We start from the raw sequence: 72089 nt of genomic DNA, 5'->3' as shown, positions 1-72089 counted from the left end.
GCTTTAGCCCATTTCAAGCGCCTGCCACAGTTGGAGGGAACAACTTCGTGGGATGTTTTCCACCGCTGGGCAGACTTAGCTGGTTTCCTGACATGCCAAGGCGGAATGATGGTTAGGGATAGGGGGTTGTGATCACTATCACAGGATGCTATGACTTCCATGTCTTGCAGGAATGGCCACAGGTTGTAGTTCAACATGGTGTAGTCTATTCTGGAGGTGTATCCCATTCTATTATAAGTGTGGACACCCATAGGATCGGATTTAGATCGACCGTTGGTTGGTCTCAGGTCGTATTCCATGCAGAGTGCGTTGATGTCTATCGCACTCTGGGTCCATTTACGAATTGGATCAAGGGTCGGAATAGGGATGCCTCTCCTTATATCCTCATCCCATGAGTCGAGAATGTCCTCCCTCGCCAGTGGCTCAAAACAACAATTAAAATCACCTGCAAGGAGCACATAGGAGTCGGAGCTACAGGCACTTAATTCACCATTTAATCCTGTGGCAGGTAGCGATGGTGCCCCACCTCTAGCCCCCCTTAGATAGAGATTAAAAACCTCTAGCTTCCTTCCCCCTTGGCAGCGTATAGATATCCTCTGGAGGTCTGGGGAATGAGTGAACTTTTGGCTTACGCTTAGACCAAGTGCGATGCTAACCCATATTAAAAGGCCGCCAGACGGGCGACCTTTGCAACCCAAAGGCTGGGAAGCTGGAACAAAGTAGGTTGTAAATCCCACTCTGTGCCTGGGTTCAAGGCACCAGGTTTCTTGCAAAAGGCAGATGTTATAGGAGTCCAAAAAAGCATTCCACTCAGGGATGTCGAAGTTGCGGGCAAGTCCTGCCACATTCCAACTTAGAATTTTTATCAGAGGATCGCCTAGGGTACACAGCCTTGTCGAATTAACAGCACCAGCCGGGATGCATGCAAGGGTAACCGGTTCTACAACCGCTATGTTTAGCCTTTGCGGAGGCTTGGTCTGCTGTTGGTTGGGAGCCCCTATAACACCAGTTGAGTTCTCATCTGGGAAAGGATTCTGAATAGGTAACAAAGGAGTCATAGGGGGTGAGACCAACGAGTACACTGCAACACAAGATTCTGGGGAGGTTAAAATGGGCAACCCCTCCTCTATAGATGGAGCGTGTAGAATTCCCTCCAGAACTGGATAGGTGGTAAGGCTAGGATCAGTCAATAAAGGCAGACTATCAATGGACCCAAGGGCCTGGGATAAAGAGGCCTTTGCCACTACATCAATGGTAGGTTGCCTTGCGAGTCAGTCTACCTCCTCAAGGCCACCAAACCTATTCGAGGTAGAAAGGCCATTCCAGCACGCAAAAGGATCTTGATAGATAGTAGGGTGGCTCCTCCATGCGTGACGCTGTACCAGGGACCAATCGTCTTCCCGTGTGACTTTGGGAGGTGGTGGATAGAAGAAAGACAATAGCCTGGGTATAACACGAGAACCTTCGCCAGTGGGGCAAGAGCAAATGTGGTGTGCTGTATGTGGGTCCTCGAAGGTCACCACTATGCAGTCCCCATCCGCGGTTTTCTTTGTGGGGCCCACCCAGGGGACACGACGCACCATCAAGACTCTGCTCTTCCGACCATTGGGAATTGGGCGGTTCGCATTGAGCCAGTGCATTGTCTTGTTCTTCAGGGACCAATGGTTCTCGTGGTGACCGTTTTCGATCTGGGAGACGCCCGTCAGAACAACCACATAATCGTTATGCAGCATAATTTCCTTGTTGCAACAACATAAAATGTCGCATGCATAAACACTTAGATGGTCCCAAAAGCGAGCCCTATTGGCTATTTGCAATGCAATAAGTCTTGCATTTAGGCAACTTTAAGCTGTTGGCATAGTAATTGACAATGCCTTTTCAATTTATTGTAAAAGTAAAATTTTTGGAAAGTTATTGTCATTTACAATGCCATTATGTTCAATTTAAGTAAATGGGAGACCTATAGCATTGCAAATGATTGTTATTTATGATGTGTAGCCTGGCGTTGCGTGTGTGAGTGGCGTTGCGTGTGTGAGTGGCGTTGCGTGTGTGAGTGGCGTTGCGTGTGTGAGTGGCGTTGCGTGTGTGTGTGGCATTGCGTGTGTGAGTGGCGTTGCGTGTGTGAGTGGCGTTGCGTGTGTGAGTGGCGTTGCGTGTGTGAGTGGCGTTGCGTGTGTGAGTGGCGTTGCGTGTGTGAGTGGCGTTGCGTGTGTGAGTGGCGTTGCGTGTGTGAGTGGCGTTGCGTGTGTGAGTGGCGTTGCGTGTGTGAGTGGCGTTGCGTGTGTGAGTCCCTCTAGGAGGGTGGAATGCTACCCCCGTCGCCTGAACTGGCGAGGGGGTAGTATTCCAATTCGTATGACACCTTACTCGACATGTTTTGATAAAGCCAAACCCAAGATAGCATTTAACCGCGAGGTTCATAATGCACTTAAGAGTATATGGTATGGCAATATCATGAAACAGCTAAAGGACATGGTTCCGAAAGCTGCAGACAAGCTCAGCTCATGCCAGAGCACCATCTCACATATTTCCAAGCACTCTGCCTCCAGGATTGATGAGGCCTTCCATAGGAGTGGCTGACAGGAACATATGTGTCCATTTTAGGTTAGGTATAGGCATACTACACCTAAGTAAGGGGTGGTTACACCGACTTACCCCAGCTGAGTGATCAGCCAGTTGTGTCAAATATGGAGGCCAGGCCAGGGGTGGCACAATACATGCTGCAGCCCCTGGTATGCCTTGGAAGCACCTATGCCCTGGGTACCTGGGTACACTGTTACAGGGGCCAATAAGGTGAACCAGTTCCAATTTCGTTATGCACCTAAAGTACATGGGTTACAATTTAGAGAGAGAACAGCAGGCTGTGGGTCTGATTGGCCACCGTTAAGTCATAAACCAGTGAAGCAAAAAGCAAAAATTTGGGGTGACCATAGGATAGCAGACCCTACTCTCCTACACAACCCCCCCCCCCCCAACGCAGGGACATTAGACTAACCTTGACCAGTTGTGTCTTCATGTTCCAAGTGGAAGTACCTGGAGAGACCATCTGCATTACCATGGTCAGTCCCTGGGCGGTGCTCCACTGTAAAGTCCATCCCCTGTAGGGAAATGGACCACCTGAGTAGTTTGGGGTTTTCACCCTTCATCTGATTAAGCCATAAGAGGGGCTTATGGTCGGCCTGAATCTTGAAGTGAGTGCCAAACAAGTATGGTCTCAACTTCTTCAGGGCCCACACCACAGCAAAGGCCTCCCTCTCAATGGCTGAACAACTTTTCTCTCTGGGGGTCAGCATTCTGCTAATGAAAGCAATGGGCTGGTCTTGACCATCTACATTAAGTTGTGAAAGCACAGCTCCCTCTCCCAACTCAGAAGCATCTGTTTGGACAATAAACGCTCTTGAGTAGTAAGGACTCTTCAGGATAGGTGCAGAGCACATGGCCTTCTTCAGGTCATCAAATGCCTTTTGACAGTATTCTGTCCACTGAACCTTTTTGGGCATCTTCTTGGATGTCAGATCATTAAGAGGAGTCACAATGGACCCATAGTTCTTAACAAACTTCCTGTAGTACCCAGTCAGGCCCAAGAAAGCTCTGACCTTAGTCTGGGTAGTTGGAGGAGTCCAGTCCTTTATGGTCTGAATCTTACTCTCCAGTGGTTGAACTTGGCCTCCACCCACAAGGTGGCCCAAGTACACAACCTTACTCTGCCCTATCTGGCACTTGGTTGCCTTGATAGTGAGGCCTGCCTTTTGCAGAGCCTCTAGCACTTCCTTCAGGTGGACCAGGTGATCCTCCCAGGTGGAGCTAAAGACAGCAATATCATCCAGATATGCTGCTCAAAAGTCATCCAACCCAGTAAGGACTTGATTCACCAACCTTTGGAAGGTGGCAGGTGCATTTTTCAAACCAAAGGGCATCACCACAAACTGGTAATGCCCACTGGGGGTAGAAAATGCTGTCTTGGCCTTAGACTCCTCAGCTAACCTGATTTGCCAGTAGCCAGATGTCAAGTCAAATGTGCTCAAAAACTTGGCAGAAGCCAATTTGTCTATGAGCTCATCTTCCCTTGGAATCGGGGGTGCATCTGTCCTGGTGACAGCATTGAGTCCTCTGTAGTCCACACAGAACCTCATCTCTCTCTTTCCATCTTTGGTGTGAGGTTTGGGGACCAGAACCACTGGGCTAGCCCAGGGGCTCTCTGAAGGCTCAATGACACCTAACTCCAGCATCTTTTGCACCTCAGCCTTGATACAGTCTCTGACATGGTCAGGCTGCCTGTAAATTTTGTTCTTTACAGGAAGACTATCACCAGTGTCCACCACATGGGTACACCAGTTAGTCTGACTGGGTGTCAGGGAGAACATATGTCGATATGACTGCAAAACCTGTCTACTGTCATGTTGCTGATGTTCAGTGAGGCTGCCATCTAAGGCCACACCATCAACTGAGCCATCCTCAGGGTTCTGAGTCAGCAGGTCTGGGAGAGGGTCACTCTCTTCCTCCTGCCCCTCATCTGTAGCCATGAGCAAGCCCATGTCAACATATGCTTTCAGCCTGTTAACATGGAGCACCCTGTGGGGGCTCCTGGGAGTTCCTAGGTCCACCAACTAGGTAACCTCTCCCTTTTTCTCCATGATTGTATGGGGTCCAGACCATCTGTCTTGGAGTGCTGCTGGGCCCACTGGCTCCAACACCCATACCTTCTGTCCAGGCTGGTACTCAGTCAGGACAGCCTTTTGGTCATGCCAGGCTTTCTGTAAGGCCTGGCTAGCCTCAAGGTTTTTGGAGGCCTTCTCCATATACTCAGCCATCCTGGAGCGGAGACCAAGTACATAGTCCACTATGTCTTGCTTGGGCTTTTTGAGAGGTAACTCCCATCCTTCCCTTACCAGACATAGGGGTCCTCTTACAGGATGTCCAAACAACAATTCAAAGGGGCTGAAGCCAACTCCTTTTTGTGGGACCTCTCTGTAAGCAAACAGAAGGCAGGGCAGAAGGATATCCCATCTTCGCCTGAGCTTCTCAGGTAATCCTTTGATCATGCCCTTTAGGGTCTTGTTGAATCTCTCAACAAGCCCATTGCATTGTGGATGATAGGGAGTGGTGAACTTATAGTTAACACCACATTCCTTCCACATAGCTGTCAAGTAACCTGACATGGAGTTTGCACCTCTATCAGATACTACCTCCTTAGGAAACCCCACTCTGGAGAAAACTCCAAGTAAGGCCCTGGCCACAACAGGAGCTGTTGTGGTCCTAAGTGGAATTGCCTCTGGGTACCTGGTGGCATGGTCCACCACCACCAGTATGAATCTGTGCCCAGGTGCTGTAGGAGGATCCATTGGTCCAACAATGTCAATCCCCACTCTTTCAAAGGGCACCCCCACCACAGGTAATGGTATTAGGGGGGCCTTTGTGGTACCACCTGCTTTGCCACTTGCATGGCAGGTTACACAGGAGCGACAAAACTCCTTTGTATCTTCTGACATGTGAGGCCAGTGAAAGTGACAGACAAGTCTGTCCCATGTTTTGTTCTGGCCTAGGTGTCCTGCTAAGGGAATATCGTGTGCCAAGGTAAGAAGGAAGCCCCTAAATTGCAGAGGTATGACCAACCTCCTGGTTGTACCAGGCTTGGGGTCTCTACCCTCTGAATAAAGGAGCCCATCATCCCAATAAACCTTATGGGTACCTTGAGCATTCCCAGCAACCTCAGCAGCAGCCTGCTGTCTGAGGGGTTCAAGAGAAGGACAGGATAACTGAGCCTGCCCCAAGTCTGCCCTAGAAGGTCCCCCTGTCCCCAGAAACTCAACCTGATCAGGTTCAAGCTCTATAGGGACAGTTCCTTCAGGGGTCTCAGAATCATCTTCCTGTGAAGGCTGATCCTCACTTGTAGGCATTTGGGAAGGCACAGCCTTTGCCCTCCTGTTCCTTGTCTTGGGAGGTACTTGGTCCATTGTTCCAGGATCCAAGACCTGAGGTTCAGAGAGGCACTTTTTGGCCTGTGACCTGGTCACAGCAAGGACATGTGATGATATCCCTAACATCTCTGCATGAGTCCTGTACTCAACTTCTGACCATAGAGAGCTCTCCAGGTCATTGCCCAACAAACATTCTACTGGGAGATCAGCACTAACCACAACTCTTTTTAGGCCAGTTACCCCTCCCCAGGAAAAGTTAACAATTGCCACACTATGTGTAGTAGTGACATTGCTGGCATTGGTCACCAGGTAATTATCACCTGGTATGTACTGTCCAGGGTCCACAAAGCTAGGCGTCACCATAGTGACACTGGCACATGTGTCCCTGTATGCTTGAGCCACTTTTTCATTAATTAAAGGTGTCTGTCTGTACTTGCCCAAATTATTGGGACTGACAGTAGGGGAAAAATCAATCTCCCCATCACAAATCAGAACAGCCTGTGTGGGGATTCTGACTAGGTCAGAATCTCCATCAGTTCCCAAGGTGATACCCACTACCCCCTTAGTCTGTGGTCCAACACTGCCAACTGTACTAGTGGGTGCAGGTGCCTTAGGGGCTGCAGTGTTGGTGGCTCCACCCTTTTTACAATCACTTGTCCAGTGAGTTGTGTTTTTGCAAAAGCTACACCAGGGTTTTCTTTGACCTTCTTTCTTCTTCTTCTTGGAAGTTTGGGACCCACCCTCAGTATTAGTTTGGGGCCCTGTTGAAGACTTCTGGTCTTTAGCTTTCTGCTCCCCACCCTTCTGGTCTGTTTTCTTTTGGTCACCACCCTGGTTCTGGTTCTTTTGCTTAACTCTGGTTCTAACCCATTTGTCTGCCCTCTTTCCCAATTCTTGGGGAGAGGTTAGATCTGAGTCAACCAAATGTTGATGCATTTGACAGATGCTGGTTCTGACAGTTATTTAAAATATGTTCTCTCATAAGCAAATTGTACAATCCTTCATAGTCTGTAACCTTACTTCCCAGCAACCAGCCCTCCAGAGCCTTACTGGCACATTCAACAAATTCAGACCAGTCCTGAGTCTGTGTCTTCTGGGTGTCTCTGAACATTAACCTGTACTGTTCAGTGGTTAAGCCTAACCCATCAATCAGAGCACTCTTCAGGACCAGGTAGTTTCTAGAATCCCCATCACTAACTGTGAGGAGTCTGTCTCGGCCTCTACCTTCAAAGGAGAGCCACAAGATTGCTGCCCACTGCTCCTGAGGGACCTGCTGTACTTTGCAAGCTCTCTCAAGTGCAGTCATCCACTTGTGGATATCATCCCCAACTTTGTAGGGGGGCACAATCTTACTCAGGTTTCTATTGTCATAGGACCTGTCTTAATCCTTAGGGATAGTGCTGCCACCAGTGGAATCTAATCCACACTCTCTAGGCTGCCTTGCTCTAGCAAGTTTCTCTTTGGCCAGGGCAACTTCTAATTCTTGTCTCTGGATCCTAAGTTCAGCCTCTCTCATTTTGGCCTCATGTTCCCTTCTCTGAGGGCTAGTGAACTCCCTTCTGGAGTTACCATGAGAACCTCTAGAAACATGGGAAGTATTGGATTCACCTGAGTGATTCCTTCTCCTCCTATGCTCCTGGTTAAGTCCATTTGGGGGTCTGAATGGGTTGGACCCACCTTCAGTCCCAAATAAGCTTAGGTTAGCCTGGTTAAGCCTGCTGACTAACACCTGGCTATCTCTATCATCATCAGACTCACTTTCTTCAGCCTCCTCCTCCTCGTCTTCTTCCTCAGGCTGAGTATTCCCAGTGGTCTGGTCTTCCTCATCTATCTGGATGACAGGGGCAGGGGCATCAGGGTTATCATCTTCAGTGGGAGAGCCTCCATCTCCAGTCCCTGAGGTGCCTGGTTTGGAGTTCTTTAGAGCTTCAGACTGGTCTAACAGCTCTCTGAGGTGTCCTGCTGTAGGAGTAGGACCTGTTTTGATTCCTCTCATGGAACACAGTTGCCTCAGTTCCTTAAATGGAAAGATAGCAAATTTGGATGGTGCCCTTGGAGGGTCACTCTCAACAGAGGTGGTTCCAGTGGATTCCTCTGCTCCAGACATTGCTCTAGTGTGGTGGATGTGTTGCAATCTACCTACACTTGTGTTTTCCTACAAAACCTATCTAGTAGTTGTAGTCAGGGTGTGCTACTCCCTATCCTCTACAACAACTAAGTTCAGTAGAACTTAAGTATATCTAGTCTTGTTTTAGTGTACCTATCAGGTACCTGTATGATCTTTCAAATGATATTTTCAAAGATTGTAATGGTAAAACAACAGCAAGCTCAAATCCCAATCCGCTGCTCACCAATGTGAGAAGTTAGCCTGGTATATGATGCTCACTAGTTCTAGTGATCACCTTGTACCATGCCAAGCAACCCTTATGGTGCAGGTTGTAAAGTCAACCTTATAGACAAGCTATCCTAGGGGTAGCATGGACTAAGCAGTCTTAGGCTAAACTCTGTAAAGGCATGTGAAGCAAGCTGTTTTACCATACACAATCCCTTGAATACCAAATGAAAGGACACCACACAGATATATATTGAAAATATATATAGATTTATTTCTACAAATAACCCTGATACTCTTTATGAGCACAGAAGCAAATGCGTTAAAACAAAACACAGTTTAAATACACAAAAGTTGCACAATTTGGATGAGCCCTAGGGGCCACCTAAACCATATAATAAAATAGTGGTATAAGAACCACTAAGGGGAAAGTGAAGAGGCCTAGGGCCTGGGGAATCGCTGGAGCTGTTCGGGACTAGCAGTGAAGAAGTCGGGAAAGGCCCGCGGGACTCGGGTGCAGTGCGGAAAGTGCACGCTTTACCAATGCAATGTCAATGGTGCGTAAAAGTTACAAAGTTAGTTAAAAAGGAACCTTCCGAGTGACCTAGAAGGATGAAACTTTAGACACAGACACTAGAGGTGTGTACCAGTGTGGGAACACCGGCGGAGCTGAGTTACCTCACCCACAGGAAGCGGGTGCATAGGGTCGAAGTAGTGTCGGGTTTCGTCACGCAGGTCGATGGTGCTTGGAGCTGAAGATGCTGCAGGCGACTCGATGTGAAGAGTTCCGGTGGCTCCAAGGGTGGATCTGAAGAGGTGAAGACCTGAAAGCAGAGGGGACAATGTTCAAAGTCACTAGCCAGTGACTACCGTGGAACCAGAGTGGAACCAGGCGATGTCGGGTGCAAACAGGCGTCGAGGTGTAGCTTCTCTCTGCAGCCACGTGGACATGAGGGGTCGAAGACGTCCAGGAGTCGGTCACGAGCTGTCCCACGCAGGCTTCTCGCTGTTGGCGGTGTCGGCAACTTGATTGGAGCAAACAGGCCTTGGCTAATGCAAGCCACGCAGGAATCGAAAAAGGCTTGTTACTCGGACCAGCAAGGTCAGAGCAGGTGCTCCTTTTTACAGGAGCGAGGGCAAGTCTGGAGCAACCAGACCCGCAGTGTAAATTGAAGGTTTCGTCGCCAAGATGGCCGCTAGCCACGTGGCAAGTGGCCGGGATGGCGCGTCGAGTGGCACAGTGCAAAAGGGCCCCACGCAGATCGTGGAGATGCTGGGGGGCTGATCTTCGGTGCAAGGGCTGCTCGAGGTTGGGGCTTCTCAAACCCCAAAGCACAGCATCGAGGGTGCCTCTGATGCTGCGCAGTCAGCTTCTCGGGGGTCTTTCAAGAGGTCCGGTCCCACGTCTCTCGGTGCCTCCACGGGTCCCTTCTTTGCAGGGACTGTGGATCGGGCAGTGAGAAGTCTGGGAGTCTGGGTCTTGTCAGGCTCTGGGCTCCGGCGGGAGGCGGGAGGCGGCGGCAAAGCAGACGTCGAGTTGCTGGTTGGTGCCTGTGTTCACAGGGTGGTCACTCCTTGGCCACAAGGGAGATTCTCTTCCGTCTTCTGTGCAGCAGAATGTCGAAGTCCAGTCTTCTTCTGTATTTCAAGTTGATTCAGGATGATCTGAAGTCTCAGGACACAGCTCCCACTCTTATTCGAATCTGGGGGGCCGGATCACCTACTAGGTCCCTCCTCTGGGTGGAACCAGGAAGGGGGGTGGTTACACCCCCTTTCCTTGGTCCAGTTTCACGCCAGGACTGGGGCTGGGAAGCCCCAGCACCGGTTTGAACTGGCCTATGCACAGGGACACCTTGTGTGCCCCAGGCATGTCTGATTCTATTCAGCCCTGTCCTACCCAATACACAAAATCCTGTCTGGAGTGGTGCTAGCACCTCCCCAGGCAGGAAACCCTTTGTCCAAGCTGCCCTCGCTGGAAGGACTCCCAGCAGCAGGAGGTCAGATTTGTGTCTGTGGTGGCAGCATCCATTTTGGGATGCTAAGGCTCTGTTTAACTTTAACCGGGGTTCAGGCTAGGTACATGTCGTGTCCCTCTAGAAGGGTGGAATGCTACCTCCGTCGCCAGAACTGGCGAGGGGGTAGTATTCCAATTCGTATGACACCTTACTCGACATGTTTTGATAAAGCCAAACCCAAGATAGCATTTAACCGCGAGGTTCATAATGCACTTAAGAGTATATGGTATGGCAATATCATGAAACAGCTAAAGTACATGGTTCCGAAAGCTGCAGACAGGCTCAGCTCATGCCAGAGCACCATCTCACATATTTCCAAGCACTCTGCCTCCAGGATTGATGAGGCCTTCCATAGGAGTGGCTGACAGGAACATATGTGTCCATTTTAGGTTAGGTATAGGCATACTACACCTAAGTAAGGGGTGGTTACACCCACTTACCCCAGCTGAGTGATCAGCCAGTTGTGTCAAATATGGAGGCCAGGCCAGGGGTGGCACAATACATGCTGCAGCCCCTGGTATGCCTTGGAAGCACCTATGCCCTGGGTACCTGGGTACACTGTTACAGGGGCCAATAAGGTGAACCAGTTCCAATTTCGTTATGCACCTAAAGTACATGGGTTACAATTTAGAGAGAAAACAGCAGGCTGTGGGTCTGATTGGCAGGCCCACAGCCACATTAAGTCATAAACCAGTGAAGCAAAAAGCAAAAATTTGGGGTGACCATAGGATAGCAGACCCTACTCTCCTACAAAGTGGACTCCCAAGAAGTAGCAGAACACCAAAGTTTGCTACATCCACAGAGGTTCAAACTGAAAGACTGATCACATTTGGAAAATCTACAGTGAAACAACAAGGACTATGCAACAAAGCAATGGAACTTGAACCTCTTAAAACCCAAATAAAAACTTTTCATCAAGGAACAACAACCTACGATGATGTAACTACAGACTTTGCTAATGAAATAAAGCAAAATCCAAAAACAAAAAGTAATCCAGAAGCAATTGGAACAATTGACAGAACGGCATCCGGCTACTTCATCAACTTCGATGATGTTTCAGGAGATCCAAGTGAACCAGAAGTACAGCCATCAACAAAAACTTTTAAAGACAAAGCAAAGGAACTTTTTCATCAACTAAAGGGAACCTATCTGACTTCTCCATGGATTGAAATTTGGGTGACATTAGGTGCATTTATCCTCATACTTTGGCTCATCATGGTACTATGCTTGGGACATTTCATTGAGGGAAAATATGCTAAAATGGACACGGCAAGCCAGAAAATCAACTTGGTCCTTAAACCACACACATCTTCACACGTCAAGAAAAGAGAACTTTCTTCAGTGAACTTCACAGCCAATCCTATACCAGGCGGTGTAGCATGGGACAATACTGATAATGAAATCTATGGCCCGGTTGAAATCCTGAAGTTTCCACATCAATTTAAGATCTCGTTAAGTGACTTTGTAAAACCAAGCACATTTGCTGATGATTGGGACTTTGAAAGTATTAATGATATGATGTCTGACCTAGTAATGTCTGCTAAATTTACAGAACATGATTATTTGCAGGGTTCGTCTAATTATGATCAAATGTTCTGCTACAACCACTATGGTAACCATTATCTCCATAAATCTGCACAACCTAGAAATGCTTTAAATTATAACCAATGGAAACATTGTGCTACTCCACCAAAGGGTAGTTCTAAAACATTTTATGATAAATATTCATATTTTACAGGGTTTAACACAAGTAATGCAGAAACATTTTATTTCAAATTGTCGAATAAGACAGGTATGAAGACCATGCTTACAAACACGAAATTGATATATTCAGATTCATTTTTTGAGCAAATGAATACATTTGGTTTTGATTTCTGGAACAATAACATTGAAACAAAAACTGTTTGGGGTACAAAAGATTGGCAAGTACAAGGTATAGAATCATTGTTCAGAGCCTGTATGATCCCAGAACAAATTATATTTTTGAATGACACTATTCAACAAACTACCTGTCTTGGCTTAGCCAAAATCAAAGACTTAAACAAACCGTCTATTCCAAAGCCAACACCTGACAGTAATAGCACTACAGATATTGAGATAGACGTATCCCATATTTTAAACCAAAACAGAACACATCCTGATTGGAAACAATGGTTGATCTGGCCCACAGAACTGTGACGGCTAGAGGCTATGAGCGCACTGCTATTTTTGTAAATAAAGCTCAATTCTCTGTTCAATAGCGCCTCTTGTTGGCTGAGCGTGCAATCAAAGCGGCACCTCTAGCCGTCACAGTTCTGTATCATTTTCCTTGCCACAGAGGCGAGCTGCACGCAAACCCAACAGAAGTTCGAGTCACCACAACCATTCAAAAATGCAATATGAAGAGATCTCAAAGAGTACTGAAGCCAGGGCAAACACGTTCGCTTTTCAGGAGGGAGAAGCCTCCAGAATTTATTCTTTAATCCAGGAAGAGATGACTCAGACGTCCTCAAGTAGGACCAAGGCACAAAATTTGAAGCAATTGATTTACATCTCTAAACGTCACGTGAATCAAAAACTTCACGCGAGCACATTGATCCGCTACCATAAAGCACAAAGGATACCAAGGGGACTACGAATTGCCCTCAAACCCTCTCTTTGTAAGAATTCAAAAGCTTTCCAGGACAAGTGGTACGCCATTTTGAACCGATGTTCGTTGGATTTGATTTTATTGATCATCGAAGAGCTCTCACTCATCCTGATAGAACTTACGAAGGAAATGGATGAACTCACAGAGGAGCTTTCCAAAATGATGACAGCAGATGAATTAGACGCAGTCCTAAAGGACGCAAAAGAACAAATAGATCGTCACATCCAAGAAGTGAATAAACGGAAAATCAGAAAATTTAAACGAGACACACTCGATTATAAATTAGGGGAAGTGTACACCCAGAGAAGGAGAAATCGCCCCTACACTCCATTCACCGATACCTCGTCATCGGGAAGCGATGCCACAAATCGACCACCACCCAACAGAAACTATCCACCGAGGAAGGCACCACAGTTCGAACAAACGGGAACATCAACAGCGACAAAAGAGGGAGCAACAGCGACTGAAAAACCGACTACTTCAGCAGTGATTAACATCACAGACGAGCATTTTTTAGAAGTAGGCCCAGACCTACAAGAAGATCCAGGTGGAGAAAAGGAAGCTCCAAACACAAGAAGTGTCACAAAAATAAAGGAGAAAGAGAAAAAGAAGACCACACCCAAGAGCACCTAGTGATCAATATTTCCAAGTACAAGTTGACCACACAAGAATTAGCAGTTTTGGAAAAAGGTACTTCTTTTGTCCCGACAACCCCCACCAATTCACTCGAACTTGACATCAGTTTTTTCAAACTTATGCGCAAATTAAGGTTGCGTTATTTCTTTGATCATATAGTCGATAAACCTATCACAACCGAACAAGATCAACTCAAAGGGTTACGAGCAAGAAGCACTTATATGGCTCCCACAAGCCACAAGACCTTAGACCTTTTTGAAACTCTGGTCAGGCAAGATCTGAGTAGGCTAAGATTCGATAAAAAGCCCAGGAGAAACCTCACGAACAAGGATTTGGACATTCTAAAAAAACTGGCGCACAACAAGGATATCGTTTGCACTAAAGCAGATAAAGGCGGAGGCCTAGTTATAATGGATGCCAACATGTATCAACAGAAACTAGAAGAACATTTAGCTGACTCTAATACCTATGCAGAACTAAACCTGAATCCTACTCATGAATATGCCAAACAATTGACAGAACTGGTTGTCCGGGCAAGGGAGAATGGTACCATCAATGATAAAACAAAAAAATTTTTGCTCAAGGAGAATCCCAGTAGCCCGATTTTTTTATATGATACCGAAGGTACACAAGAACTTATGGGACCCTCCACTGCGTCCCATCGTATCAACGAGGAATAGCATTCATGAAACCACCGGTGAATTTATTGACAAATATATGCAACCTACAGTACAAAACATGGTCACATATATCAAAGATTCCACAGATTTTCTAACGAGATTAAGCCTCTTGGAAATAGGTGTGAATGAGGAATTACTACTATGCACAGCAGACGTCAAGTCTTTGTACACCTCAATACCTCACGGAGCTGGAATAGAAGCGATGGAGCAAGCAATCTTAACCACTGATTACAACGAACAAATGCAAGTCTTTTTGATGGAGTTGATAATTTTTACGCTTTATCACAGCTATTTCAAGGTTAACAATAAGTGGTACCAACAACTGGTTGGAACCTCAATGGGCAATTGCGCTGCCCCGGTATATGCTAACCTATACATGAAGGCATATGAGGAACATTTCATCCTGAATAACCCCACTTGGACTAGCGACCTGAAAATGCTAGTCCGTTATATTGATGATGTCTTCATCATTTGGAAGAACACTGAAGAATCACTCCAACGGGCACTAACTGAAATGAACTCGAAAAATGAGAGAGTAGAACTTACCTGGGAAATGTCTAAATCCTCCATTACTTTCTTGGATGTTCGAGTGAAGTTGCACCAAGGCAAGATAGAAACGGAGATGTACAGGAAACCTACTGACAGAAACAACACTGTTCACTTTCAAAGTTTTCACCAGGATTCGTTGAAAACTCACTTACCGACATCTCAGATGATGAGAGCAAAAAGAATTACCTCTGAAACCGACAAAGTGAAAAGCATACTAGAAACTATGGGCGAAAGATTTCGTAAGAGAGGATACCCAGCGACCCTGATTAACAAATCCATTGACAAGGTTCAAAGTATCCCTAGAGCAGAACTTTTGAAGACTCGCGTCAAAGCAAAGCAAGAAAGGATGACCATAGTGTCTAAATACTCAACAATGAGCCACAAATACAAGAGCATCATACGTACTCATTGGAATACCCTAGGAGCCGAAAGTGACTTTGACAAAAGTTTCGAACAGCAGCCCATTTTTGCCTTCACCAGGGGAAAAAATCTTGGAGAATTGCTAAAACAAAAAAAAACGAAAGTAGAAACATACCGAGGCACTAGACCTTGCCTACAATGTGGACACTGCAACAACATCATTAGAGGCAGCGCAATAACACATCCAATGAAAGGACACAACATCAAGCTCCGTGTGAATGCGACCTGTGACACGGCGAATGCCATCTACATGCTGAAATGTCCTTGCGGGAAGGTTTACGTAGGAAAAACCACCCGCAAGATAAAAACAAGACTAAATGAACACAAGTCGAACATCAGGACAGGTAACATCAAGTCAGCAGTAGCAGCCCATTTCAAGGAAGAGAAACACAACGTGTCTCAACTACAGTTCACAGTTTTGGAAGTGATTGGGAAAATAGAAGGACGGGACAATAACAGATTCCTTCTCCAACGAGAAAATAGTTGGATGTATATGTTGAACTCACATAAGCCTTTTGGGCTCAATGACCGCGTTGAATTTACATGTTACCTCTAAACATTCCTAACAATTGTATATATGTGCGTTTTGCCTTTCCTACAGGGTTGGGTGGACGAGTCATCGGCTATAACAACACACAGTAGGGTCTGTGTAATCACAAAGTCTCACATTGCATTTTCACATTTTTTATTTTTTTATTTTTAAGAAGCACTTCTTTTAGATACGACAGAGTTTATTTTGTTCCCATGAGAGGTCTTTTTTGCACACAGTAGTCAACATGACACTTTATTGACAACATTTCGTTACACATACTTTCCTCGCGCATGTTCGAAGACTATTAGAGAGGACTACGTCGCTCCCATTGGCTGCGGTCCCGATCATGTGATCGGGGGCGCGACCAATGAGAGCGAGGCACACTGAAGGTTTGTGCAAGGAGTTTGTTAAAGGTCAGGAAAGAGGACCGGCATCGCGCTAATGCCGGCACCTTTATTGCGGAAGAGAGAACAGCACAGATAAGACGTGTTTTTTCACGTGTACAAAGTGAGTAACTCATACATATGAACGGGTTGATTTAGTAGCAGGTGTGAAACCTCCAGTTTAAGCGGTTTCCTATAATGATTTCGTTCTTGTTTTCTTTAGATAGCGTTCTGATTTTATAACGAGTAGTACAAAGAGAAGAATAAGTGAGTGCCTTATTGGCGTTTTCCTTGGTACTATTTAGCACACAGCATGTTTACACTTGGGTGTTATCACAGTTGATCACAACGTTTGCATTTTGTTTGATTTGTATTATGAACATGCATGAATGTTTTTGTGTTGTTATGTTATGAATTTATTACTGATACACAGTACTGTTATGCCTTGTTTTCAGCTCATATGGTCCCAGATGAAGGTCATAGCGACCGAAATGCATTGGACTGACCTAATGAATAGAAATGTACATGCAGGATGTTTAAACAAAGAGTAAAAGAAAGAACCATAAGAAGAAAAATAAAGAATATGAACAGTTAAGCTTTTGTGTGTAACTTTTGAGGAACGCTGGGCAGCCCCCAGTAGGATCGTATAGCAGTGCATCAAGGGATGATCTGGCCCACAGACACAAATAACTGTCAAGACAGATTCCTGAACAAAATACAGGGGTTCAAATTGACCAGGCCAGACCCTAGATATTCCCAAAGACAACATCCAGGGATAGTAACTACTTACAGTGTGGGCAAGCTCTGCCTTCAATGGCTACAAACATCCACACTGGCAGAAATTAAGCAACACCTAACTTTACTTCAAGAGGGTGCTGACTTGCGTGATTTCATTATGGGACCACGCAAACAGCGTCAAAAACGTTTCATAGCGGCCTCTATCTATGCAGCTTACAATGAAGCTTGGAAAGTAACTCAAATTGAGACAGCAGAAAAAATACGGGAAATTGACCGTATTAATTTGGAAAAATCACTTTCTGTTGTGGACAATGGGTTAATGACTCTGTCCTCCAGAATATATTCACTGGACAGTATTGTGTCTTCAGCAATCGATATAATATCGCAAGACTTACTGATGTTACAACACGGTCAGTCCCAATTGCGTTCTATTGTACAACTTGGCTGGACGTTACAAAATCTGCTTTCAGGCTATGTGCCTTGGCGTTTAATCAACACAACGTCACTATTTAATATCTTTAACCTTACTGATAAACAAATCAGTTTGACACAGAAGGGTGCTGACTATACAATTCTGAGCATTGAAAAACTTGAGAGATTACCATTGACAATGTCAGAACGACCTGTCATTGAATGGACAATACATGGGATTATAAATATTCCGATAACAACTTTCCAGTTTCAATACTGCCAAAAATATATACAGGCAGGCCAGTATGAAAGGTTGGGTAAAGGATACATTAAGTCAACATGGAACTTGCCCTATACACACGCATGTGTTAGTAATAAAGGACAAAGTGTGTTCCTTAGTGGCAATAATTGTGAAAGGTCACTAGGCGGTACACTTCTGTGTCAGGGTATTAGTTTGCATGGAGCATGTGAAGGGACTTCAAATAACCTTTCATGTCACCAGCTAGGCACACCTGCAACACAAATAGAACCATTCTTTAGGAGACTCTCGAACGGGAGTTACATTCTAATTGTAGATCGCAGATGTTGCAGTCTGCTGCCCGGAAAACCTTATCTCATAACCGTGACTACGAAGGTCATGTGCTGTGAACGAGTATTGTTCCCAAACGATGCCCGAGACAGGGAGGCAAGGTTATGGCCCAGTTTGAAAATTTCTTCTATTCGAATTGATACTTTAAGCAGAATGAAGACAGTGCTCCTACAGACGCCAACCATGTTAACGTCATCAAAAGAAACATATGATCTCCAAGTTGCAAGGACAACTCTGAGATTCATTCACTGTTATCAACCAATTCCCCCATACATTTCGCAGAAATACTGAGCGAAATCTTAAATATTTCTGATACAAGTGGAATCGCGAGTGTATTTAAGACAGTGTTTTCGGGAGCTTTAACCCCATTCAAAGCCATCCTAGGTATTTTTCCTGATTTTGTCCATTCCATCTTTGGCGGACTTCCTCTCCTTTTGGGAATAGTGGCAGGCATCCTATTTTTGATCCTGTTACTTCGCTATGGCAAACCACGTCACAGACAAGACACCAGCGATAATGGAAGAAACAATCCGAGCTATTGGCTACCGGGACCGCATAACTAAAGTCCTTGGACTAGCACGGCTACGGGATTTAAACATGACTTGGTTTCTTTCATTTAGAACGATGTGGCAAAGTTGTGTTATGCCTGTATTAAGGTGCTTGCTATGCGGCGAAGAATGCGTGTTGGACACCTGTCTGACACTACAATCGGATGTGCCAATGGACGCAGAGACTTTGTTGGGTCCGGTAATGGCTCATGCATTGTGCTGTCCCCAGCGGCTACCAATCCTGATGATGGCATTCGTGGAGACTTCACCACTACGATTGAAGAGTTGTGAAGTACAAGATGAAAGCAGCATCGATCAGGTACGACCTTCTGTCAGCTATGCTTATCGAAACATCAATGAAGGTAATCATGCTCATGAATGCATGTTACAAAATTTTTCCGAGTTAGTGGAACTCTCGCAAGAAGCAGTATGATGTTTTCACCAGAGCAGAAAGAATGACTTTGAACAAACTAGCACACGGCGTTCCATACACCCTGAATTTGGCCTTCAACTTTGAAAATAAAGCATTAAGAAATTTTCTCACCAGTTTTTACGGAGAGCGAGACATTTTTTTCCCTTTCCATTTCCAAAAATATTTACGATTTTTTGGGACACTTACCTTCTGCTTAAAGTAAAACTATTCCTAGAGAACAAAATTTCTATTTTTAGCTACTCTAGAGACATTAGCTACCCTCTAGCATGTTCGCAAGTATTATGATTTTGTGATGAGATGGTCTCGACCTTTTCTTCTGTATTAAGAGCTATTTCATGTGTAATTTCCGCATTTCGTTCATACTGATTTCAAAATATGCGTATTAGATTTAGCATTATTATACTTCTTGAAGTGCATATAGTAACTATACTCATCTTTTCGTGTATTTCGCATTTCCAATTTTCAGAATGCATTTAATTGTATTTTGGGGTGGTTCGGTATACACATGCACTACTAGTTTTGTTTACTATGCCTAGATTTGTAAATATGGACATAGATTACGCGGAGTGGGTGTGATGTATTTACTATGGGTACTGTATCGATCCCCCTATTTCTGACCCTTGTCTGGTTAATAATTAACTAGCAGCCAGTCAACTGCACAGAAACCCGTTATCTGATTAGCCATACAACGGCACAGAAGACGGTTATCTGATTAGGTCATAGCGCATGCCATCTCATTAGGCAAGCACTATTTCTCCAGCCCCCTAATAGGCATACGGTGTTCTCAAAACAAATCAAACCTACCACGACCTGGGAAATCCCCACAGCCATTGTTTTGATTTAGCCGAGAACTTCAGTAAAGAATGTGAGAACGATCAGTTCGTATGACATCCTTATTGACGTATTTATGTCCATCCTTACGTCAATCTCGACACCTTTCAGGTATAAATAATACCGACATTGCCTTAAGCAAACACACGAGGTGGTGACAAGATTGGAGCAGCGAGACTTGCCGAGGAGCCCAGCTGACAGCGAAGCCCACAGACGCTGCCCCTCCTTTCTGACGCGCTGAGAGAGAGACGCTGCCTTTTCTCCTGCCGAGAAATCCAGCTCCGGCGCTTCCGAACCGCCCTCGCAGGCAGCTGGAATATCAAGACCTGAGATAGAGATACCAACCCTCCAGCCTTCTAAATCCCAGGTACTGAACTGAATAACCCTTTGTAGAGAATTCTTGAAGCAGACTCTTGGCAAAACAAACTTAACTTAAACTGCTACTTATCTACTCCCGCCCACGTATTAGGCTTAGGTCAGGTACATTGGGGTAGGCGTAGTTAGAAGCACCAGTTGAGTACGATTAGTCAATGTATATATGTATGTATCTATTTTATCCATTTTAAGTATCATATGGCTAAGAAACCATATCAATGCTTTTACAGTATTATTTTATAATTCTGTTATTACTGTATGCACTTTACTTAACTATAAGTATTGCAATAATAGCGATTCATTTCTCTTGTATGAGAAAAGAGACTGATCAATAAATAATATCTTTTTATTGTACACGCCCGTCTCTTCCTTTTCTCTACAATCTGGTGAAACTAAGAATGCACTGAACTGACTGAGTAAAATAAGTTGTCTTTTGTTTTCACACGACTCTAGAGATACACTCTTGATTAGGGGAGAGCAAAGTTGTCATGTTCTATGGTTGTCAGAAACTAAATCCCTTCTTGTCTATCCAGTGAGGTTAAACTCCTCCTTGTCTATTCGAGAAAGTTTCTAGTGAACTCTGAGCTAGCTGGCAAACATTAAACTTTAAGTCTAATATCGACAGTAGAAGACCTAGTTAACCTCTGTCCTACGTCTATACTATTGAAGATATTATTCCAATGCGCAGAGCCTATTGGGATAATAGGAACTACACTACAGGACTGCTTTAAAAGCATCCCAGTTGATTTGGGGTGAAGTCTCCCTTGGGCCATTTATCGAAAAATATTCCTTGATTGTCACCCTCTGCTCGTCCCTGAGCACTCCATCCTGTGTCAATGAAACTGGAAAGTACCATCTCGAAGGGCCCTGTTCCCCCCTCCCAGTGTAGGCACACCATGACAGGCTGTGGTCTGACAAAGAAATGGGAAGAATCTTGGCTCCCTGGAGGGCACCCCGTAACCCCTGGGACAGGAAAATATAGTCCAACCGGGAATAGGTCTGATGGACTTGTGAGAAATATGTATAGTCTTTTGTGGTCGGGTGGAGAGCTCTCCATGTGTCCTCGAGTCCCAGGTAATGAAATGTGTGTTTCAAAGTCTAGGGAAACTGCCGCCTGACTCTCTATGGGGGTGGGTGCTGTCATCTGTTGGGTGCCAGGTCAGGTTGAAGTCCCCATAAAAATTATCTGGCCCTCTGCGAAGGTCCTCATCATATCTAGTAGTGTACGAACAAATGCTGCTTGGCCAGTGTTTGGGAAATAGGCCGAGATAAAGGTGGCCTTCCTCCCTCTGAGTTTCCCTTTTACCATGACCACTCGTCCCTCCCTGTCCGTCTTTATCCCCTCTGGTTGGAACTTGGTGCTATTATGGAACATTAATGCCACCCCATTATGTTTTGTTGTGGCAGATGAGCGATATATCAGCGAGTAACTTTTGTGCCTGTTTCTCATTACTTCCATCCTTTTAATATGTGTCTCTTGAAGAGCCACCATCTCAAATTAGTCGTTTGGACAGAAAGTTCAGCTGTTTTACGTTACATGAGGCAATAGTAATCATAGCTCCGTGTAACCCCTCGCACCTGCCCTTTGTGTCCCCCGTCGCGTCTCCGTCTCACGTACTCCCTACGTGTGCTGACTGTGATGCTTCCCCTGTCTCTTCCCACTCCTTACGCTGCAGCAAGGGATACTTCCCTGTAGTTTCCCCACCACTTCCCCATAAAAAAACACCCAAATTTGCACAGTTAACCAACAATTTAGAAATTATTAAACCTGGAACGTGAGATCCCCTGGCACCCAGCTGTGACATCGTTCCAGGCTGTGAGAGGTCTGTTGTGGCCTCGGCCTTAGCTCCTCGCCCGCTGACATTATAAAGCGTACAACGTTGCCGTTCTTGTATATAGTTCAGTGATAACTCAGCTCATGCTGCGTGTCCGTGTCGAAGTGGATAGCCATCGAGCCTCCAACTCAGGTGGCCCTCAGTTCTCACCAGCCGCTGGATGTCTCACACGTCAGAGCCCCCTTCAACTCAGGACCATGACTTAGAGACCAACCTGTGGTTGAAGCGTCTCACCTCTCGCTCATGGGTCATATCTTGGTTTGGCGGCCTCTGGAGACCTCCCTCCATGATGACGTTTTCTGTCGTGTCTTACCACCTGATCTCACCGCCGCGCTTGATGCGTCCTTCTCCAGCATTGGTAGGCCCAGTATCTCTAGCCCTTCCCTGAGCTCAGTGACGTGAAGTGTTTTTTTCTTGTATTTGAAGGCCAGCCCAAATGGATAAGTCCATTGGTATGTAACCTTTTGCCTCATAGCTTTTCTGTGAGTGTCCTGAAGGTTTGCCGTTGTTGTGTGGTCGCCTGTGCTAGATCTTGGAAGAGTGTACAGCGAAAACCCTGGAAGGAGATTGCATCTTTTTTTTTTGCCTCCTTTAGTATGGTTTCCTTTACTTTAAACAAGTGGAGCTTCACTAATATATCCCTGGTGCGCTTTCTCTCCCCAGGGGTTGCTGGCCCAACCCCATGCTCTTGTTCTAATTTGACATTCATTTGCTTGGGACCAAAGATCCCTTTGAAGAGCCCCTCTACGAAAGCCTCCAGATCGGGCCCCTCCTCCAGGTCCCTGATGCGAATATTGTCTCTCCTTGACCTGTTTCTCAGGTCCTAGTTCTTCAGTAAGGCCAATTATAGCAGGGTGTCCATAAGCTTTACCTTATCATGGGTGTCCGTCACCCTTTTATCCTATTCTTGTGTGTGAGCCTCTGTCTCCCACAGCCGCTGCCCTATAGAATCCACATCTTGCTGATGGGAGTTCATCTTTTCTGCTAGGTCCGATTTCAGTTGGTCCATGGAGGCCTGAAGGTCACGCTTTAGCTTGTTGCACAGTTCCATCTTGAAGGTCTTCAGGGACGCTAACAGGTCTTCCTTGGTCAGCGCTATTCCGGATTCAACACTCTCCTGGTCACCAGCCTGTTTTTTCTCCGCTGAGGTTAAGTAGTTTGACACCTTGGTTACAGCGCTTTTAGGTGGCATAGATGCGAACACTGCCCACCGCCAGGGAGTCTCCAGAGGACCAATGTTCCCTCTATTTTTTTTCCTTTGTGTGCACCAGTGTAAGGTCTCTGTGTGCTGCAACCAAGACTATGTGCGCCAGGAACCAGACCGTGCGTGGGGGTGCAGTGCCAAATATCACTCCAAACTTTTGCTTAAAAAAGTGAAAAGATGGTGCATTTCCACACATGCAGTGCCTCGTGAATGGTCTCAAAGCAGGTTTTCAATTTAGATACACATGCCATGACATGAATTGGTTGCAAAGGCAAGTACACTTCGGGTTCAGAAAAGTACTGGACTCAAATGGTGGTACCGTAATACGATTTTACTAAAGGTCCAACTCGAGCACTGTTCATAGGGTGGGGAAATGTTAGGAGCCTATACAAGATCACATGTATGCACAATTACATAACATATTTACAATTTGATGTGCAAGCTACGGAGTAATGTCTGGATAGCCCATCAGAGATAGTTTGTGAAATGTGCTGACTATGTGGGTACAAACAGGAATCAGTATTCCACATTAAGTGCATGCTCAACACTCTTAGAAAGGAGAAGGAAGCTTCTTAAATCAGCCTTCTTACAACAGCAAGTTTGCACTTATAGGCCAGCCATAATTTGTTGGCTCAGTGGAGAACCCATCGCCCTAGCACACCAGGGAACAAAATATCTGTGCCTGGTACAAACATTAGTCAGCAGTCAGGGCCACAAGAAAACATCTCTTTATACACCAAACACCCAAGATTGTCCAAGAGTCAGAACCTAGTAGCTGTGGCAACCAAGATAGGAGCCAAATTAATCATGCTTTTAAAGGCAAGGCACCAGATCATGCTGAATCACTGGAAGCCAGTGCAATTTTTGTAATAATACAGTGGCATATGCTTCTTGGGAGTTAAAAAAACAGTCTTGCTGCATCATTCAGTATGGTCTGGAGCATTCAAACCTCATTCTTAGATAGCTCTTGGTCCAGTGTGCTAGCATAATCTAATCTTAAAATGATTACTGCCATTATAATCGGTTTACATGCTTCAAATCAGAGAATTGGTCGAATTTGTCGCAGCTGACTTTTGAGGAATACACATTTGGATGCTACCATGCCTATCTGTGGTTTTAGTTTGGAGTTCACCATGACTCCTGAGCATTTTACCAATGCTTTTAGTAAGGTAGCCAGTCCCTTTTCTGAGGGGCAATACGATTGGGTGCATAAGGAGATGTGTTGTTGAGGAGGACAATTTGGTTCTTGTCCATATTCAGTCTTGACTGCTTACCATTGATCCAAGTGACTATGAAGCACATTGTCTTGAAATTCTAGTTGAGATGTAAATGTTCTCTCTAAATGTAGTAGGAGCAGATAATCATTAATGTAGTTGCAGATCCTACAACTTCTGTGTTAAGGTTTTGACATATATGTTGAACAGGAGGGGCGATAGGCAAGATTTCTGGGTGAAACCAAATTCTAGTCTAACAGGTCTTGCTTGAAGTTGGCTAACTGGATTGCTGGACAACATCCAAATAGGAAGAATTTTAGCCAGTTTAGTTTAGCCCCTGGAATCCTGTCTTTTCCACATCGATTTACCATGATCTAATGGTGTACAGTATCGAAGGCGGAAGACAGATTCAGCAGAGAGCCTAGGCAGAAGTTAGTCATCCCATATTTAGTCATTGACTACTGATAGGATAACTGCCTCTTCACTGTGCAAAGGGTGGAAGCCTGCATGTTCAGGCATTCAACAGAACTTCTTTTGTACCAAGCAACGGAGACACTCATCTGTGAGCAGAAACCATTCCTTGCATATACAAATAATCTAATTTATAGCAGTGTCCATCACAGTTGCATGGAGCAACAGAATCCTTGGGGTCAGAGTCTGCAATGAGGTCTGGCCCTGAGGTTCTTTTTCCATGTTCTATCTAGGCTATTGATGCACTGGCACAGACAGCAAAGCACACTCACAGGTGGGATGAGCATACAACATGTGCAACATCTCGAATGCATGAACTTAACTTAATCTGTCCGTAACCCCTGAAGAACCTCAATTATTGCAATTGGGAAAGTATCCCTCGCACAATTAAAACAATGTTTTATTAGGTGCTCTTTAGTCATTCAAAATAGTTTATTTTGTTGAATACACTAAAACCCAGCTGATAAATATCATACATTAATTATTTCAAAAATAGTAATAAAGGCTAACAGAATGACTATATCAGTCCAGTTCATTACTTTCAATAAAATGTGGTCTAATCTTAAGTGCCCTGTTATAAATGTAGATACTACAAAAGGATCAACGGAGAATTCATCAGTTACAAAATTGAAAAGCTGGTCTCCAGCAATGATATCCCATAAGCAATAGTACTTAATTAAAACTGTTCTCATAGAGAATTAAAAACAACTTACAAGAATAATAGAAAGTGCTTAAAAGTTCATCATTGTTAGAACTGGGGGTCTCTAGTTGGCAATGGTATACACCTTTGACTAAATAGGGACCCTTGCTTCTAAGTCAGGGAAAGGGGATTACACTACTGGATAACCCCTGCTCACCCCCTTGGTAGCTTGGCACAAGCAGACAGGCTTATCTCAGAGGCATTTGTGAACACACATAGTGATACAGTGAAAACACTACAGATGAACACAACACAGGTTTTATAAAAATAAGTATTATGTATATAGACTTTACACAAGACCACAAATGACAAAAATCCACAATACTGTACTTAAAATAGACTTAAAGATGGTAGAAGTCCCTTAGTTCAAGTTGATGATAAATGCGACACAGTTCTCACAAAAGTACTTGGATGAGTAACGCAAAACAAACAAAAGGCTCGCAGAGTTGGAGATGCGTCGGTTCCTTGCTTCAGGGGAGATGATGCGTCGCGCCTCAATGCTTGCGCAGAGAAGGGGATGCGTCTTGGGCCTTACTGTAGAGGAGGTGATGTGTAGATTCTCGCACTGCAGCCCGGTTACGATGCCGCAAGATGGCGCTGCAATGCGACAATCCGATGCGATAAGATGGCGCTCTTGATGTGACGACATGAAGATGATGCTTGCACGCCTGGCTGCCGTGCGGCGACATCTGTAAATTTGGAGCCGCGACAGGCCCTGCGACACGCTTCTCCGGTGATGTGACGGCAACCTCTGCGGCTGCAGCACGCTTCTCCATTGGTACGTCGGGTAACAGCTTTGACGAAGGCACGCTTCTCTGGTGATGCGGCGGTGACCTCTGCAGCGGCGACAAGCTTCTCCGGCAATGTGACGGCAACAGCTGCGACTGCGACATGCTTCTTCTTGTTGAGTCGTGCTTCCAGCTCCCAGCGACACGTAGGCTTCTGCAGACAGACAGAATTCCCAGCAAGGAAATTCAGAGGGGAGATGGTGGTGAAGTCTTTTGTCCCTGAGACTTCAGCAGGAGGCAAGCACAAGTTCATGCCCTTGGAGTAATATTCTGCAAGATAATGAGTCCTTTGATGTTCCTTCTCCTCTCCTTGGCACTGAAGACACCACTGTAGGCCAACACAGCACACTGGCAGAGGGGTTAGTCCAACTCCTACAGCTTCCTTTGTTCTTCTCCTTGGCAGAGGTTTGTCTTGTTGTTCCAGAAGTGATCTAAAGTCCTGGGGTCTGGGTCCCAATATTTATACTGCAAAATCCTTTGTCCTCTGATGGCAGAGGGGCCTGTATCTAGTCCAAACCAGTTCTGTGCAGCCCTGGAGCACTTTGTTTACCTGACTCCTTTCCTTTGACAGGGTGGGCCAGGGCCATCGGACACACCACAGGAGGCGAAGCCAGCATTGTGGAAGGCAAGCACATCAATATTTAGACCCGGTGGTACTCCTCCCACCCATCTACATGCAGATAGGTCTATTCAGCCCTGTGCTGATTCACCCTGTCTCCTGGAGCCACCCCAGCCCCTGTCACTCACAAACCAGACACACAATACACAAGCTAGCAAAGGCAGACTGGATGGTTAGGCAAGAAAATACCTACTTTCTAAAAGTGGTATTTTCAAACACAGAATGTTAAAACCAACTTTACTAAAAGATGTATTTTATCATTCTGAGTTCAGGCATACTAAATTCGAATTCAACCATGTTCCCTGGGTCAGTTAGGATTATAAGATGTTATAATCAAACTGCCCATCCTGGCCTATGGGGACAGGTAGTCTTGCAATAGGGAAAAATGAAAGCGGCTTTAATTCCCTTTTAGGACATGCCACACACATCAGGTCATGTTCTACCTTTTACACACAATGCACCCTGGGGGCCTACCTTAGGGGTGTCTGATATGTAGAAAAGTGAAGGTTTAGGGACTGGTAAGTGGGAGTACTTGCCAAGTCAATATGGCAGTACTAGACTGCACGCAGGCACACACGGTGCACTGTACTAGGGTCTTACGAGTACATCAAATGAACCAATCATGGGGTCTCTAATCCAATGCATCAATTTACAATAGAGAGCATATGCACTTTAGCACTGATCCGCAGTGGTAAAGTGCCCAGAGTCATAAAACAGCCAACAATAGGTCAGGAAAAATGCAGAAGGAAGGCAAAAAGTTCAGGGATGACCCTGCAAAAAGGGCCAATTCCAACAATCGTAGAGAAAAAGTGTGCATATTTCTCTACATCTTTTTTTTTGGATGACTGCATTTCTACAGAAGACTACATTAAAAAGAAGCTAACAGATTTATTTGTAATGGATTAATAGGGGTCCCAGAAATTTGTGTCATTTGCTTCCACATAATTACACAATATTTTTGCGAAATTACGCGTAAGTATGGAAATGCAATACCATGATTTCACACTGTATTTTAATTCTAAATGTTTCCTAGCGTTACTTTTTTGTTTGAGGATACATTCAAAGTAAACACTGTGGACAACGGCCTTGTACTTGTGGTAAATTTGTACCACATAAACGGTGTGTTTGTGGTAAATATTTACTGTGAAAGGTGAGTAATTACATCTAGTGGCGTAATGCCATAATTTAAGGAATTTTGTATAAAACTGTAATGCAAATTCCCAAAATAAAGCAAATTATGCCTGAGTAATTAAAATTTCAATCAGGCCTAATTAATAACCCATTCAAAATGCTGCTCCATTCCAGGTCAAGATCGTAGCACTCCCAGATGGTTTATATTGCTTATCCATCTCTCATTTTTGCTAAAGAACCGTGTGATACAATGTAGCTATGGAAAGGCACGATCTTAAGAGAATGCCCAAATTTGTCTCTAAATCTTTTTATTTCATGTCATCTTCAAGATGCCATCCAGTCCAGAGAATCCGAAAAATTGTTCTCTTTGCCCAGTCTTGCATCTTCAACAATCACCAACAACAAAAATTCTAGAATGTCAGATGAAGTTTTCAGATTGATTGTGACATCAATTGATGGCCCCTTTAATATAATTCCCAGAAAAGATTAACAGTAAATGTATCCATAGCAAGTATGTCATACACAATTGATCTTGTTGGTTGGCAAATTGATTAGATCACAGTGAAAGTCAAAGTAATAGAAGGACACATTTTGACTTATCCTTCAAGTGCTTGAGCTGCTGTCTTTGGAACCTGAAAACCCAGGTTTGAATCTTAGTGCTAGACTCAACTTTGTGTGATTCTGGGCAAATTACTTAATATGTGTAAAATATATTTAAAATGTATTTATGTAATCCCCACTTGATGTGTAAAATACAGCACTCCGTTACCGCACAAATAGGTTTGCGCTGTATAAATACAGTCCGTACATACGTACCTATTTGTTGCAGAGATGTTGTTTGGCTCAGTAAAAATTTTTTATAAATCACATGGTTGGGTGAGTTCAATATCAAAAGTGTGTCTAAAACCGAGGTACATGTAGATTTTTTGCACCCAGACTTAAATGAATTAAATAGCATACCTATTTTCAAGCAAATCATGTTTACCAAATAACAATAAACATTCAAGGCCACTTATCCAAATAATGTTATCACTGTATGAAGGTCAAGTGCTTTATCTTCAATCAAAAAATCGGAAACTTTTCCATAAACTGGGCCATAGAGTTCTTAGAGGCAAATACTTTTTGAGTCCATGCTAGTGATCCAGCACCCCTATAGAAAATATGTCATAGCAACGCTACCCAACTCCACAAAACTCACCATTAACTATAAACACTCACAAGGCCCATAAACTAACAGGACATATTTTTGAGCAACTGAATCATGTGACTTAATTAATAAAACCTATTCACAATTTATATACACATTTATATACAATTGTGGCATAATGACTTTACCATGGTTTTTGTAAAATACTGCATTTAATTAAGCCACTTAGGCAAATGGATCTGCTGATGGTAACTAAAACTCATGAAATAACAAGGCCAGCTTGTATTTTCAAAAATCTTATTTATTAACTATTTATTTAAAGAAAAGTGCATTTAATTAGAATCTTTTTATTCAAGCAGCATTGTTTGAAGATTTGCAAATTAGTCAGATAGTTTCAAGCAGAATCCAATAACATGTTTAAAGGAGAATAAACTGTTTTTCCATCACCTAAACCCTATTTCCCTGTCGAAAACTCACTTTGCCTAAAGGAAATAAAGAATAAAAGTCATTTAGCCCTATTGATCCTTACGTGCTCCAAAGAGTCTGTCAGCACGTCACACCCATCTGGTTTCGAAAAGCGAGAAGAAGCGTCCTCCCTCCAAAGGGGTCAGTTTTCATACCTTTTTCCCTAACTAATCTAACTATAATGAATACTTTTCCCTGCCATCCAAAATTCTGATTGGCTGACAAACGTCAGAACACATAATGTCATCGCATATTTGAAGCCCAGTTCCGACTCTCTCTTAGAGTCTATTGTCCCTTATTCTCAAGTCACGCAGCTTCCTCCAATTTGAAACATTTGTAATAGACAGTCCGTGACTTCCTTAGTTTGACAATCTCTCTGCCGGTTTCCGACCTTGGCTAGTCCGACCAAGAGCACGAATAGTTAATTGTTCAATTAAATTTGCATTCTTTTTTATACGTGTCAAAAACTTTCCACACTGGGCTCTTGCTTTTCTGAGCAGGACTTCGCCAACTCCATATTAAAGACGTGCTAGGCCTCAAGCCTTTTTCTCAGTAACTAATATTCAAACAAACACAAAAGAATGATTAATGCAAGAATTAGAAATCATTCTGTTACCCACCCACCTTTGCTAATTATTAACCCATTAATAAATGTTACCTAGCAGAAGCAAATAAAGCAACAAACAGAATTGTGCAACATTTAAAATGATAAGACAAAACATGAGCACACAGAAATAAGCACATGCCATTAATAAAACAGCCGCATTTAATTCTAACAAAACAATAGACGAGATTAGTTTATTATTTTTAAACAAACATGCATTTGCACATAAAGCACATATAGGAGCACACATATTAGTTTCCCGCGTGTAATGATCTGCAATTTTAATCTAAGTTGGTTAATAATTCTCACTTCACACATGTTAATATTATTATTTATTATGGAAGTTTAACTTTGCGAGTTGAAATAAATTTATTTCTAAATCTCGCTCCATCAACTCTCTCATCTGGTGATTTTAAAATCACCAAACCACACCCAAAAATTTAGCAGAATTTTATCCCATAGATGAACATGTTTTAATCTGCACTGTGTTAGTATTTCTAAAGACTCGTCTCATCAGTTTTTTTGCAATTCTCATATTGAGTTCTACGAAACTCCTCCAGTTCTATCTCTCTCTCTTGTTCCTTTCTGATCTTGTATATTCCCTTCTTTTCCCTCATGTATTTCTTTCTCTTGTGTAACATGCAACTGATCTTCAACAACAGTATCACAAAAACTATAACTAATAAAGGTGTTAGTATTTTGCCAAGAACTGAACCACCAATCTCTTGAAACCAGGTTTTGATTGCTTGAAATCTCTTGGATAAACGTTCTGAAAAATCATCCTCTTCTAAGGAAACAATTTCTGATTGCAACTCAGTGATATTTTTGATATACATCTCAATACCCTGACTCTTATCTGGGCTATAGGTACAGCAATTTTGGACATGCAAAATGCCACAGACTCTTCCCTCTTTTGCTAGCAGAATGTCCAAAGCAAGACGATTCTGCATTACCATGGACCAAATAGCAATAAGCTCAGTATCCACTACCGTATTTTCCAGCGTATAAGACGACTTTTTAACCCCTTAAAATGTTCTGGAAAGTCGGGGGTCGTCTTATACGCCGGGTACAAAATTTAAAGGTATGTTTTCAGGCGTTTTTTTACATAGCGCGGACTTTACCCGAAGGTGTCAGAGCGCTTTACAGTAGGAACAGTATTGATCCAAGAGGAACAATTACAAATGAACAAATTACAAAAGCAAACGTTAAGTTACATGGATCAAAAGTGACAATAGTGAGCAACCAAAAAACATGAGGTAGCAATCAGTACATTCCTGGAGAAAAAAGTGATAAGTGTGCAGGTTACAAAAGCGTACAAAGTACGATCCAACTATGCAGGACTGCGTTGGACTGCGCTGGAAGTGGGGGTAGTCTTATACGGCGAGTATAGCACGAAACCTACATTTTATCAAGCAAAGTAGGGGGTCGTCTTATACGCCGGAAAATACGGTAATTGGAAACCACTAGCTGTGTCAGTTGACAATCTGTCAACAATTGTAGACAATTTTCTGATTCTACCTGCATTCAGGGTTATACCCACTAAAGGTATCACTGCTTCAAAGATGTCTCCCAAAATTTCTGAGAAACTTTCTCTTTTATATCTGTTCAAATGTTTGCTGATTTCAAATGAACCTTCTGCATTTCTGTCAACATGAAATATTTTTGGGAAAACCAATCCTACAAAACACGTCCCATACCAGTGATCAGGGAGGTTGTAATAAGCTTTATCTCCACAAACAAAATAAATCCCAGGAAAAATTGGATCCTTGCCACCTTTGAATCCCCAACCCCCCATGATTTGATAAGTGTCCTCACAATGACTTGCACCCACAAAATAGTTGTCAAATAAAGTATTGTCTCTCCTAATGCAAAATTTACCACTAATTGGTTTATCTATGTGTATAGCAGCATTCTCAAAAGATTTTTCGTTAAGTTTTTCGTCCTCTTTCTGCCAGAACTTTGATTTGGTCTGTTTTAACATCTCGTTCCTATTATAAATTGCTCTTCTCTCCTCAACTAAATTCAGGAAAGACTTTTCCTCAGATCTCAATTTACATGTCAGATTATTTCTAAAAGCATACTCATAGGTGAGTTCATTTGTCACAATAAAGAATTCCCTCATCTGTTTAGCTTGCTTGTGTTTATTCAGACTTTACTCAATTTTCAGGTTTGCAAAAATCTCATCATAATTAGAATAGTAATACTCTAAACGACCAGTTTGATAAAATAAACTAGCTATCACACTGCAGGTTATGCCATAAGTAAGAGGAAGCATATTATAGGTAACTCCCTCCGAAAAAGAAGCAGGCAATTTCACACAAATATAACAATCATTGACTTCCATGACCTTCACATATTCAGCCAGGAGTCTTGAAAAAGTATTGCTAGAAAAATCACCAACAGATCTATCTTGATGAATCTCAGGATTATGATTGGTTCGGTTTTACAATTCTTTTTGCCCTTCTATTAATGACTTCTATTTTCTTTCCTGCCTCACTTTTCTTTTCAGGATCTTTTTGACTTGATATCTCATTAATTTGTTCTTTTGATCTGTGTACCAATTTAAATTTCAGGCTTTTGTTTTCTTTTGGCCAGTTATCACCTTTCCTTGGTAATTTCTTCTTTGGCTCGGTCACATTACACTCTGTTCTCCAAGCTCTTTTTCTGAAATTTCTTATTTGAGAATCTTCATCACTCTCATCAGTTTCACTGTCAGAAATTTGAATTCTGGACTCAGGTACTTCTTTACTCGGCAGCTTCACTCCATTAGGAACATCATCCTTATAGCTGGTACTTGGTAATTCGTCTTCTTCTTCAATTACCTTCAACTTCCCAGTTTCAGAATTCCTGTTCCTGATCAGACTCTTCTTCTGCTTCATTATCTAGCAGATCTTCATCATTTTCTGAGTCTTGTATCACAATTTCCAAATCTTTTTCATTCAGCGCTTGATTTCCATTCAATCTTTCCAGATGTTGACTTTCTTGTCGATCTTCAGGATCTGGATTTCTTTCAGGTTCTTCTTCAGAGTCTGAATCAGCAGTGGTATCACTCTCTTCATCAGAATTTTCAGGTGTAGGTACACGAATGGTGTGAGTTGCGTGAATCCACCTCTTTAAACCCTTGCACTTCACTGCATTTGTTGTGACAAGAATAACCTGTCTTGGTTTCTGCCACCTGGGTACTAGACAGTTTCTTCTTCGATGAACTTTTGTCCTCACCCAGTCACCTGGTAACAGATCATGTGCTTGCTCTTTTTCTCTCGTCTGCACTTCAGTTCCCACCTGATTGGACACAGAAGTCACGACGTCAGACAAGTTCCTGCAGTACTCCAAAATGACGCTATCATTAATAGTCATCAACTTTCCTACAGGAATAAATGCCTGTCTCATAACCCTGCCCATGAGAATATCATGTGGACTTAAACCTGTCTTTTTATCAGGTGTACTTCTCAGAGACATCAAAACAAGTGGAAGTGCATCTGTCCACTTCATACCTGTAGCTAGACACATTTTTCCAATCCTGTTCTTAATAGTTCCATTCACTTGCTCCACAACACCTGATGCTTCTGGTCTGTATGCACAATGAAGTTTCTGTTCTATGTTTAAAGCTTCACAAACCAATTGTAACAATCTGTTTTCAAAATCTCTTCCTCGATCACTTTCCACAGTCACCGGAAAACCGTACCTCGGTATAATCTCCCTTAGAAGCAATTTTGCAACAGTAATTGGATCATTGTGACGGGTGGGAAATGCTTCAACCCATCTCGAAAACAGACAGATTATTATGAGGACATAACGCAATTTGTTGTGTGGTGGCATGTCAATGAAATCCATTTGCAACCTAGTGAAAGGACCACCCTCCCGTCCTATGGTTCCCATACTCACAACTGTTTTTCTGTTGGGGTTCATTTGTTGGCAAACTAAGCACCTCTGGCAAAAAGACTCTGCAATAATTCTGACCTTTGGATTGAACCAAGTCTGTCTGAATAGCCTGATCATGGAATCTCTTCCAACATGTCCCTGACCATGATACATCCTAGCCATGTCAGCAATCATGCTATTTGGTAAAACTGGTCTGCCATCTTTGTAAGTCCAAATTCCATCTTCATCTCGCTGTCTACATTCAGCTTTCAACCATGTGTTTTTCTCCTCATCACTTGCTTCGTCTTGTAAATCTTTAACTCCCTGCCCTGTTTCAACTACTGATGTTAGCATAAGTGAGCTCAAGACATGTTCATCATTCTTTCCCGATTAATTGAAAAATTGTTTTTCGCGCAGTACCTTGCTATCTCGTCTGCATAGGCATTTCCTTTGGTAATAAAATCCTCACCCTTTTTGTGAGCTGAACATTTCACGACAGCAATCTTTTCTGGTAACTGAATGCCATCGATCAATCTTTTAATCAGTTTTGCATTTCTGATGGGAGTACCTGCAGATGTTAAGTAACCTCTTTGGGAGCAAAGCTGTCCATAGTCACGCACAACTCCGTATCCATATTGGCCGTCAGTTACTATGGTGATTTTCAAATTAATTGCTCTTTCACAAACACGAATCAAAGCAATCAATTCTGCTACTTGAGCTGAACGAATTCCTTCGAGACATGATGCTTCAATCACAGTAGCAACTGTGCAGACAGAATATGCTGCTCTTAGAAAACCCTCATCTGTTCTTAGACAAGAGCCATCAACAAAGTAAACAAAATCTGATTCAGGCAAAGGAACATCTTTAATGTCCTGCCTTGGCTTGGTGCAATATTCCAACACATCCAAGCACTCATGGTCGATATCATTCTCATTTCTGATTTCTGTTACAGTACCATCAGGCAATAATGTGGAAGGATTTAAATTCACACACCTTGCTATTGAGACATTATCTGATCCCAGAATAATTTTCTCGTATTTGGTAAGTCTGTTACTTGTTAAGTGCTGCGTTTTACTTCTGGTAAGAAGAATTTCAACTGAATGAGGTACATAGACTTTTACAGGAAATCCCAGGATGATTCCCTCACTTTGCTCAAGACTCACACTAGTTGCAGATACTGCTTTTAAGCAGCCTGGTATGCTTTTGCAACAGGATCAAGCACTGCTGAGAAGTATGCAATTGGCTTGCTCAGTTTTCCATGTCTCTGAATTAGCACAGGCAATGCACATCCTTCTCTTTCACTACAATACAGCTCAAAATCCTTTTCATAGTCTGGCAGGCCTAAGGCTGGAGCTTCACACAAACTTCTTTTTAATTTTTCAAAGGCTTCCATTTCAATTTCTGTGAGAACAATTGGATCTTTTATATCTGATTTTGTTAATCTCTGCAGTGGTTTTGCAATTACTGAAAATCCACTAATCTATTGACGACAATAGCCTACCATTCCTGGAAACATTCTGACCTGTCTCTGTGTTTTTGGAGGTTGCATTCCTTGAATCATTTTAATTCTCTCAATTGTCACTTGTCTGATTCCTTTTGCAATTCTGTGACCAAGGTATTTTACTTCTTGTTTGCAAAACTGTAATTTTGCAGGTGACACTTTATGTCCCTCTTCTGCCAAGCGATTCAAAAGAGTAATTGTATTTGTGACACAGTTATCTCGCGTTTTTGGTGCTACAAGTAAGTCATCAATGTATTGGACCAATGTCGATTTTCCTGGCAAGTCTAAATTCTCCAAAGATTTCTTTAGCAACTGATTAAAGATAGATGGACTCTCTGTATACCCTTGAGGAATGCGACACCATGCTAAAATGCGACCTTGGAACCTGTACGCAAAGATTTGCTGGCTGTCTGGATGCAATGGAACAGTAAAGAAGGCATTGCAAAGGTCAATCACTGTATACCATTCTGCATCATGCGGAATTTGATAAAGAATCACTGCTGGATTTGGAACAACTGGGCAACATGGAACAACTATTTGGTTGACCCTTCTCAGGTCTTGAACTATACTGTACGTTCCATTTGGCTTTTTGATCCCCATGATCGGTGAATTACAAGGACTGCTTTCAATTTCTTTTAGAACACCTTGCTTTATGAATTTGTCAATTACAGGAATGACACCTTCAATTGTTTCTGCTTTCATTTTGTACTGAGGAATATTTGGAAACTCTATTCCCTGTTTCACTGTGATTTTAACTGGATCAACATGTTTCATCAAACCCATCTCATTTCCAGTCAAATCCCAAATTTCAGCTTTAACTGTCTTTTTCAGTTCTTCAGGTAAATAATCTTTATCAAATGCAGGAAATAATTTACTTTCCTCTGCTTCAACCATCAACATTGTCAATTTGTAAAGCCCATCTTCCTCTAAAGTCTGCAGCTCAATACCCTCCGGTGAGCAATATATTTTGCAATTCATCTTGCAAAGGATGTCTCTTCCTAGCAAGTTTACAGGACTACCATTGCATACTACAAACCTGTTTTTGTCTTTAAATTTACCAATTTCTATTTTTACAGGCTCTGTCAAATCTGTTTTAATTTGCTGATTAGTTACGCCAACTACTTGGATGGTGTCACCAGAGAGAGGCAGGTTTTCAATTTACACTAATCTAACAGTAGAACGGGTAGCACCAGTGTCCACAAGAAAAGTGATTTCTACATCATTCACTTTACCATTTACAAATGGACCAGACTGGTCAACCTCAAGAGTAGCTCCAAGTACACACTCTTCCCCCTCTCTCAGGCACCGTCATAAATAATCCTCTGAATCACTTCCTCCATTTTCTGTCATCAAAAACTGTCCAGAAATATTTGGCACATTCACTCTTTTTGGTCTAGTTACCTGATCACCTCCGCTGAATCCTGTTTCCGAATTATACCTTTGACCATTCACACAGTTAGGGAGAGGAGGTTGTGGAATCTGACCCTGCTGATTCGCTAACTGTCGCTGTAGCTGTTGCTGTAGATTCAACTCATTTAGTTGTCCCTGTAGCTGTTGCTGCAGATTTACATCATTCTGCATCTGTGGATTTAATGATGCATTTTTTTAATTTCTGGGCGAATTTTTGCATTCGCGCTTCCAGTGTCCAATTTCGCCGCAATTAAAACAAGGTACTTTTTGTTTCAGCTCTTCAATGTTAACATTAAATTTTGGCTTATTATAATTGCCCTTATATGTCATAGCAACGCTACCCAACTCCACAAAACTCACCATTAACTATAAACACTCACAAGGCCCATAAACTAACAGGACACATTTTTGAGCAACTGAATCATGTGACTTAATTAATAAAACCTATTCACAATTTATATACACATTTATATACAACTGTGGTATAATGACTTTACCATGGTTTTTATAAAATACTGCATTTAATTAAGCCACATAGGCAAATGGATCTGCTGATGGTAACTAAAACTCATAAAATAACAAGGCCAGCTTGTATTTTCAAAAATCTTATTTATTAACTATTTATTTAAAGAAAAGTGCATTTAATTAGAATCTTTTTATTCAAGCAGCATTGTTTGAAGAATTGCAAATTAGTCAGATAGTTTCAAGCAGAATCAAATAACATGTTTAAAGGAGAATAAACAGTTTTCCATCACCTAAACCCTATTTCCCTGTCTAAAACTCACTTTGCCTAAAGGAAATAAAGAATAAAAGTAATTTAGCCCTATTGATCCTTTCGTGCTCCAAAGAGTCCGTCAGCACGTCACACCCATCTGGTTTCGGAAAGCGAGAAGAAGCGTCCTCCCTCCAAAGGGGTCAGTTTTCATACCTTTTTCCCTAACTAATCTAACTAAAATGAATACTTTTCCCTGCCATCCAAAATTCTGATTGGCTGACAAACGTCAGACCACATAATGTCATTGCATTTTTGAAGCCCAGTTCCGACTCTCTCTTAGAGTCTATTGTCCCTTATTCACAAGTCACGCAGCTTCCTCCAATTTGAAACATTTGTAATAGACAGTCCGTAACTTCCTTAGTTTGACAATCTCTCTGCCGGTTTCCGACCTTGGCTAGTCCGACCAAGAGCACGAATAGTTCATTGTTCAAATAAATTTGCATTCTTTTTTAAACGTGTCAAAAACTTTCCACACTGGGCTCTTGCTTTTCTGAGCAGGACTTCGCCAGCTCCATATTAAAGACGTGCTAGGCCTCAAGCCTTTTTCTCAGTAACTAATATTCAAACATACACAAAAGAATATTTAATGCAAGAATTAGAAATCATTCTGTTACCCACCCACCATTGCTAATTATTAACCCATTAATAAATGTTACCTAGCAGAAGCAAATAAAGCAACAAACAGAATTATGCAACATTTAAAACGAAAAGACAAAACATGAGCACACAGAAATAAGCACATGCCATTAATAAAACAGCCGCATTTAATTCTGACAAAACAATAGACAAGATTAGTTTATTTTTAAACAAACGTGCATTTGCACATAAAGCACATATATGAGCACACATATTAGTTTCCCGCATGTAATGATCTGCAATTTTAATCCAATTCCAATTCCAAAAATTCTTTATTTCAGCCACATGGGCCATAAAAGATGCAGTAAAAAACAGTACATACATTTAAAACACGATATTTACAGTAAAAGATCCTACTGGACCTGCATATGGTATGAAATACGAGGTAATATAAGTCAGACGGACATTTTGTTCCTTATTATCCATGCTGCCATTAAAAATTTAGAAACCGCGAACACAATATGGCCCAGAGTGTTGGTTTTCATGACCCTGTAGGCCTGTGGGTACTTCCTAAAGCCCAAGTTCCGACACAGGGGTGCTATCCAGCGCCTCCTCGGGCTCCGGTAAGCGTGGCAGCAGAACATTATGTGCAGATCATCTTCGTCATGGGCTTTACAGCATGGACAGAGTTTGTCGCCCCCTGCAGACCATTTATGGGTGAATACTTTAGTAGGGAGTGTACCAAACCTCCATTGCAGGAACAGTTTCCTCGCCAAGAGAGGAAAGATAAAATCCATAAAAGACTCAAACACGTAAGAATTTTTGGATTCCATAAAACGTCCCGTCAAAGTGCCGCTATCATGAGCATTAACCATGTCAGCAAGGTATTTATTCTTGTATAGCTGGGCAAGGGTTTTGCGCGAAATCCTTTGGCATCCCTGAGCTGGGTCATCCCATAAGTCTGGCAATTTTAATCTAAGTTGGTTAATAATTCTCACTTCACACATGTTAATATTATTATTTATTATGGAAGTTTAACTTTGCGAGTTGAAATAAATATATTTCTAAATCTCGCTCCATCACTAGCATCCAGGCCGCCATTACGATTTGGTAATTTCTTTAGGGTTGTAATAGGGCACACTATGTTGTCACAAACACTTTCCTTTTAGCAAAGGTCTTCGTATGGGATATTTAAAGAACTATTGTCCTGTTCACAAAGCCATAAATATATATCGATGATCATGCAATATTCTCCAAGATGATATTCACCACACCGAAACCGACCAAAATCAGGATTACAGCAGTTAAATAAAGAACAAGAACACAAAGTATATATAAAATTCACAAATTAAAGCATAGTAATAGCATAATCTCTTTAAATTGCCTTCATGAAAGGGGATTTTTTTCATTTTCCATTTTTTTCTTCAACTCAATATTTTGCCAACATATCTTCAAGTACAATTTTGACTATTCTTTATACAGTTGATCGTGCACTTATCTATTCTGCCATTATTAACGCTTCAAAGTGCTTCACATGTGCCTTATTAAGTTATTGTTTCTCATTGCTTGGTTGCACCGATAATTATATGGAGGCTAAATCCTCACAAAACACTTTAAATAAGAGTAAGCAGATGATATCAGCTCTGTCTGCTAAATCCAAAGTGATAAAATCACAAAAATGTTTATTAAGCACAATTTTGGAAGAGATTCTTGCTATTTGTGATAACATAGATACCACTGGCTTAGACATCAAACGCATTCAAAGGAACCTGGAATGTTTATCTATGAGAACCTCTGGCAATGAAAGCAAAATTAGAGAGAATGAAGTCAAGAATGATCACAGCACTCCTGTGCTGGCTTGGATATATCCTATGAGACAATCATCATTAGATTTTGAAAAGAGGAAATAAAATGTACATATTTTTATTCTGCAGAAAATATTGTGGGTCACAATCAGCCCCGTAGCTGTGCACAATTAAGAAAAAAAACAGTCTCAAACACAGCATGTGCTAAAGCACACATTGTGTTTGAGACACTGTTTTTAATTTTATACCTACACAGCTGCGGGCTGATTGTGGGTCTTTAAGTTAGTATTCATGTTAATTGCAATGCACACGTGCGCTGCAATTAACATGAAAACGAACTCAAATGGTCGCAATCAGTCCGTAGCTGTGCACAATTAAGAACAAAAACTGTCTCAAACACAGTGTGTGCTAAAGCTCACGTCATGTTTGAGACACTGTTTTTCTTTTCATTACAGTACACTGTTGCCGGGCTGATTGTGGGCCTTTAAGTTAGTATTCATGTTAATTGCAGCACACACGGGGGTGACTTTGGTGCACACGTGTGGCTTATTGGGAACAATGACCTCTCTTTGCGTCGTAGGGATCAGTCACGCTGGTAGAGAGGTGTCCCTGGTGTGTGCCTATGTCCTTCTTAGTGCCTGAAATAGTGGGTCTCCTCGAGGTAGAAGTGGCTCATGACCGCCATGTTACGGTCAGGCAAGAGCTGTTTGTACCGGTGTCTCACTGTTCCTGGGCCTTCTTCAAATCCTCCTAAGACCTTCAGGGTGCCTCAGTAAAGCTCTCTCTTTCCCCCTCCTCAGACCTTTCAGGAGTGCCTTTTGTGTTGTCTCCCATGTGGGCGGCTTCAACTGCCATTTTGTGGTTAGGAGGGCCGAAATGAGTGCTGTTCCTCCCTCGGGCCGTTGTCTTGGTCCCCTCTCAGTCAGATGGCGAGGGATCAACGTTGGTGAGACCCAGGTAGCTCCCAGCAGCCTTCTCACCCCCTGAGGTACTCTTTGTCACTCGGCCGGTGAGCCCTCCGGTGTTCGCGTCTCCCGCAGTACTTCTCTGTATTCTCCCTCACCGGGTCGCCTTAATCATTGCTACCAGGCGCATCCGGCACCCCGGGACCACTACACCACTCCTATATGTCTTGATCCCAGAGCTCCCAGTCAGTTTCGGCAGACCCAGCGGACCGGCGCCATCTTTGACCGCGTCGTGCGGTTTACCGACCAGCGGATTTCACAAAGGGCGCGGTCGTCGGAGGTCCCCCGTTAGTCCTCCTCTTCTACCGGTCGGTGCGACTTCAATCTTGCAAACAGCAGCATTGTTACTGCGCAGGAAACTCTAGATATCAGCGGGCTGTTCGGCCATCTTGCTTGACCACGCCCCCCCTACACTTTTCTTTTAAGTAATTTATTTTCTTGACTGTGCCTGGCACCACATTGAGATTGACGCCCCTGTGTGGGGGTGGTATCCTCACCGCGGCTGCCATCTGCATGGTTTCCTTTTCATGAAATGTCAATTAAAAAAAGTTGCACAAAAAAATGCACAGAAACATTTTTATTTTTTCATTTTACAAGAACAACAAGGTCGGTGCACAGGTAGGTTCACATGGCCTGCAAGAATCCGAACATAAGATACAGTCAAAGAAAAAGAAACAAAGGAGTCAGACAATTAGGGGTGCCAACAATCGTACATCAATTGCACAGAAACTCAAACTCTACCCTCTGATTTAACAGCTGCTTCTTGGCTTAACCAGACCCCATTTGGAGGCACCCGAGGAAATTCCAGCACATTTAAAAAGTATTCTTGTGTATTAGATGCTCTTGCCCCCTTGTGAACCTGCTAGCCTAATCCCAATGAAAAACCAATCCTTAGTTTGCAGATAACTTTCACCAGTTAAAACACCAAGTCAGAGCCCTGGCAAGACATTGGAATAAATCAAATCTACTGTCTCATCATATCATTTGTAGAATATACCTGGGTAAGGAGCCTACGAATCAGCTTGCAAACCTCGATTACTGAGGCAGATATTTCAACAGAAGAACGTTTTCATAGGAGATGCTAACTTGTAGTCTCACAACAAGCCTCCTGGCATCCTCAAACGAGCTGTGTGACACTTCCTTGCCTACCCTCTGGAACAATTGTCGCTCTAATAGGGAGAACAACTCTTCCACTGCCTCTTAGCTGGATCACCCTCGCCAAATAGTATTTGCCTACCTTACCACTCTTTGTGAGCTCTTATCAGTCAATGACGATATCAGAACAATCTTGATGTCTTTCAAGAAATCCTTCCCAAAATGGGATGTTCACAACACAAAACTGGTTAGTCTGGGTTTCATTGCATTGTTACTTTTCCCACCAGACTAATCAATACTTCCTTCTCTATTGGATTTGGAACAAGACCTCAAACATGGCACTTCCCCTATTGTGAAGAAAATCTGGTGGACCTAGACAATACTGACCTGACTCAGACGTATCCAGTTTCACACTTGTGTACAATGGCGTAAATTGTCCCTTTTCATCATACCCATGGCCGGCTTTAGAGCTAGCGGCACCCAGTGCAACAATCTTTTATTTTTGTCTGTTCACAACCTCCTCCTTGCATTCCCTCACTACCACTCTGTAAAAGTGCCTCTCATCTCTCCATAATCCCTTTCTCACATACATTTCAATTGTGTTTAAGTGCTTGTAAAGGCTGGGTTTGCAAATCCACTCTGCTTTCCACATAAAATACATATCTGTTCTTTGCAGCAGGCATTTTATCACTATGTTCCACTTTATAGCTAGTCAGAACCACCACTAGTAAAAGCTTGTGGTAGCCCTGGAGTGCAATGAATCCGATACACAGATAATTGGAAATGGATCAAATTCTGGAGAATACCTGAACATTTCTTGGAGCGATATTGTCAGCTGATGAAATTCACCAAACATAAATACTGATAGAAAGTTGATAAGGCCTTGGAGAAGGGTCTACAGGATGAAGTGAAACCATTTCCTCCTAGAAAGCATCTTCAGAACTGCTATTCAAGCCTTCCTACTCTTGCATCTGGATGGTGAAAACGCCCGGCTCCATGGCCTCTCAGACTCCACTCTGGCACCCCCTGAGGACATCTTACACTCCAGAGTACATATGAACCAGGGCCTGAAAAAATATTATCACATCACCGTCAACCTGATGGAACTACACTGGCTCCCCTTGCCAGCCTGCGCTATTTTCAAAATCGACTGCATCATTTACAAAGACATCAGTATCAACACCATGATTATTTTGCAGACAAGCTCACTACCTCTTGTGGTTTTTCAGCACACCCCCAGCTAGTGTGAAAAAGAAAAACAAGATGGCAGGCTTCTTTGCGTCCATTCACCTAAGATGTGGAACAACATCCCTGTGTCCTCCAGGATGGCCCCAATGCTGCTCCAGTTTGAGACAGAGTTAAAGACAGGCCTCTACATCAGAACGCAATAACAGTCCACTAACTAGCTACCCTCATCACTTGTTAACTTTATGCTTTATTTGATTCTGTTTGAACCTTTTTGGTTAGGTTTACATTACAGAAATACCACATATATACATACTAACGTAACAAAGGAGTAGAAAACGGTGTTAGGCATCTGACAAACAGATCTGAGGCACTTAGGAGAATAGAGCCAGACGGGGCGGGCTAGCTAAAAGTATGCTCAAAGAAATATGTTGTTAGCACTCTACTGAATTTGAGAAATCCGTATTCCGAATGTAAACACAGAGGGAGAAAGCACCTCGGGGACGAGTCTTGTATATGAATGGCCATTTTTCCGAATCTCTTGTAACAATTAGTCAATTAGTCATCAACAACTCTAAAATCTTTATTATTGGTGACTTTAACTATTGGCCCACAGATGCGAAGGAGAGCTCCAGCGCCTCAGACTTCACTGACCTCCTATCCGGCATGAACTGCACTCAACACATACAGTCCGCTACACACGTTAAGGGACATGTCCTAGACCAAGTTTGGACCTCCAACCTGGAAATCACTCAACCCCTAATCTGTCCATGCCCTTGGTCAGACCACTACATTATTACATTCTCTCTGACCTGCGCCCCCCATATAAAACAGGTCCTCACAGGGAATCATATGGCAAGAAACAGGAGCAGGGCCAATCTCAGTGAGTTCTGCACCTTACTTAACGCCTCATCTCCCATTGAACAGGACTCCTTAGATAGTCAGGCTACCAGTATTAAACACTGGCTTGAATAAGCCAGCGACATCGTCCCACCCTTTAGGCGAATCAAACTGAAACGCCCCCATGACGCCCAGCGATGGTTCTCGGACGAATTAAAAAATAGGAAACTCACACTCAGGCAGGCTGAACGCAGCTGGAGACGAGACTACGCCCCTGGTAAAAAAGCCTCATTTGTGGCGCTGCTTAAAGACTACAAACAATCAATTCTCCAGGCCAAAACTACATATTTCTCCCTGAAGATCACCAATTCTGCTACCAAGACCAAAGATATATTCTCCATAGTTGAGGAGCTTTCACACCCGGACAGAGTTACAATTAAGCCTCTCCCGTCTTAAACCCTCTGTGATTCCCTCAACCTATACTTCACGGAAAAGATCGCCAAAAGCAGCATCCCTTCCCCCACACCCCCCACCACCCCTGTCAACACTATTAAAAAAAACCAGGTAGTGGATCAAATACCCCTGATATCCAAGGATGAGTTCATCGCTCTATTAAAAAAGGTTGGTTCAGGCTCCCCCACAGACTGTTGCCCACCTCACATCCTACAAGACGTTTTTGTCGCCTGTCCTAACCCCCCTCTTGCACTCCTCAACAATTCTCTTAGACTAGGCTCAGTTCCCGACTCCTTTAAGATAGCTGAAGTCGTCCCTATTCTGAAAAAACCTAATGCTGACCCTTCCCTGATGAGCAATTTTCGTCCCATCTCGCTGCTCCCTTACCTTAGTAACCTGCTTGAGGCTCATGTCACCAGCTTTCTTAGCTCTTTCATTAAACATTCTCGGTTCCTTGACCCCCAACAAGCAGGCTTTCGGCCAGCACATTCTACTGAGTTAGTCATTCTCTCAGTTATGGATGAACTTAGGAGGGGATCTGACCATAACATCAGTCAGGCCTTAGTGCTCCTGGATTTGTCTGCAGCCTTTGACACGGTTGACCACAACATCTTGATCGACCGTGTCGGCGACGCCGGCATCCAGGGGTCAGCTCTTAGGTGGATTTCCTCCTTCCTTAGTAACCGACATCAGGCCGTCCGCCTTTCCAACTTTTCTGCTGAAAAAGTTAAGCTGACCTGTGGTGTCCCCCAGGGATCCTCCCTCTCCCCCCTTCTTTTTAACCTGTACCTGACTCCCCTTATTGGGTCCCTGCGCGGAAGCAAGGTCACTGCCTTTAACTACGCAGACGACATCCAGCTGGTGTTCGACATTGATTCATCAGATCACTCAATCAACCACTTCCAGTCCACCATGTGCCTCATTAGCAACTGGATGGTGGCCAATCCTTTAAAACTCAACCCCGACAAGACTGAGCTGATCCTGACTGGAGGCCCCTCCAACCCGTGGAATTCTAACTTTTGGCCCCCCCTCCTAGGCACTCCCCCCTGCTCTGTTGAATCTGCAAAAAGCCTGGGGGTTATAATCTGTAAAGACCTATCCATGAAGTCCCAGATTAGCGCACTGGTATCATCCTGCTTTTTCCACCTTCACAGAATTCGAAAGATCTCCAGATTCTTAACCATGGAGGCCTTAACTCTGGCTCTTCTGGCCCTGGTCATCTCCCGCATTGATTATGCCAACTCACTTTACGTTGACATCCCTGCCTACCAGCTCCGCTGTCTGCAACTGGTACAGAACCAGGCTGCCAGACTCATTTTCCACCAACGTAGACACCATCATGTTCGCCCCCTGCTTAAAAGTCTTCACTGGCTCCCGGTGGCCAAACACTGCGAATTCAAACTAGGCTGTATCACCTTTAAAGCACTGGCCAGTCTCGGCCCAGCCTTTTCTTCCTCTTTGATCCACCGTTATCTTCCCTATCGTAATCTTCGCTCCTCCCACTTGGCTCTACTCACAACTCCCACTTTTAATCGTAGGAAACACGGAGGTCTCAGATTTTCTCTTCTTGCCCCCTTCTGTTGGAATTCACTCCCTCTGGAACTTAGATTAACTACATCCTATACCCACTTTAGATCCCACCTGAAAACGTTGTTGTTCTGTCAGGCCTACGAGTAACGCAATGCCCTTCTATCACTTCTTACTGCTGGTTCTGCTGCCCCCCGTTCACAGCGCCATGAAACCGTCTGGTGGAAGTGCGCTTTAAAAATAATTTTAACATAACAAGTCTGAGAGATGGACAGTAAATTAAGATTGGAAGACATTAGATAAATGGTGTAAAGATAATCAAGGAATCATTTTAATGAATAATTTGAGACTTGACAAGGCAGATGAATTAGAAATGTACTATGTACTTTATAGGGAGATGGTGGAGGCCCTACAGAGAAGTGGTGTGGTCAAGTAGATTCAGGCAGAGTGGTCTGGAGTCTTGGAGTTTGGATATTGATTTTGAGGATGGGTTGAGACTTAAAGGATTAATTCAGAAATTGAAATATTTCGCCAGAATGAACCTTGTTTATTTATCTGACCTGCGCTCCATCGCTGTCAGCCTCATATTGCCCCTAGGTCCAGGTCCACCGTGACCATTGGCTATCATTGGCAGTTTGTGCTTATTGGCACTACTTCTATGTAAAACTTTAAATATTCCTATCTTCTTATTGGATTTATGTTATTTTGGTTTCATTTGTATATTCAATTCTACTCTATTTCTCTAAATCGGTTTTGGATTTTATTGTTTTCCATTTTGACTTTATTATTGTTTTGGTACTAAATAAATACTTTACATATTGCCCTAAATTAAGCCTGTCTAATCTGTGCCTTAGCTACCAAGAAGTAGAGCTCAGGTTAATTTAGTAACTTTTGAGGGTCACACTGTCAAGGGTTGTGATCATTCCATAAGTCAGGTAGTCACCCACCCCAATTAATAATCCAGTTTTTACAGTGCCTCTGTGAAAGACCAGCTCAAAGAGGTAAGTGTCAACACAGATCATCATAGTCTGGTTCCCATTCTTCAATGAACACATGAAATGGGATTAGGTGAAAGGCAAGTGAGTAGATAAAGACAGCTCTCCAGAACACGGATACATTTTAGAAATTCTGAGAAGCATATGCAATTAAGTCACCATTTATTAATTGCTCCTATTGCCACAGCTCACCTACTGGTAGCCAATAGTCATGAAATGTTCTTAAAGTCATGACTGACATAGTCATATCAATACAATAAACAAGTTGCCTCTGACACCATCAATACACAAAGTAATTCTTGTCCCAAACGGTTTTTTAATTAACGTTGGGGTGTAAGTATCACAGTTTTGTTACTTTTTCTCTTTTTTCTATAGTAGTTGCAAAACAACACGGCCCATCAAAACGGACCCCTTTCTTACATTTACACATAAGTACAAAAACTATTTACAACAAACAAAATGCAGTGAATTATATACAATGCAACATTCGATACTCAAGTGTAGTGTACATTTCAAAACAGTGAAACAGATGTCTACATGTTAACTCAAGAGGTACATGAAAACTGAAAAATCAATTTTCAAAGGAAAAAAAAAGTCCTATTATTTTCTGTATCAGGGCAGTATCCTGCAATGGACTGTCCACAGAAATGCCTGACTTTATTGCCAAGTGAGAGGTCTTCTGGGTTTTATCTTTAAGCACGAAAACAACACCATTCATTTGAAAAAATGGTTCGGTCCAATAAAGGACCTGATTCCAGTTCGGCTCGACTGAGAACCTCTCGCCTAAAAGCCAACGCGTTTCGACCTTCCTGTTGGCACGTATTTGATGAAGGTCTTCGTCAGGGAGAATGTATTTTCAGAACCAGGACTTGTGTACCTTACTCTTTCTTGCAGAGGTACCCGGGATCCTTGAGGGGGAAAATCTTGGTAATGCTTTGGTTTGTTTGTGCTCTCACTGAGTCACGGCATTTCTTCTTTGCTGTGCAGTTGTACGACGGGGTCCACTCCTCCTCTCGGCGTCTCCGGAGTTGCTCCTGGTGTCCGTGAAGGCCGTAGTCATATCAGCACCCAACAAGATCTTCTCCACTTTTAACCAACCTTCTCTAGTTTCGGCATTCCTGTGTAGTAGCCTCCTTTTAGGTGCAGGAGTCCTCAATTATTTTGCGGCAAGTTTGGGTTTCAAACAGTGAAAAATTACGGCTTTGGCATCCAACCAATCGCATGGTCGAATTCTTGGAAGCCCTCTAAAAACCATTTAATATACCCAGTGCTAGATACAGTCGCATCTCTGAAATACTATGACAACCCCTGTGTGATTATTGCAAAACACTTCATAATATGCTAGGCATTTCCCAAGCCAAAATCATGTTTGGAAGGAATATCTATATCAAAACTCCACATCTTACTGAAGACCCTTATGCATGAGTAACACTGGAAGTGCAATGGGAAGCCTAATGCTTGTCAAATCTAAAAGCACGACCACTAGAATTCTGCGATTGTGCAGCTGCTGCGTTTTTCCGCCTAATATTAGATTTAACGCATTTGCCACACAATCCATCGTCATCTGCATAATTTAACAAAAAAAGTGTGTTTCTAGCTCAACGTTGCTCCAGGTTTTTTCTTTTGAAATCGGGGGGCTTGGAGTCCTTCTTTATAATGGAATAAACCAGACTACAACTCCCAGAATTAAAAGACAAAATCTGAACTGGAGCAGCACATCAGGCATGGACCTAGGAAACTTGACAGGGCTGTCTTATGTTACCACTAACCTTGCTAGATAGTCCACCAGGCCAATAAGAAATGCTAATACTTCTGAGATCCTCATCTCTGGTAGGGTCTAGTTGAAATCATACATGCCACTAGACCTGCTTAAGGAGGGAGAATTACTATTTTTGAAGCCAAAGTGGCTTTATTTGAGCTGCCTGCCACCTGAAATTGCCTCTACTTCAATAGAAAACAATTGTAGTGTCCTGCTAGATACGAAGAGATGCAGCCCCTCCCATGAGGCTGTCCTAACACCCACCTCACACTCATCCATCACGGGCGTCACCAGTCAGGTGACTCTGCCAATAAAAGGGGATTGGTTCACGTGCATATGCCTTGGGGCACTTGCCCTGGGCGAGTTTCATCCTCCAAAACTGTGTTTCTGTTCCTTTTCAAGCACATGGGCCTTGGACCGATATCATTACACTGCTGACAAGGGGGACTGGACCCATCCTCTGTGGCATTTCACCCAGATGTGTGGTTGCCCCTATTTCTACGGGGTTCCCTCCTGGCTTGGGAGAGAGGACACTGTTGCAAGTATTGTAGCCCTCCTGTTGTGGATGACTGCATAAATGCCAAGCGACATGCCTAATGCCGCAGTGGACTGCAAACAAAGGATATCATCATCACTGTGCAGAAGCAATGTGCAATACCATAAGCTACTGAGGAAACCTAAAAACATCGCCTGTGAGGACTGTAGGCTGCGACCCAAGCCTCCCACTATCTCCCACAGGTGCTGGTGTCTCCATAAGAGGAAACGTACGACACCACATTCTAAACGCACAACTCACCGAGTGTATGCAGTAGCAGGAGTAGCTCCCGGCACGGCAGCAAAGACTGAGGCAGTGAAGGAAAACCGAGATGGGAGTGGACAGCACAGCGTGACCCCTGGTGGTCTCCTGCTGCCCCACCCTATTGCATTAACTGAATCTTAGGTTCAGCTCTACAGTGTTTATCTTCACACCAACGGGTGACACAAGTGAACTTATTTCAATGCACCTGCTCTGAATGTGAAAGACAGGTTATTGTAGCCCCGCAGAACCCCACCGAATACAAGCACAAGGCCAAGAGCTAGGAGGTTGCAGCTGTGTGAGAAAAATGTCTTGGCACCAGGTCATGAAGGCAGATTGGAATATTTTGCAGAGCCTCGACGGAATCTGGTGCTGTGCTCATCTGGAATCTGCATCTGTGACCTGGGAGAAGTTTCGCTACACCTAAGGGGATGAGTAGTGGTCCTTAACCCCTTCGCTGCGGCGGCATTCCGCCGCAGCGCTAGAGGGGTGGGGCGGCTGCGCGGCGCTCCCATGCTCGTGACGGAACCGCTCCGTCACGAGCCTCGGGTGCGCTGTGCTTATGACGGAGCGGATCCGTCACGGCCCAGCCCGCTCAATGGAATGTCCAGCGCAGGCGCGGAATCCACGCCGCGCAGGCGCTCCGAGCGGGCCGTGACGGACTCGCTCCGTCATCAGCACAGCACGTGCTGGTGACGGAGCGGTTCCATCACCAGCATGGGAGGGGTTAAATACTAAATTATTATCAAACCTTCTGACATAATTTCAGGAATATTGGATACAGATTACAGGCACCAGAAAAAGTGTGTTAAATACATCTTTTAAAACAAATGGGAAATTAAGGGACGTCAATCCGGACTACACCCTTTTGATGATTTATCTGTAGATGTTCATTTGAATCCCTTGACAATATGATAAGTGAACATTTGTCCCAGACTTGGTGTCACAACAAATCCAGGTTGTTATCTGAATGGCTCAATACTCTCTGTACTAGGAATGATAAGAATGCATTACATTATTGGCATTATTGCGTATACCATACATGACAGTGACTCAGTAGAAAATGGGAGAGTGTTGCACAAGATGGAATTGGGGGCCTAATCCGAGTGGAGTCAGACCTTATGGACTTTACATCTTAATTACATGCAGTATCTACGCCTAAGGTAAACAAGGTTGACAGGCTAACAGCTAAAAATGTAATCGGTGAGATACGGGTTAGGAACCTAAAACTAAAGGAAAGAAGCCTATTAGGAAATTATTAAAATAGATAAAATAATAAAATGATGGAGGGAAACAGTCATAAGATTTATGACATTCCTGGAATAATTTCTAAACTAAATAGCCACTAAATGATCACTGAATCTGTTTTGATGGATCTTGCTTATCAGATGTATTATTACACATGTACAGAATAAAAGCACATTCCAGAAAACGTGCATTTGATGAAATAGAAATGTATCACTTGTTACATGTTCAATAACACGTCTTCAAATTGAAATGCAAAAGAGGTCTCTGCACTGATCCTTACAACACCCCACCAACAACATGCCAGGTGAGTGAACAGAGGGGATCTGATACCTCACACGGTAATCCTGCTGTTGTGGGTCAACGGTGAGAGGCTGTACCAAGCCTGCGGTACACCCCAATTTCCCTGGTGGCCGTCTGCCACCACTGCACGAGGAGCAGAGGAGACTATTCTGTTTCCTGCAGCAAACCCTGCAGCTACAACTATACCCCAGCAAGTGAGGGGAAAACATGCTTAACCCCTTGGCTGCGGGGGTTCATCCCCACTGTGCTGGGAGGCGGGGGGTGGGGGGGGCGCGCACAGCACCCTGGTGCTGATGACGAGCTCAGCTGGTCATCAGCCACGGTGCTCATGTGCTGATGACGAGCTGAGCTCGTCACGGCCGCACCCGTTTTCTTAGAACGCTCAGCACAGCGGGGGAATTATCCCCACGTGTGAGCGTTCTAACGGCCATGACGAGCTCAGCTCGTCATCAGCACACGAGCACCGTGGCGATGACGAGCAGAGCTCGTCATCAGCATGGGAGGGGTTTAAGAGCAAGGAAGCGCTGCACCGGGAGGAACAGCACCACAAGTGAAGACCCAACTGCACAACAGCAGGCTATTTGCTGCCTTCAAAGCCCCACTGCTTTCAATGTCAACAAGGCCAGGAAAGCACAAAGCTGCACTCTACCCACCACCAACACCCAAGTACTTGCAGCAGGGGAATATCCAGATAATGAATGTACGCCCCACTTGAAGCTCATCCTAACTCGATGTGTTGGAGTGAAGTGAGTGAGCTTGAATCTCACTATGAAGGTTTGGGGGGGGGGGGCCTGGAGCAAAGATCTCCCACCAATGTATTTATCAAAAATCGGACCAATTGGTGCATTTTACAGTAGAAATTTGGACAAATGCAACATGTTTTCCAAGCATTTCTTAAGGAACCATCAGGAAATAATTCAAAGATAACGTTCCATTTAATGCCCTCCACCATGGATTTTAGGAGCTTTCCAATCAAGGAAAATTAGGGGCACACAATGTTTTTATGGTATGATTTTCCTGGGAAGCTGGTTAAATGGCATATTCGTTTGCAATTTTGATACAGGTCCTGCCACTTTTTCAATGATTAAAGTGTTTACGCTCATTTATGATTCAAAAATTGGCCTGCTATAATTAAGTGTCATAATCACACAATTCCAACAGAGGCTGTATTAAGACCCCTCTACTTTCACTTATTAGTTGAATTGAATAAAGTAAGTACTTAGCAGGTTGTTCATCATTTGATGTGTAAAGTTGTTTCTTTTCTGACAAAGCACTGTGTTGCTTCATTCTTTGAAAGGGTTCATCATAAAGCCAGGTTTATCTTCAATAAATAGTAACGTTATTAAATATGCAATATTAAGCAATGTGTCATATTTTTAAAGTTGTTTCCAAATCTGTCTACTTCACTTTTTAATCTGGTGCGAAACCATCTACGTAATAAGGACTTAAGTAAAATCTATAAACTCTATTCAGTACTATGCAGGCAGCAATGACTTGCAAAGCGACATTTACTAATTTACTTATAAAAAACAACAAGGACACCCAATCGAGTCAGCACAGGACCTCGGGGAACATATTCATGAGAACAACAGTGGTCCCATGCATGTAAGAATTTCAAGAGCGAAGTGAATATAGACACAATGGAAACTATATTATGTACTGACTTGCCCAGCCGGGCAGAGGTCCGATTTTTAACTGTGCGCAGGCTAACCATCACGGCTATCATGGCTAGTAATAATTAGGCATTATTCAGTCCTGATGATGATCCCTGTAACTTTTTAAATGGGATCGAAACGCCGTCGACAATTATAACACCATAAACTGTGATATGTATCAATTACTATAAGGCTAGTAATGGTGTGAATGAAAATTCTGTTACTGTAATATTCACAGAATACAACAGCTTTTGCCTAAAAATCTTGCTCTACTTTCTGTCAACTCTGCTCACTATGACAATTGGTATATGTCTGGGTACAGGCTTGTGCCCCTCTCTAAGAAATTGTTGAAGGTATTTTCTCCAAAACAATTGTTGTTTAAATTAAAAATTGGACCTCTGCCCGGCTGGGCAAGTCAGTACATAATATAGTTTCCATTGTGTCTATATTCACTTCGCTCTTGAAATTCTTACATGCATGGGACCACTGTTGTTCTCATTAATTTACTAATTTACAGCACAGAGCGCAACTTTTGTAACAGTGGTTCTTAACCTGAGGTCCAAGAAGCCTACCCAGGGTGTCTGCGACTGTGTTATAAAATTAAATAATAATATAATTAAAAGGTTAAAATTAATAAAGTATAAGACGCAAAATTGGAAATGTTTTCTATATTTCATTGCAAATTAAATAAAATATTTCAACATTTGAGCATTTGTTTGATGTATACTTGTTTGTTGTGTTTTTGTGTGTTTTGAGGTTCAAATATTACACATTGCTTTCGTTGGGGGTCCCCGGCTCCAAAATGGACTCAGTGGGGGTTCACAGAAGTTAAAATGTTAAGAACTGCTGACCTATCATGTAGGTAAAATGAAGCGGTCACCACCAGCAACTAAAATATTTTTATCCCTTTCATACTGTGTGATAGATTACAAAATCAGAAAATGTATTTCGAACTATACACTCTACTTTGGCTCTGGTTTGAAAGTTTGATGAGATTACATAATTAATTTTAATATCTACATGGAATGGGCATTGGGTGTCAATTCACCAAAATGCCATGGGTAGAAGAAGTGACTTCACATGCCCTTTGACCTTCACTTTCACTCACACATACACATGCTTACACAAACACATGTATTCACACATGCACACACACTCACACATAAACATACACTCTGCCTACACATACACACTCTGTCTCTACATAAACACTCTCAAAGCTGGAAGCACTCGCACAACATACATATATTTCAATATTTTTTTTATTACGTCAGCTGCCACGAAAAGTCATATTCCAACTGTTTGTACTCCATTTTTTTTAAACTAACAGCAAATAATGTAATATTATTCACTGTTAGCATAAAACAAAAATTGACAAAAAACAAGGAGAGTGAAGCTCCAACCGATGTCCATAGGACAAGCTGCTACTATTCCTGACACTGATGTTGCCACTGCTTAGGCTAAGGGGTTACAAGGTGCATTGCAGGGGTCGCAGCTCAAACTCCTAAATGACGTCCATGGGAAAGGGGATGATACCTTTAATGATTAGTAGGGAGTATCCAGCTGCTAGAAACTTCTACAAGGTGCTTTTTTCTGAATTCTAACACTTAAATCAAATCAGTCATTAGAAATATAATAAATATACTGGCAACCTCGAGTTCATTAGAAATGTTGAGAATCCAAAAATAAGCAACCTGGGAGGGTCTTAAAAGTGAAATGAACCTCAGCTTAGTACAGTGGCCCTTTAAATGAACTGAGCAACTCACTCCATTTAGAAGCGTACTGCTGATTGCAATGATTACGTTGGAATTGTGGGCTACCTGTTATAATAAAACGGTGAACAGAATAAAGACGGGGAGTGCGGAGCTGCTTTCTAATGAAACGGTACCCCGACTTCCTTTCGTTACCCCTATGACAGCGATGAGTTGAGTTGGGATTTATAAAGCCCATAGCTACCCTAGGGCATCCCAGCGCTGATGACCTTAGATCCACAGAGGAAGAGGGAAGGGAAGAAGGAGGGTTTAAGGGAAGAGCCAGGTTTTCAATTGCTTCCGAAAGCTGAGGAGGTTATGTTCTCTCCTCAGAGCAGGTGGGAGGGAGTTCCACAGTTTTGGGGCGTTATAGGAGAACAGGCGGCCGCCGGTTCTGGCCTTCCTTATCCTTGGAACGCTGGCGAGGGCGAGAGAGTCGGATCTTAATTGGTTGTTGGACTGATGCGGTTTCATCATAGGTCTCAGGATAGGGGGGCCTTCGTCGTGCATTATTCTGTGGGAGATGCACAGGGTCTTGAAAGTAACCCGTTCTTTCACTGGAAGCCAGTGGAGGCTTCTGAGAGCTGGTTTGGTCGAGCATCTCGCTTTAGTTCCAGTTAGGATTCTGGCAGCCGCGTTCTGGGCGCACTGCAGTCTATGAACCACTGAAGCTGGGGCTCCCAGATACAGGACGTTGGCATAGTCTAGTCTGGAGTTCACCAGCCCCTGCATCAGTAGTTTTCTTGAATGGGAGAGGATCAGGTGGAGAATCTTTCGAGACATCTTGATGAGGCCGAAACAGGTGCCTGCGGTTTTTCTGGCCTGAGTTTTAAAGCTAAGATCCTGGTCCAGCCAGATGCCAAGACTTTTAACTTCGGTCTTGGGGGTTGGAGGCGTTCCCATGCAAGGTGGCCAAGAGAGGGTTGTAGGGATCTTGTGTGGGTTTCCTAGGAGAAGTACCTCCGTTTGGAGCCTTCATTTACATTTCATAGTGTGGATGTCATGTGCCCCCAGAGTGCAGTGAGAGCTCTACTACTAGGTGTGGGCAGAAAGAAATGAGTGCCCTGGTCTCTCTACCTGAGAGAAACAAGAAAACAGTCACTGTGAAGATAATTAACAAAAGAGAGTACAGGAATAAGAGCAAAAGAAAGATGCAGGGGAAGAAACATAAAGGGGAGGGGAGGAGTAAAACGGTTAAAGCATAGAAAAAAGGCAGTGCATGCAGGAGAGGAAGGGACATACAGAGCTTTCACATTTTCACATCATGGCAGGCCATGCATCCATTCCAGGTTTTTTTGTTGCTTTCTGGGATTTGTAGTCTTGCTTAGCCCACTATCAAACCAGGACTACCAGTGCCAGAAAGCTAAGTAAATCCCTTAAATTTGGAAAAGTTACTCACGCATGGACATGGGAAACTTGGAATGTCTGGAGACAGCAAAAGAGAAGAGAGAAAACAAGTGTTAGACTGCAGAAATAGAGATTAAAGTGGAGAGGAGAATATATAATGGTACACTTCGCTAAGGACTGGTAATGGCATGCTCATATGCGTGTTCAGTGCGTGCTGAAATACAATGCCTCGGTGATGGACGTAGTAAGGTAGTGATCATTTCAGATTTCACAGCATGTTGAGTTAACTAATATTTCTGCTTTGCATCCAGTTTACTTCATTATGTAAGGTTGCTACCTAGCCATTTTTTACCAGCATTACCAACATTTTAATGTATAAGAATTAGGAAAATTACAATTAGCCATTTTTGCTACTGTTTGTATGTAAAATTCTATTTAAGTATAAACTCCGATCCTTTGCAAAATCGTAAAAAGTGAATACATGGCCGGTATTTTTCTCTAGGGAAGGTGGCAAACCCAGTAGCAAGGTAGAACTAAAGTTCCTCCTCCAGAGAGCTAGTAAGTATAGGTTTCTGAACTGCAGTTCCCATAAGGCAGCGGTACCCTGAGTAACCATTAAAGGGACAAGAAGCTGGTGCCAGCAAGCATTCTAGTTTGGTTGTGGCCTGTTTCGTTGGTATATATCATCGGCCCAGTAACAACCCAACCCCAGCTGACTTGCAGCAGTGAGAGGAGACCCCCCCCGACTCGCCACATATACAATGGTGGTGGCAGTGGTGGTTGGAGCATGGACATTTGGCCCTGCCCAGGGCACTTCCCTTCCCAGCCACCGATGGACAGGGGAGGCTATGGCGTGCAGAGCCTGGGGGGCTGCAGCGGTGCCCCCCGGGAGCTCACCCGCCCCCTCATATTAACTGCTGGTCTCCTCGACACTCGGGGACCCGCTGAACGAGTGTTGCCCTGGGTGGGATGGGCAAGAGCCCATCTAGCGGCTCTGGAGGTCCGCTCCGTGCCTGCCGCAGCGAGGAGAGGCAGCCATTAGCACCAAAGTGCCAGCCCGCTGCCCACTGGCGTAAACGAAACTCAAGGGGACCTCCCTGCCAAGCACGTGGAGGGGCTACCTCCGGGCTCAATCAGGAGCTCTCGCTGTGCTGAGGGGCCCCCTGGAGCTTCGGGCCCCCCCGCACGACGGACTGGGAACATAAACCGGCCCTGGCAAATTGCTCAGCTGAACCCCCCCCCCCCCCCCCCCCCCGAATTTGTTACCCGGCCCGATATTGCTGACCCCCGGTAACAAAAACGGCCCACAGGGACCCAAAACCGGCCCCTGTCCTTGCGGCCTACTGGGGAAACGCCCGGTGCCCGCTATGGCCAGTCCGGCCCTGACGACAGGGCAGCGGGGGGCTGTGTTACGCCCCTGCCACTGCTGCTTGGACCAGTGGCTGTCTGGTCGCCACGGGCTGGGGGCAAGAAGTCATCCTATTGCTCTTGGTGCAGACTATGTCTCCAAAGTAATCCCCTGGTGTCGCAGACCGCTGGAGCACGGCGCCAGACAGAGAGTCGAGGAGGGTGCGGCGCTGGAAGGAGAGAGGTCGCATTTTGGAGAGTGCAGAGGATGCTAAGAAGAACAACGGGCACAGGAGGTGAGCCTGCAGTTGTGCAGTTGCGCCCAACTTTCAACTCCCCGTGGCTCCGTACTGCTGATGTGCCATCTCCCCCCCACCCCCACACTCCCCCTTCAAGAGTACACCTCGCCAGATGCAGGACTGATGAGGAATGGTCCAGACTGTTGACTCGAGGAATGCCACCTCATGTTTCCCTCAATGTTGTGACTCGCTAGTTACAGAAACAGTGAGGAGGCCTCCATCCCAGCATTGGCAAGAAGATCATGTTTGTAAATTTGTATTTTTATTTCTCCAACCCTTCTACTTTTATTAAATTGTAATCTCGAGCGAATCTGCAACTTGTATGTATGTAACCCTAACCACTAGTATCTGTTGTAGACTTTTGTACTTACTACCATTCTTATGTGCATTTAGAGTTTTTCTGTTTGTATCTTTTAAGTAACTCATGTACTCTGAAATTCTTGTTATGTAACTGGTCCTTTTGTAAAGCGCTCCGCCACCTTCGGGTATAGTTTGCACTACTGCTGATTGACTCTAGAGACTAATGGAATATGTGGTATACATTTGTTTGTTTTGTTTCCACAGGTTGGACTTGTTGTCCTTTTGTTTAGATTTTGGGAGGAACGTAGTGTCCTGCTGGACACACAAAGATGCAGTCCCTCCCTTGAGGCTGTACTAACATCCACCCCACACCCATCGTTTACAGGGGTCACCGGTCAGGCGACCCTGCCAATAAAAGGGGCAGAGGGCACGTGCCCTGGGCGAGCTATACCCACCGCAACCGTGTGTCTGTGTTCGTTATTTTTCCAGGAGCACCGGCTGTTGGCATGGCCAAGCTGGCCTGAGTTCCTGTGCGCCAATCTTCAGAGGGGCGCAGGGAGCTATCAGAAGCATCACTCCCAACCAACTCCAAATATTCAACTAAACTTCTTTCAATCATTTCTTCTTCACCTGCCACATTTAACGTCCCCAGTACCTCAACAGCCCCTCAAACTGCCAGTGTTCGCATGATGCACATGCTCAGCTATATGCAGGTGAAAAAACCCACCCACCGACACACCAACAACCCCATACACCCAACACCCAACACCCCATACAACAACTTGGCTGAGGTGTGAATAAATCAGGTGATCCAAGGTAGATGCCAAAATGCCTCCACCCTGAGGGCAGCCACGGCCTGATGCAACCACCCAGCGACTCACCCATGAAAACACAGAGGGCTCCCTGCTGCCTCACCACATTGAACAGCAGATGTGTTTTAAGGACCATTGTTACCAATACAAATCACCACATTGAACAGCAGCAGCGAGGGTGTCAAAATAATTTTTGGCCCGGACACAGTGCTTAATTTGAGTCCGTGGTTTTCAGTGCTCAGCACCAGCCCGTAACCCGTTGCGTGCTTCTGTCGGCCGACGGGAGCTCTCCCTCGCTAGTGCTGCCGTCGGCCAATGGCTGACGCGGCCCCACCCAGAATGCGGAAGTGCGGCACTGCCGCGAAATCGCGGCTGTGGCAAAGGAGTTCATTGTCAACACCGGCACTTATGACAGTCTACCCCATGGCAGCGCTGTGTATCCAATTTAGAGGTGAACACAACAACAGGTGTTTATTGGTTCAATGTACTTTAAAAATGACATACCTGCTCCCCAAGCCATTCTTATAGTTTTGGGTGCCCAGAATATTCAGAATTTTGACACTTTTAGAAGTGTGATAGTTAGTAGTTATGTTGGTACTGTCACCGACAGCGCTGGCAGGGACAATGGGTAGAGCAAGCTGCAGTGGCCTCCTGGCGAGAGACCTGGCACTTAATGTTTTTAACAAAATAAGCACTGCCCGGGCAACACCGTGCAAGCTCTGGCCACGCATGTGGACCTAAGGCCCACATCATTACATCAATTGCAAAAATCCATTCCCTGGAATTTCTTCACAATCTACCACTTTCCTGTTTTGAAATGTTGGCATGTATGTTTTTTGCTTTATATTTAAGTTGCCGGGGTGGAATGTGCTGACTGATTGTGCCATTATTTTATTTCCTGCATGAGTAGGGTTGGCACCTTTATAAGAGAAAAATACTGGCTATTTGTTATTGTATTAAGGGTCTACAAAGGCAGGGGCGTGATACTAAATATGACTTTAAATAAAATAGTTTGTATTCATTTGTAACCTGAGTTTTCTGTCTTTGTTTACTTTCATTATTAGTTATGGATCATTTACCATGGATGCCTTTTAGGGGTTGCAGCTGTGACCCCTGACTTTGTGACCTGTGGCACTGCCTTTGTGACCCCTGGCCTCAGATCTGGCAAAAGCAGCGCCTGCAACACAGGGGCAGCTCATCCTAAGGGATGTCGGTTGGGGCAACATTTGCCTGGTTTTCTGTCAATTTCTTTATTACACAAATAGTGACTAATATTATTAATTATTAGTGTAATAAAAATAGAGTACAATTATTTGAAATATGCGACTATCTGGCACCTAAAGTAAGTAAAAATGCTTTCAAATGCATGTTGTATGAATGCTTGCGGGTGAGTGTGTGTTTATGTGAGAGAATGTCTGAATGTGTGTGTATGTGTAAAGGTGTGTGTGAATACAAATTTTTCCAGCTATCGCGACAAGAATTTTAGATTCTATTAAGGACACAGAGGCGGGGATTATGCTTCTCATTTCTTCACTACTTAAACAACAGCTAATGAAAACACAGTAATAACAGTAAATAACACTACATATCCCATGAGGCTTTGAACCACACCTCCATCAGTAATCAAACAAACATGTCCTGAATATACAAAATAGCGAGGCACAATCTTATCTGCCTCTTTCTTGGCAATAAGAAGTCTTTCTCATTATGGGGGAAAGCGGGATACTCAACTGAACGAGACCTCGTCTTAGCTCTCCTAGAGATGATGAAAGAAACACCTTGGGAGAGAAAATCCTTCCTGCCAAGTCTAAAGCATGAACATCAGACACTCTTCGACAGGAAATAGGACACAACAACATAGTGAGTTTAGCAGATAATTGCTTGAAAGATAAGTCTTTATTGTCCGGCCTTGATTCTAACAAAGAAAGAACTTTTGAAACATCCCATTACGTAGTGTATCTGGGTCATGGTGGGTGAGTGACTCTGATGCCTTTCAACAACTTACACACCAGCGGGTGCATTCCCACCGGTTTTACATCAATGAGATTATGTTCGGCCGATAAAGCCGACCTGAAATTATTTACAGACCTATAAGACAGACCTGATTCAGCACATTCAGACAAAAATGTCAGAATTTCCTTCAAACCAGATCCCATGGGATCCACCTGTCGTTGAAGGCACCAACCCATTCATCGCTTCCAGGATGCAAAATATCGCTTGCGGGTGGATGGAGCTCAAGCTTGCTGCATAAACTCGGCAGCCGCAGATGAAAGGCCCTCAATTCATTAATGTCTCCTGAGAGCATCCAAACCATGAGGGTTAACCGATTCTGGAGGACCAGAGGATTTGGGGAGCCCACTGGGTACTGGAGCAGCATCGGGGAAACAGGTAGTTGGAATGGCAGGTCCACTGACAACTCCAAGAGAGTCGGAAACTACGATTGTGTCTTCCATAACAGTGTAACTAATACTAATAACATTGCCTGTCGCCGGACGTGACCTGCTATTCTCGGAATCAACGCAAAGGGGGGAAATGCATAATTCCTCTGGGAACCCCAGTGATGGAGAAATGCGTCCGTTCCCAGCGCCATCGGATCCTGTCTCCAGCGGTAGAAGCGGGGAAGCTGAGTATTGAGGCGAGATGCAAAAAGATCTATCAGGCAAGGGCCTCTATTACCCATGATCTCTAGAAACACAGAAGGAGGGAGTCTCCAGTCACTGAAGTCCCTCCAAAACCTGGAGTTCCAATCTGCCACCTGATTGCACTTGCCGGGAATGTATTCTGCCACAATTTTGATCTTCTGTGCCAGGCAGAAGTGCCAAAACTCCCTTGCGATATTGGCCAAAAGACGAGATTTCGTTCCTCCTAGGCGATTTATGTAGTGTACCGCTGAGACATTGTCTAGCCGCAGGAGGATGCAGCAATTGTCTTCAGTGGGGAGATTGATCTGATGGCAAATGATCCGGCTAACAACTCTAGACAGTTGATGTGTAATTTTAACTCTTCTGCAGACCACCACCCTCCAGTGGCATAATCCCCACTTGTTGCGCCCCAACCCCATCAACTGGCATGTGACTCGACAATTACGTCAGGAGAAGCTGCGAAAATGGCATTGCCATTCCAGGCCTCCATGTGAGCTAGCCACCATTGCAGCTCCTCTTGCGCGTCTAGAGACAGAGCGACCAGATGGTCGTACGAGAACCTTTTCTATAGGTAATGGATCTTGAGGCGCTGTAGCGCCCTGTAATGGAGAGGCCCTAGGAAGATAGCCTGAATTGAAGACACCAGAATACCCACAATCCTCACCAGGGACCTTAAAGAGACCATCTGCTTTGACAGAGTCGATCGAATCTCCCTTTTTATGGACTTGATCTTGTGCGCCGGGAAAAGCAACTGGGCCTTCACCGAGTCGATTTGAAAACCTAGAAATTCGACTTTTTGGGATGGGATAGTCATGGATTTCTTGGTGTTGATCACAAAACCCAACTCCTGTAACAGGGAGATCGTCCATTGTAAGTAAGTGCACAACAGTGTCAGGCCCTGTGCCAGGAGAAGCATGTCATCAACATAAACGATCATGCGGACGCCCATCTCTCGAAGGCGAGTTCTCATAGGCAGTTTGGTAAAAACCCACAGTGCTGAGGAAGGGCAGAAGGGAAGGGACAGGTAACTGAACCAGTGCTCTTTTCACTGAAATTGGAGATATTTCTGATGGGAGGGGCAAATGGGGACTGTCAGGTAGGCGTACTTTAGGTCCAAGCAGACTATCCAATCCTTTTCCAGTAGTAAATCTTGTAAGAGATGGATTCCTTCCATTTTGAAGTGTCTGTAGACAACAAAAGGATTGAACTCCCTGAGGTTCAACACTAACCTCTGTCCTCTGTTGCTGCAAAATCCTTCTGGAATGAAGGGTGCCACAGCAATAACCTGCTTTGCCAAAAGCTCTTGACGTTCTAAGCTTATTAAAGCTTGTTCTTGTAGGGAAAAATGGAGAGGAGTAGGGGGAATTACCTGAAAAGGAACATTGAGTAACTCTATTTGATACCACTGAACAGTGTGAATGATCCATACATCTCATGTGATCTGTGTCCAATTGTACAGAACGTGCATTAGTTTGCCCCCAGAGGAATCATAGGAAGGAGAGGTGTAATTACCTGAGGATTGGGCATCGTTGTTCCTATATCCTCTGTTGATGCGCCTGTTATACCGGCCATGGAAACCCCTGGATCTGGTGGGATAAAAGCCTGCCTGGTCCGGTTCCTGGGTATAACCTCTTTGTCGAGCGGTGAAGCCACCTTTGGGTGAGGTACTGGGTTTTTAAAACCGGCACAGAACCGGTAACCCAGCGGTGTCAGGGAATCAACACCCAGAGACCTCGGGTTCTTCCTGATTCGGACCTACAGAAACTCAGAGTCTTCTAGGTGAAGTCAAAGATTAGTTTATTGGCTGCAACCAAGGTAACAGGGTCCTAGAAGTACAATACGGGTATATTCTCAGGAGACTGCACACTTTCATGAAGTCAGGCTTCTCTTCTTATACACAGTTTTGGGCCCTAGGCAAAACATTCTTGGTTGTAAAGTAAATAGTTAACATATTCTGGTTCAAAGAAAAAGCAGAGTCATGATGACATGTCCATATTTCACTTCGTGCTGCCGACAACAAATCATCCGGCAAGGCTCAACATTTCATCAGATATCGCTGGACCCCCAATAAAAACGGTCACCTCCCCATCATAAAGCAAGTGAAGAAAAGGAGTGGAGAAGAGATGTGAGCGAGATATGGCAGGTGTGCGCGCTGAAATGGTTTTATGGCTGGTTGAGCCTAGATGCTATCTTGCTCGGTCACTGGGAGGGAACTGACCTAACGAGTTCGGCCTGGGGCAATGGTTCTAACTTGTACTGAGGTCAGGGAAAAGTCGATTAAGGAGTATGTGTCCTTGTGGAATCAAATTCAACTGGATTAAGGCCTATGTAAAGGGCAACATATAAATGGGAGCCAAGGGTTCAGAATGTAAATGACGATTTCGAGGTGAAATCGTCACTCGAACACGCCGAAAACACATGTACATGATGTACTCGTCATTCTCGGTCTTTTGATACCAAATTCGTCATATTTCGACGAAGTTTTTATTTCTCGAGTCCAGTCTAATTATATGAATCCAGATTTTCAGAACCACAAACCCTCCTTTTGCCCTTACATAGGCAATTAATCTATTCTCATATTAGTCTGAGTCCAGATCTATATTCCTAAAGTCATTGAGATGTTGCTGTAACATCATTCTAGTACTTAGTTCATCTCTTGACACAGGCTTCCTCACACATGATGTAGCACAGAGGCCACATATTGCAGGAGCACACTGTATGCATAGACAGAACAGGAAAAGAATGGCTAAGACCATCCCAATGACCATCAGAATTTTCCATCCCCAGGCAGATATCAGTTCCCAGAACCATCCCATAAACGACCAATCTCCCTTATCCACATGAATAGATTCGGAAATCTTATGCAGTTTGGAGATGGCCCTGTACACTGTTGGAGCATTATCTGGGATGAAAATGCAACAACTAGACTGGATCAATTTGCATACTCCACCTCGGTCCGCAAGTATTACATCCAAAGCGACCCGGTTCTGAAGGGTCATAAGCAGTGTTCCCAGGAACCTGCGCGGCTGGGCGCCCGCCCATATCAGTGCCCCCGAGCGCGCACTGCTGTGTCTGTGGCGCGCACACACATCTCCGAGAGCATTCGCGCTACCAAAGCAGCGCGAAAAACCGGCATTTCTAACATGCTGAGGAAGAGGCATTTAGCAAGTGCTTCCTCCTCATTGTGTGCTTTTGTTTAAAGCATTCGTGTTAATTGCAGAGCCCATCACGAGCTGCGATTAACATGAATGCTTTAAACAAAAGCAACAATATGCCCTGCAGCCACAAAAGAAATGCAGCACCAAACACAGCGTGTGCTTTTAGAATCACCTAAATGCAAACGCAAAAGCATGATCGTCTGTACTTTAGGTGTTTAAGGCTCATGGGTAACCTAAGACTCAGACAACCGTACATCAAGAACTCCTACTCTGGAGGAAGTGGCAGCGCATATTATTAAATCAGCTCTTGAAGGGCCGGATTCTTAAAAGCTTGTTTTGCTTCTAAATGAATCTTAGATCTGAAAAAATCTTTTTGCAAGAACAAAGTCTAGTTTCCCAGTTACAGGCAAATTTCCAAATCTATTTACGGGTGGGTTTGTAGGTGTCTCTGGATAGGTTCACTCAGTATAGTTGAACAGCTACACCGTTCACCAACACTTAGTAGGTACTTTTAGACACTGGAAAATGACACTTTATAACAATAGTAGAACAAGAATTACATATTAACGAGACAACTACGCGAGAAGGAAAGTGAGCAGTTATTGTTGGAGAGGAAATAAATACCTTTAAGAAACAGGCTTTGAATGAGTTCAGAATAGTAAATGTGTGAGCGGAGCCTGACATATTCAGGAAAGGAGCTTGTGTTTGTAGACTTGCTACATTTCTTGTCTTAATAGAGCTGGGCTGTGGGGTGTGACTGTGCCTTTCTTTTTTTCTTTTTTTAGTTTTCATGTTAATTGCAGCTCATGGATGCTGCCATAAACATGAAAACGTTAACAAAGGCACCCCACAGCTGCGCTCTTTTAAGATAAGAAATGCAGGAAGCCTACAAACGCGGCATTTACCATTGCCCTAAATCAAACTCCTTTTGAGTCACCTTTCACCCTCTCTTCTTGTTGATCACGGTTCAGCACCTTTTTCGCCCCCTCCCTCGGACCCGTTCCATTTCTAATTGCGTGCGACCCGAGGCTCTGAGGAATTCCAGCTCTGGATGTGGTTGATCACGAATAACCCTACCGGTTTGTTGACTCTGACTTTCTGGTGTCCCCTGTTGTCTTCCCTCCTTCCCCGGTCTGCTGAGACCCGACCTGCATTCAATCCCCTTTACTTTTTTCCCCCATTACCCTCTATGCCCCATTGATCTTGTTTTCTATGTTATTTAATGCTAAAACAACGGATGTAATTTTGCAACACAGTTTTTTCCTTATTCTATGCTAAGCTTTTGTAACTAATGTAACACTGTTTAACCTCATGTAAAGCGCTCTGATACCCCCAGGTCTAGCTAGCGCTATATAAAACTCTTCAAATAAAAATAAAAAATAAATACAAATTTGCTTCCAGGTGCATATGCTGAAGGGCAAACCACATAGCTGCCCAGGTTTCAGATTGCCATGTGTGACATTTTCATAATTTCAGAGTAATTATGAGTGATATGTTAACGAGTATGAGTGATACTTTCTTACAAGCAAAATCAAGCTATGAAGATGAGAGAAACTTATAAATATGAGAAATTACATTCATTTAAGGATTGGGAAACTCTGAATTAACTGGTGCACAGCGTTAGGAATAATTGTTTACTGACTTCCATTTATCAGAGGCATGTCTAAGTCATATACTTAGAATCATAAAAATATCAGAGAGCTCCTTTGCAATATATTAAATCAAGGCGTTTCACACATGCTCGGGAGATGTTGTTTTCGGTTGTGTGTTGTTTTGAGGCTTATGCTTCCAGCCTTTGCCATACAGAGTGTCAGCCTTAGTGGTGGGTCACTCCTTCCCAGCAAAATCAGTAGAGCTTAGGGTCTGGGCCTCTCTGACGTTATGCGAGTTACCTGCCAACAGGGAACCAATGTCAGAGAGGCACCAACAACATGAAACACTCAGTTAGTTATACACATTCCAGGGTGCCAGTTGAGCCACCTTTGTCACCTTCTGAGCACCAGGAGGCAACGCAGGCTGCAGCTGCCTGATCGTGCTCTGCCACTTACAGGCTAGATACTTTAATTTAATTAGGCTGCAGCCGCAGATGGGAGTCAATTCAGACTGCGGTGGTGGTGCCGCACCATTGGAGGCAGTGATGCAGTGGAGGAACTGACAGGCTCAGGCCTAAGTCACTGCAGCTGCAGCAATTCAGGTTTACCGCCAGTCCCCAGCCCGCCGCCAAGGATGGACAGTGAGTCCTACAACTCACAGGCAGTCATAACCATGCTGTGATCTCCAAATCATTAGCCATTTCACACTGCAATTAGCAGGACACCGTGCCGTAGCCGCATGCCTGTTTTGCCCTATTTGCACACAAGCTTGAATACACGCCTCCTGCCAGCACCCAATGAGCACCATAATACAAGCCGGCAGTCTGGCAAGCGCCTGAGGTAAGAAGGGGGAGACACACAAATAAAGGGGGAATGTCAGGGGGATGAAGGGGGACATCAGACAAACGTGTGTGTTGCACCTCAGACAGCAGGCTCCGCAGCTCCTTCTCCCTGCAGTATTTAGTCTCCAGTGCAGCTCCTGAATGTAATGCAGGACTGTATAGGCGACGGGAGATGAGCACTGCCGAAGACATGGCACGTAGCAGGGCTAAAGAGCTGCTTAGCGGTGGGGCTGTTGAGGCTGCCGCAGCACCAGGGTCTCTCACTCCTCTCGGTCTTCCTTGGCTGCGGTAATGAATAATTGAATTCGATAGGGAGCTGATAGTACACCGTCTGTGGCTCGGGCTAGTGTGAGCTGCAGTAAGCAGCGCGATGGTGAGATCGCCAAACTTGAATTTGGCGCCGCCTGCATAGTTTTCAACAAACTCAACTCCTGCTGGCAGCAGGATGTGACATCCTCCCTGCGGCGCCAAGACACATTATAATGAATTATTTCTGCTACATTGTAGCAGTGAGTGTTAGCCTTCAGGCGAGCTCCAAGCCTGCCTGCGCCCGCCACGGTAGGCGCGCTGCGAGCTGCCACACTTTTAGGCAGCCTTCAGTACAGTGACAGATGCTGACACGCTGACTATGCATATGCCTGACAATTCATTTCAGTGCGGTAATACAGAGCCACACACTGAAATGCGTTAGTCTAACGCCTGATACGTGGTACTTGGAAGGACTAAAACCATTTGTCTCAGAGCTATGCAGTTTCTGTCATCAGCACTTCTCCCTTTTTTTCACAAGAGCAGTTAAGCATGAATGGCAAAATATCCTAGTTTGCAAATGTTTGCTATATAATTCTGGTTCTGCACTATGTACAGCATAATGCATCATCTGCTGCAGAATTTGACGATTTTAACTAATAAATCGTTTGTAGCTCAAATGGATCAAATGTTGCTAAAATATGGGAATCGTGTTTCTGCAAAGTGGACGGCCCTTTGCAAAGGTTGACTGATCACCTTTGTCACTGCTGGATTTATATGTTACACTTGTACTACTACTAATATGGCAACATTTTTCCAGAGACTGTTAGCGTCGGTAAAAATGATAAAGTATCACAAAATATACTGCATTACATTCCAGCCTCTTTTTTGCTGAATAATTTGTTTAACACTGCGGCATAATTTTGTCCTCCATTTGTGCATAATTCCAGTGGCCCCAAAGCAGGCAGCACATATTAAAAGTGCTTGAGCATGAAGCAGAGAGACTGTGAAGATTGTGAACTTAGTTTGGTGTGCTTGCAAATCATGCATTGTTGACCCCTGGTGAGTTACAGCTACTACTGCTGAAACAGGGCCAACGGAGGGACCAATGGGTGAGGCGGACGGCCTCAAGGGCAATGGCGGAACGAGCGCTGGTGGAGTCCTGTGCAACAATGTTTGTTGGTGCCCTCTCAATGGCTCCGTCCGCCACTGATTCCCTCACTACCACCCTTTAACAGTGCCCCTCAAGCCTCCATAACCATACTCTCGCTCAGATGAATTTAAATTGATTTACAGCGCCGCTCATACCAGTGAAGGGTGGTAAAGCACTTTACATCACACTTCTTACACGGAGACAATTATTCATATGTGTGTAAATCTTTGTATAGGAAATGTTACATAAGATAAAGGACTACAATGTGTAGAGTGACATGACATCCATACTAGTAGGCAGTATAGTTTAATAGTGATTGCTTTGGAGTAGCACACTGAAATGAGAATGTAATATCATGATTGCGGATTCTCTAATAACCAGAATTTATTTCTATTCAAATTAACCCTTTTTGCAACAATAGGGTAATCAGACTGGGGAAAACATGAAAGTTAATAGCTTAATGTTCTATTTTAGGATTTTGACATATAAACTGCAAGTATCAAAAGGATCTCACTGACAAAAGCAGTAACCCACTGACCCATTTATATAAAGTGCACTTTATGATCTCCATGGTACATGTTATTGGCAGCAGGCACATTAATCCTCTGAGCTACCTTTCCATGAGTCAAAACTTCCACTTGACAAAACTCCAGCTATCTCTAGGAAGAACATTAATCACCGGAGTTATCAGGAAATTTTTATTGTTGCCTAAAATTGTTGCGGCCAGGCCTGCCCAGCGCTGTTCATTAATATTCTATCTCTGACGCATAGCATTTTAAATTTGAAGACGCAGTTGCATGCTCATATGTTAGACAATTTTAGCGTACTGGTGCTGCCTCATTGGCAGTGTAGTTAAATTGCAGGATTGTCAGAGGGGCGATAGAATACGGGACTAATGCATTTTAACGCTGTGGTGTGGACACTAGCATTAAAATGCGGTAGTCTAAAGCCTGGTGCGGCCCTACCCTAACCCAGCCCTGAAACTGCATGAGTTAAAGTTTTCATGTTAATCGCAGCTCCCATCATGAGCAGAAATTAACATGAAAACTTGAACAAATGCACACAATCAACCCACAGCCCAGCTCTATTAAGAAAAGAAATGCAGCAACATAGCTGCCAAGGTTTCAAATTGACACGTGGGACGGTTTCAAACCTGCCTTAACAACATTCACTTGGATCTGTTCATAAGAAAATGCACCGTCTTTTCACTTTTTTAAGCAAGTTTGGAGTGATATTTGGCGCTGCACCCACACGCGCGGTCTGGTTACTGGCGCACATAGCCTTGGCTGCGGCGCACATAGACCTTACACTGCCGCACACAGAGGAAAAATATTAGAGGGAACATTGGTCATAAGTCGATCCGACTGGAGCTCAGCAGTCAGGTTACTAAGGGCACCAGCAGTTTCAGTCACGGTGGATTCAACTACCCTTGTCAATTGCCTTATGTTCCTGCTGTTAGCCATGGCTCCCCAGAACGGCAGAAAACCCATTGCAAAGTCACCAAATTCTTGACCTGCAGTGTCTTCTTTACTCAAAACACCTCTAACTACCCTTGTTCGATGGTAATCCGCCGCTGCTGTGTAGGTGGGAGGTAACAGGAATGAAACAAAACATGAGCCCGAGAAGTCAGGGGGCAACCATGTATAGGCTCTATCATGGCAGATGAAATAAGTACCCTTAGCGGCTAAAAAACGCAGGGGAAGTCTGAGATCCAAAAACATACGTTTCTGTACAGATACTCTTCCCTAACTGAGCTCTGGGATTCTTGCCAATACCTTGCAGACACAGGTGACCTTGATGGGGTACGATCCAGATAGGGGACGATCTCTTGGCTTGCTGTTTCTCACTTAATGTAGTGCCATATCCGGTCACGTTCCAACCTACATATGCAAGTATCTCATCATCCGGGGTATCTTCGTAAGAAGTTACTTCCTTGATCATGTCAACTATACCTTTGACTAGGGCGCTAGTCTTGAGGTTGTCTTTTACAGAACGTAGGGGTTGGATTTCTCGTGCATATATGAACATTGTCCTATATGCCCATACTGAACCATTGTGACTAAATGGCAGGACCAAATAGGGGATACCTTTATCCGTGGTGTGGGGCATGAGACCACACACCCAACAGTTAGTTGTGTTCATTACAAGTTGGTGTTGGTGTAATAACTGAACGAAGGAGTTATTAATGAACTCTAATCTCCTATTTGATTCGTGGTCAGGCAGAGGGTGGAAAGAATGAGAGGAAATAGTAGGAGGAGATATGGGTGATGTAGTGGGCGCAAATGTCACATGAAAAGAGAATAAAACATAGCTTATCAAAAAGACCATTACGCTGGATAGCATAAAAATACACACTATTATAAAACTTTTCTTCGTCATCGTGTTAAAAAGTCTCTGCTTAAAGTTCATTTGTTTGGCAGGCCTCTCCACATCAGGAAACTCCATCCTCTCTAAGGTGCTGCCCGCGGTGGTAGGTTGCCTCTGCTAAAGGATGCTTCCGTCAGTCTAGGGCAACTCCCTTGGACCAACCAGAACTACCGACCTAATGTCGTCAGCTGCACCCAAAAGTCTTTAATCAACCGCGACCCTAGCAGCGGAACCCGGATGGCGGTTCGAAAAACAAAAATAAGCAAGTTACCTAGATGGGAGATCTGCACTTTCAAAAATAGGATTTGGGGAAAAAGACACTTTTATTAGTCCATGGGTTTTCTCAGATCATAAAAAGGAATCGCTTTTGATTAGTCTGTTTTTCTTGGTCGCAAATTGTAGCGTCTTTTCCCGGGTACTGTCTGGTCCAGAAATAGTAGTTCAGGCTCCACAGAGTTCAATTGTTCTGGTGGTGGCACAGTTTCTTGAAAAATGTTCTCGCTTTCACAATCAGGGTTAGTTTCTTTTACACGTTCATCAGTTGTGCGCTCTGAGTCAGTGCCTCCTTTCTGGTCCCATTGGTCATGTGGCAGAGGGAAGGGTATCTTTTTACAATGGATCCCGTGGACCCAATTGGCCTTCCCCTCCACCCTAACAGCCGACCTTGTAGACAGGAGGACGAGGTGAGGCCCGGTCCATCTGGGCTGGTCGTTTCTTGTTCTTTGAAAGTTGCGGACGAGAACCCATGAACCGGGGTCAATGGAGTGACCCGGAGTCTCAGAGACCGGAGGAAAGGTGTTGTGGACCGGTTGATATAAAACACGCAATTTAGCCGTCAATTCATACAAGTAATCAAGCAAAATAGGGTGTTGCAGCTCGCTGAATTTCGTGGGCCTAGGCACTCCCCATATGTTGGCTGGTCGGCCAAAGACTATTTCATAAGGGCTGAGTTTCACTCGCGAATGCACAGTCATTCTGGTGGATAGGAGTGCTAAGGGTAGAGCGTCAGGCCATTTAAGACCTGTGCTCGCTTGGATTTTGGCCAATTTAAGTTTAAGCGTGCCATTGTAACATTCCACTAATCCAGCTGATTGGGGGTGATTTGCAGCATGGAACTTCTGTCTAATGCCTAGCCCTTCACACACCCTTTTCATCACACGACCCACAAATTCACTTCCGTTGTCAGACCAGACCATTCTAGGCATTCCGAACCTGGGGAAGTACTCTTTTACAAGGGCTTTCGCTGTGGACAAGGCAGTATTGTCTTTTAGGGGATAGGCTTCTACCCAT

This window comes from Lissotriton helveticus, chromosome 2_2, assembly GCF_964261635.1.
Source record: "Lissotriton helveticus chromosome 2_2, aLisHel1.1, whole genome shotgun sequence".
NCBI classification, from domain to species: Eukaryota; Metazoa; Chordata; class Amphibia; order Caudata; family Salamandridae; genus Lissotriton; species Lissotriton helveticus.
The sequence above is the reverse complement of the archived record's forward strand: the minus strand, read 5'-3'. Positions refer to the sequence as shown.